This window comes from Coregonus lavaretus, assembly GCF_964263955.1.
Source record: "Coregonus lavaretus genome assembly, chromosome: 24".
In the NCBI taxonomy this organism is placed as follows: Eukaryota; Metazoa; Chordata; class Actinopteri; order Salmoniformes; family Salmonidae; genus Coregonus; species Coregonus lavaretus.
The window spans coordinates 36930014-36992969 of NC_140011.1; the positions used below are offsets into that span (position 1 = coordinate 36930014).

The window sequence follows — 62956 nt, forward strand, 5'->3', positions numbered from 1 at the left end:
CCTTGAGTCAATACATGTTAGAATCACCTTTGGCAGCGACTACAGCTGTGAGTCTTTTTCGGTAAGTCTCTAAGAGCCTTGCACACCTGGATTGACAATATTTGCACATTATTCTTTATAAAATTCTTCAACCTCTGTCAAGTTGGTTATTGATCATTGCTAGACAGCCATTTTCAAGTCTTACCATAGATTTAAATCAAAACTGTAACTAGGCCACTCAGGAACATTCAAGAAACTCCAGTGTATATTTGGCCTTGTGTTTTAGCTTATTGTCCTGATGAAAGGTGATTTTTTGTCTCCCAGTGTCTGTTGGAAAGCAGACTGAACCAGGTTTTCCGCTAGGATTTTGCCTGTTTGCTGTTTCTTTCTATCCTAAAAAACTCCCTAGTCTTTGCCGATGACAAGCACACCCACCATGCTTGAAAATATGAAGCATGGTACTCAATGATGTGTTGTATTGGATTTGGCCTAAACATAAAGCTTTGTATTCAGGGCATAAAGTCAATTTCTTTGCCAAATATTTTGCAGTTTTACTTTAGTGCCTTATTGCAAACAGGATGCATGTTTGGAATATTTTTATTCTGTACAGGCTTCCTTCTTTTCACTCTGTCATTTAGGTTAGTATTGTTGAGTAAGTACAATGTTGTTGATCCATCCTCAGTTTTCTCCTATCACAGACATTCAACTCTGTAACTTTTTAAAAAAATCAACATTGGCCTGATAGTGAAATCCCTGAGCTATTTTCTTCCTCTCCGGCAACTGAGTTAGAAAGGACGCCTGTATCTTTGTAGCGACTGGGTATATTGATAGTGTTTAAGGTTAAGTTAAGTCATCTCCCGACGTCCTCCCGACATGGATGAACGTTGAATACTGACTTGTATCACGGGTGACCTGGCTGACTTATTACCTGATTTGTTAAGCACATTTTTACTCCTGAACTTATTTAGATTGCCATAACAAAAGGGTTGAATACTTATTGACTCAAGACATTTCAGCTTTACAAACATTTATAAAAACATAATTCCACTTTGACATTATTTGGTATTGTGTGTAGGCCAGTGATACAACATCTCTATTTCATCCATTTTAAATTCAGGCTGTAACACAACAAAATGCGGAAAAAGTCACATGAAAATATACTATAGTATACTATAGTATAAATACTATAGTATTCACTGTAGAGTTTTTTACATATTGTTGTATTTATTGTAGTATTTACAGTTAACTATAGTATAAATACTGTAGTAAAAGAATACTGTAGTATATACTATTGTCAAGGGGTGCTGAAGGTGGGTGTGGTGCAGGAATCAAGCGCAGGATGCAGAAGCTAAGTCCAAAAGACTTTAGTGAAATATTCACGTAGTAAACGAGCACAATAAGCCCGGAGGCGAAATAAAGGTGCACACAGGCGTCAAACAAAAGGCGCACTAACATGTGCGAAAACCTCTCCAAACAATGGAGGGAAGTACGTAGCTCAGAACACCAAAAACAGAAGAGCAATCACACACAACACCAAACACACACAACGAGAACTAAATAGGACACTAACGAGGACTAACTAGACACAGGTGTACAACATCAAGACAAAATAAAAACGAACATGAAACATAGATCGGTGGCAGCTAGTACTCCGGGGACGACGACCGCCGAAACCTGCCCGAACAAGGAGGAGGAGCAGCCTCGGCCGAAACCGTGACAACTATAGTAATTAATGTAGTGTCTTTGTAGATTGTAGTATAGTGTAGTATTTACTGTAGTGTTTTTGTTTGATTAACTTTGACATAGAATTGGAAGCTTTCTCCTTGTGGAAACATACTGGAGAAATACTAAAAGAGCCAATTGTCCATAACCTGTAGGTAGGTAGGACTGGGGTCTGAACGAATAGTTCAGAGCTTCTTTTTTCAATGCCAGTTTATTTCCAGAACAACCTGAATTCTTCGGGTTGTGCGCCGACCCCGGCCTCGGGGACGACCAGGAGGACGCGGAGCAGGGCGCGCGGGATGGTCCCGGTGGAACTCCGACAGGAGAGATGGGTCTAGGATGTCCCTCCGCGGCACCCAGCACCGCTCCTCTGGGCCGTACCCCTCCCACTCCACGAGATACTGGAGACCCCCCATCCGGCGTCTTGAGTCCAAGATGGACCGAACGGTGTACGCCGGAGCCCCCTCGATGTCCAGTGGGGGCGGAGGAGTCTCTCCTATCTCACCTTCCTGGAGTGGACCAGCTACCACCGGCCTGAGAAGAGACACATGGAACGAGGGGTTAATATTCTTATATTCAACAGGCAGATGTAACCTATAACACACCTCGTTCAATCTTCTCAGGACTTTAAAAGGCCCCACAAACCGCCGACCCAGCTTCCGGCAGGGCAGGCGGAGGGGTAGGTTTCTGGTAGAGAGCCAGACTCGATCTCCGGGTGCGTACACCGGCCCCTCACTGCGGTGGAGATCGGCGCTCGCCTTGTGACGACGGATGGCCCGCTGAAGGTGGACGTGTGCAGCGTTCCACGTCTCCTCCGAGCGCCTCATCCAATCATCCACCGCAGGGGCCTCGATCTGGCTCTGCTGCCAAGGTGCCATAACCGGCTGGTAACCTAACACACATTGGAAGGGGGTTAGGTTGGTAGAGGAGTGGCGGAGAGAGTTCTGGGCCATCTTGGCCCAGGGAATGTACCGAGCCCACTCCTCAGGCCGGTCCTGGCAATACGACCTCAGATACCTACCCACATCCTGGTTGACTCGTTCTACCTGCCCGTTACTCTCCGGGTGGTACCCTGAGGTAAGGCTCACCGAGACCCCCAAACGCTCCATGAACGCTCTCCATACTCGGGAGGTAAACTGGGGGCCTCGATCAGACACTATATGCTCGGGTACCCCGTAATGCCGGAAGACGTGGGTAAATAGGGCCTCTGCGGTTTGTAGGGCAGTAGGAAGACCCGACATAGGGAGAAGACGACAGGCCTTAGAGAAACGGTCCACAACGACCAGGATGGTGGTATTCCCCTGAGAGAGGGGAAGGTCTGTCAAAAAATCCACCGAGAGGTGGGACCATGGTCGTTGTGGAACAGGCAGGGGTTGTAACTTACCCCTGGGCAGGTGTCTGGGCGCCTTACACTGGGCGCACACCGAGCAGGAGGAGACATAAACCCTCACATCCCTGGCTAACGTGGGCCACCAGTATTTAGTGCTAAGACAATGCACTGTCCGGCCAATACCCGGATGTCCAGAGGAGGGTGACGTGTGAGCCCAGTAAATGAGTCGATCCCGAATCTCGAGCGGAACGTACTTCCGACCCTCAGGACACTGTGGAGGGCTGGGGTCGGTACGCAACGCTCGCTCGATTTCGGCATCGACCTCCCACACCACCGGTGCCACAAGACAAGACTCCGGTAGTATGGGAGTAGGCTCAACGGACCTCTCCTCCGTGTCATACCGCCGGGACAGCGCATCTGCCTTACCATTCTGGGACCCAGGGATGTACGTGATTTTAAATACGAACCTGGTGAGAAACATACTCCATCGAGCCTGGTGAGGGTTCAGTCTCCTCGCTGCTCAGATGTACTCCAGGTTCCGATGGTCAGTCAAAATGAGGAAAGGGTGTTGAGCCCCCTCAAACCAATGCCTCCACACTTTAAGGGCCTGAACTACAGCTAACAGCTCCCTGTCCCCGACGTCATAATTACGCTCCGCCGGGCTGAGCTTTTTAGAGTAAAAAGCACAGGGGCGGAGTTTAGGTGGCGTGCCGGACCGTTGAGAGAGAACGGCCCCTATACCGGCCTCAGACGCGTCCACCTCGACCTGAAAGGGTAATGCGGGGTCCGGATGCGCCAGCACCGGAGCAGACGTAAACAGGTCCTTCAGTCTCCTAAAGGCCCTGTCCGCATCAGCTGACCACTGCAGGCACACCGGACCCCCTTTCAGAAGGGACGTGATGGGAGCTGCCACCTGTCCAAAACCCCGGATAAACCTCCGGTAGTAATTCGCAAAGCCCAAGAACTGCTGCACCTCTTTGACAGTGGTTGGGGTTTGCCAATTACGCACAGCGGACACACAATCCACCTCCATTCTCACCTCCTGGAAAAACAGACATTTCTCTGCCTTGACATATAGGTCGTGCTCCAACAGCCTCCTCAATACACGACGCACCAGGGCTATATGCTCGGCTCGGGTAGACGAGTACACTAGAATGTCATCAATGTACACGACCGCCCCTTGCCCCTGCATATCCCAGATAATGTCATCTACGAAGGATTGGAAGACGGATGGAGCATTCATCAACCCATATGGCATGACGAGATACTCGAAATGACCTGACGTGGTACTAAACGCTGTTTTCCATTCGTCGCCTTCCCTAATGCGCACCAAGTTATACGCGCTCCTGAGATCCAGTTTTGTGAAAAACCGCGCTCCATGCAATGACTCCGTCATGGTTGCAATCAGAGGGAGTGGATAACTGTATTTCACAGTAATCTGATTGAGACCACGGTAATCGATGCACGGGCGCAACCCTCCATCTTTTTTCTTCACAAAAAAGAAGCTCGAGGAGGCGGGAAAAGTGGAGGGCCGTATGTATCCCTGTCTCAAAGATTCGGCTATGTAAGTTTCCATAGCTTTTCTCTCCTCTTGAGACAAAGGATACACGTGGCTCCGTGGGAGCGCTGCTCCTGCCTGGAGATCAATCGCACAATCCCCCCGTCTATGAGGAGGCAACTGCGTCGCCCTAGCTTTACTAAACACGAGAGCTAAATCCCCATATTCAGGCGGAATGTGCAGTGTGGGCACTTGGTTTGGACTCTCCACCGAAGTCGCCCCTACGGAAACACCCAGACATCGCCCCTCACACTGAGCAGACCACCCATTGAGAGCCCTCTGTTGCCACAAAATAGCAGGGTTATGGGTGCTTAACCAGGGAATTCCCAGCACCACCGGGTACGCAGGAGAGTCGATCAGATACAACTGTATAGTCTCTTCATGACCCCCCTGCGCACACATCCTAAGTGGCGCTGTGACTTCCCTAATCAACCCCGACCCCAACGGGCGGCTATCTAAAGCATGAACGGGAAAAGGTTTGTCAACAGGTAGGAGAGGGATCCCTAAATCTAAACAAAACTTCCGATCAACAAAATTCCCAGCTGCGCCTGAATCTACTAGCGCCTTATGCTGGGAATGAGGTGCAACCTGTGGAAAACAAACAGGTATACAAAAGTGCGCAACAGAGAGCTCTGGGTAAGTGGGGCGTCTACTCACCTGGGAGGGCTCCCCAGTGCGTGGCCTGTTGTCTCCTCCCTCGGGGAACCCTCCCCAGCACCTGGCCGCAGTGTGCCATCCACGACCGCACTTGGTGCAGGGGACAGGCCCCCTCGGGCTCCTCCTCCTCCTTTCTCTAGCGCCAGCACCCCCGAGCTCCATAGGGCTCGGCTCGGAGGTGCCGGAGGGTTGAATGGACGGACCCCACTCGGGACGTCCACGGGTGGCCAGCAGGGTGTCCAGACGGATGGACATATCGACCAACTGGTCGAAGGTGAAATTGGTATCCCTGCAGGCCAACTCACGTTGAACGTCCTCCCGTAGGCTACATCGAAAATGGTCGATGAGGGCCCGTTCATTCCACCCTGCGTCTGCCGCTAGAGTCCGGAACTCCAGCGCGAACGCCTGTGCGCTCCTCCTCCCCTGTCTCAGGTGGACTAGACGCCCCCCCCCGCCGCTTTGCCCTCAGGTGGATGATCGAACACGGCCTTGAAGCGACGGGAGAACTCGCCGTAGGAGATGGTGGTGGCGTCCATCCTCCTCCACTCGGCGTTGGCCCATTCCAATGCCTTGCCCGTGAGACAGGAGATGAGGGCGGAAACGCTCTCGTGTCCCGAGGGCACCGGGTGTACAGTGGCCAGGTAGAGCTCCACCTGCAGGAGGAACCCCTGACACCCGGCAGCTGTTCCGTCATACGCCCTCGGGAGTGAGAGCCGAATCCCACTGGGTTCCGGACCTGGGACTGGTGGACCGGCCGATGGGGGTGGCAGGGTAGGTGGAGGTGTGGGTACCCCTCTGGACTCCCATCGGTGCAGGGTGTTGATGACGTCCTGTAGAGCGGTCCCCAGTTGTCGTATCTGGTCATCCTGGCCGCGGACATGCTCCTCCAGCTACTCAGGCGTGATTGTTGCTCCTGCTGATTCCATTATATATGGTGTGTGATTCTGTCAAGGGGTGCTGAAGGTGGGTGTGGTGCAGGAATCAAGCGCAGGACGCAGAAGCTAAGTCCAAAAGACTTTAGTGAAATATTCACGTAGTAAACAAGCACAATAAGCCCGGAGGCGAAATAAAGGCGCACACAGGCGTCAAACAAAAGGCGCACTAACATGTGCGAAAACCTCTCCAAACAATGGAGGGAAGTACGTAGCTCAGAACACCAAAAACAGAAGAGCAATCACACACAACACCAAACACACACAACGAGAACTAAATAGGACACTAACGAGGACTAACTAGACACAGGTGTACAACATCAAGACAAAACCAAACGAACATGAAACATAGATCGGTGGCAGCTAGTACTCCGGGGACGACGACCGCCGAAACCTGCCCGAACAAGGAGGAGGAGCAGCTTCGGCCGAAACCGTGACAACTATAGTAATTAATGTAGTGTCTTTGTAGATTGTAGTATAGTGTAGTATTTACTGTAGTGTTTTTGTTTGATTAACTTTGACATAGAATTGGAAGCTTTCTCCTTGTGGAAACATACTGGAGAAATACTAAAAGAGCCAATTGTCCATAACCTGTAGGTAGGTAGGACTGGGGTCTGAACGGATAGTTCAGAGCTTCTTTTTTCAATGCCAGTTTATTTCCAGAACAACCTGAATTCTTCGGGGAATTAATTCTACAAGCTGGAAACGTTCCACAGGGATGTTGGTCCATGCTGACGCGATGGCATCACGCAGCTGCTGCAGATTGGACGGCGGTACACCACTGCCACCAGCCTGTACTGTTGACACCAGGCAGGATGAGTCCATGGACTCATGCTGCTTGCACCAAATCCTGACTCGGCCAACAGCATGACGCAACAGGAACCGGGATTCGTCAGACCTCCATTGTCCAGTGTTGGTGATTGCGTGCCCATTGGAGCCACTTCTTGTTTTTAGCTGATTGGAGTGGAACCCGGTGTGGTCGTCTGCTGAAATAGCCTATCTGTGACAAGGGTCGACGAGTTGTGCGTTCTGAGATGCTTTTCTGCACACCACTGTTGTTTGTGGCCCAAATGTTCGTTTCCACGATTCTTGCCATTCTCCTTCGACCTCTCATCAACGAGCTGTTGACCCACAGGACTTCCGCTGAATGGATGTTTTTTGTTTGTCGCACCAATCTCGGGGAAACCATAGACACTTTCGTGCGTGAAAAGCCCAGGAGAGCGGACGTTTCTGAGATACTGGATCCAGCGTACCTGTCACCGACAATCATACCACACTCAAAGTTGCTTTGGTCACTAGTTTTGCCCATTCTAACATTCAATCGAACAGTAACTGAATGCCTCGACGCCTGTCTGCCTGCTTTATATAGCAAGCCACGTGACTCAATGTCTGTAGGAGCGTTTTTGTGAATGGGCGTGGTGTACCTAATAAAGTGAGTGTATAACCTGTAGGGAACACAATATATGGGCTATACTTGGTACAGTATGTAGGTTTCTCACTTATGCGTGGCACAAATTGGGATATGGAGGAGGGGAATGGGCAGGGTATATGCAAATTGCATACTATAGTTAAGAAAGTGTTTTTGCGGACTGTAGTGTTTTTGCGAACATTACTGTAGTATTTACTATAGTATTCTACAGTATACTATAACATTCTATGGTAAGTACTACACATGTTAGAAAGATACTACTGTGTGTAGTATAGTATTCTACAGTATAGTACAGTTTATTATATAATCCTATAGTAAGTACTGTAGTATTCTATAGTAAACGGTAGTATTTTTTCATGTGGGCCAGAGTGCCATTTCTCAGAAATCTTTAGATATGGGACCGCAGAAACCAAGGGAAAGGTTGTTCGTTCTCTGCTACACACAAAGGTAAGAGTTAGAAAAATGGTCCCTTGTTCATACAAACTAGTCTATAAAACTATCTGTGTGCAAGGGACATTGTGTATAGGTTAGGCTGTTGTAAGTGTTTATGAGTGTGGTTCAGTGTCAAAACAACAATTCTGACTTATCTCGCAAGACATTTCCAAGACATTCATCTGGCTTTCATAATCGCTAACACGTTTCTTTCCCTTTCGATGACCCTGATCAACGATCAGTTTTTATGTGGTGTTAGTTCTCTTTGGTCAATCCTGACTTGCTAAAGCTTGAAACGTGCTTCATATTATTTCACTTCTGTCAAACCAAGTTTAAAACAATCCAGTGGTCCTGGAAGAGATACTGTAGGAGGACTTCTTGGAATATACCATGATAGATTTGATCCTATTTAAAATAATGCTGTTATTGGCGTCTACATTTTCAACTCATTAAAAAATGTATATTGCCACTTGTTCAACTCACTCACTCTCACACATCTTGCATTCAGGGTGCTTTTCAAAGCAAAGCTTGTGAGTGAGTGTCCCATACTGCCAGCCTGTGCAGTGATAATGCATGCGTCTGTAATGCCACCTTTATGACAGTGTTATGAAGGCTAATGCAGGGTTGAAGAAAAGTATAACCAATTTTCACCATTTTTTATTTTTATTTTGCTTGAAATGTACTTGCTGACTTTTCACATCCTTGGCAACTCTAATCTGAATTGCGGCTATTAAAAGAGAGAAGTTATTTCTTTCAAGGGAATATGGTGTGCGATATTTCTCCATGCTTCATTCAACTGTTCAGATCAATTTGGCATCTCTGTGCTCTCTGTTGCAGTACATCTGCTTTGCACGTCTTTGCAAGGTCAAAAGCCCTATTAAAACAAGTATCTGGGCAGCATTACAGTCAATATGGAAGGCCAGAGCATTCGTTGTCACTTCAGGGAAAACTCAACCTCGATCTTAAGATTATACAACTGAACGAACGTCTGTCTCTTCAGACAGAACATATTGACTGTTATGAACATTGTAATGATCTTGTATTTACAGTATGCTTTGCCTTTCAGACGTTATTCACTTGCAACACATATGGGGAAAAGAAGGCCCTCTCTTGGTGAGTGGTTGTCAGTCCATTGGCAGGTGGAAGGTGGATCTCTGAGAGAAGAAATATGGCTATAGCATTGCCTCATCATGTTACCATCAGCCTGAGGGTATACTACAGAGCAGGGTCATTGAGTTAGCCAGCTAACTTTGATAAACAACCAGAAATAACGACAGTTTTTCTGGTTCATTAAGAAAGCTAAACTTAGATATGTGTTTTAGGTTGTTGAGACACTTAGACCATGCCCATTTCATTCTCATCTTCCTAAAAAATAAAACGTTAATTTAGTATAGTTTGGGGAGTTAGCTGGCTAAGTCATTAATCTTACTTTGTTGTAAATCCCTCAGGGTCAAGAAGCCTTGTTTATTAACTATTTGATAGAAGACATGATTATCCATGTTTTCTGCTTTGTAATCTGACAAATTGAACCAGACAGTGCATGCCCATTGACACGCATGTTCTCTTATAACACACACACACACACACACACACACACACACACACACACACACACACACACACACACACACACACACACACACACACACACACACACACAGAGAGAGCCAGGGGTGGTCATGGAACCTAACCCTCCACTATTGGGCCAAGTGTAGCCATGGCACCAACCCTCCACTATTGGTCCAGGTGTGGCCATGGAAACTAACCCTCCAATATTGGGCCAGGTGTGGTCATGGAAACTAACCCTCCACTATTGGGCCAGGTGTGGTCATGGAAACTAACCCTCCACTATTGGGCCAGGTGTGGTCATGGAAACTAACCCTCCACTATTGGGCCAGGTGTGGCCATAGCACCAACCCTCCACTATTGGGCCAGGTGTGGCCATAGCACCAACCCTCCACTATTGGGCCAGGTGTGGTCATGGAAACTAACCCTCCACTATTGGGCCAGGTGTGGCCATAGCACCAACCCTCCACTATTGGGCCAGGTGTGGCCATAGCACCAAACCTCCACTATTGGGCCAGGTGTAGCCATGGAAACTAACCCTCCACTATTGGGCCAGGTGTGGTCATGGAAACTAACCCTCCACTATTGGGCCAGGTGGGCCATAGCAACAACCCTCCACTATTGGGCCAGGTGTGGTCATGGAAACTAACCCTCCACTATTGGGCCAGGTGTGGCCATAGCACCAACCCTCCACTATTGGGCCAGGCGTGGTCATGGAAACTAACCCTCCACTATTGGGCCTGGCGTGGTCATGGAAACTAACCCTCCACTATTGGGCCAGGTGTGGCCATAGCACCAACCCTCCACTATTGGGCCAGGTGTGGTCATGGAAACTAACCCTCCACTATTGGGCCAGGTGTGGTCATGGAAACTAACCCTATACTGGTTGCTCTGTAATTACAGGTCAGCTTCACATGGATTCACTGTGCAACAACTGTTTAAGGATAACATGGGCTGCGTTTACACAGGTAGCCCAATTCAGATCTTTTTTCACTAATTGGTATTTTGACCAATCAGATCAGTAAACGCAGCCATGACAACTTACTCATCCAGTCTCTCTCTCTCTCTTTCTCCCCCTTGCTCTCGCTCTCTCTATCTCTCTCTCTATCGCGCTCTCTCTCTCTCTCTCTCTCTCTCTCTCTCTCTCACTCTCTCACTCTCTCTCTCACTCTCTCTCTCACTCTCTCTCTCTGCCCCTCTCACTCATTCTCTCTCCTCGCTCTTTCTCTCTCTCAAAGGTAAGTGGTTTCAGGACAACATGTTGATACAGTTTTTACATGATGTACATGATTTTTAGAAGTACAATAGAGTCATGCATAAAGAATTTGATCTGTTACCATGTTGTCTTGCTGAGTTTACAGCCTTGCTTCACATTACCTCTTGAAATGTGTATTCTGTTCAGGTATTCAAGCAAACAAGCCAAAGTCAAGAATAAATAATCATTTATTTCCTTGTGTGATTCAGGCTAAGATAAGATAAGCAGTCTCTAAAGCATATTGCAGACAGTCTACGGAGGTATATGGAAGGTGGAAGGGTCTTGTTAACATTTACATTACATTTACATTTAAGTCATTTAGCAGACGCTCTTATCCAGAGCGACTTACAGTTAGTGAGTGAATACATTTTTCATACTGGCCCCCCGTGGGAAACAAACCCACAACCCTGGCGTTGCAAGCGCCATGCTCTACCAACTGAACTACAGGAATGTCATATACTATTACTCATACACTAAAAATACTTTCATCTAATGCCACATGTTATACTGTTCCTTGCATTGTAGACCACTAGATGGCAATAGGTGTTCAAATATTGCTATTCTTTTTAGGTTAAAATTGGGGTTACTATTGATTGCAATCAACAATCAGTGAACTGTTAGGTCATCATACACACTGCCACACACATCAAAGAGATCAGAAGTGTCCTTCATCCCAGTTTCAGTAAGCAATCAACCAAGCAAAATAAAGAAAGTCATATGATACGCTATACCCTGGAAAACGTACATAAACAAGTATTGCGGTCTTTTATCAACAGATTACACAGATCACAGTACATACCGTATGCTGCTACTACACAGACAATGAGGTCATCAACATCTCAGTCATATGACTTGCTTCTGTACTTGTACATTGCCCCATGACCCCTGTAGCTCAGTTGGTAGAGCATGGCGCTTGCAACGCCAGGGTTGTGGGTTCGTTTCCCATGGGGGGCCAGTATGAAAATGTAAGCACTCACTAACTGTAAGTCGCTCTGGATAAGAGCGTCTGCTAAATGACTAAAATGTAAATGTAATGTAAATGTTAACAAGACCCTTCCACCTTCCATATACCTCCGTAGACTGCAAACTGTCCCTCTTCTTTTTACATCAGATGACCCAGCACCATCCTCAGACAATTGCTTGAATTTTTTGTCTAATTCTCATTTCGGGAAAAGGCTTAAAATAAAAGTTAAAATTCAGGTCATGTGACATGATTGTCACATGATTAACCAAAATTGTCACATGATTAACCAAAATACAGGTGACAGGGCCCTAGGTATAACACTCTGACCTTCCTCACAATTCCCAACCAATCACACAGATATAAACACCTGGAAACTGGCATGAGTTCACAGTCACACACAAGAAAGTGAAAGGCACATCTAAAGGTTTAACGTACGCCAACGATTGAAAGGTGGATTGGAGATATTTCAAATCAAAATAATCCTCTGCACACTGTGCTTGCAGAGCACCACTTTTGGCCTTTGCCAGTTCATACATTTGTGTTCTGGCGAGGGTTGAAAAAATGAAACACAATCAACTTTGCAAGCGCAGTGTCAAGTAAACATATGTGTATGCATTGTTTGTTTATAAAGAAAAACGACAACCAAAATATAAATGATTAAGTGAAACAATCTCAGATGCGTGTTGTTAATAGGGTAAGATTGTTATAATCTCATGGTCGTTTAGAAGTTCTATTCTTCAAGAATCAATGAGTATATCATTAAAACTATCATGACAATCTCATGGACTGTCAATCCTGGCACCCATAGCTTCATCTTTGAAATTGATAGTGGTTACATTTTCTTCAAACCTCTTGACAAGGTCGCTAGGTGTTGGGTTAAGGTTGCTACACTGTGTTTCTGTTTCGATTACGTGTACTGCCCTCAACGCTACTGCTTGAACTCATGCTTCTCTCTCGCTCTCGCTCTCTGCCTGTCTGTGTCTTTCACTCTTTCTCTCTCTCCATGAGAGGGTAAACCTTAACTGAATTTGTGGGATTGGCCTTAATGAGGGATGTAGATAAGGACATGTGTCAGAGAACTTCTACTACGACTGCAACTGAGCGTGAGCAAGTCTTTTCCAGAGTAGACCAATGTTAGAGCCATACGATGCAAGCTTTCCTTCTGTTAAACATTAGCCTGTATCTGGCTGTTGGGAGCTTGGCCCAATGACCTCACCCATGCAGTAAGTGAGAGAGTTTGTTGTTTCTTTGTAAATTAAACTATATTGTAAAGGTATTTAATTTATTTAACCAAATTCATTAAAAAAACATCAGCGACATGGTCTTTTTCCAGCTTTTTTTTTTTTTAAACGTGTGAATGGCCAGTTTCATCTCAATTTGATTGTTACTTTAAAAAATATATCTGTTGGTGTTTCAGTATACCTGAGATTCATATGTTATTTTTTACATTACAGGCTCACCACCTTTGATGGAAGGCAAGATAGCAGTGGTAGGTCATTGTTTGGGGCTAATTCCTTTAACTAAATCTTTATGTCATGCCTCTCTGATTAATGCCCTCCTTGCCTGGTCCGTGGGTTTTGGTGGGCGGCCCTCTCTTGGCAGGTTTGTTGTGGTGCCATATTCTTTCCATTTTTAGTAATGTATTTAATGGTGCTCCGTGGGATGTTCAAAGTTTCCAATAATTTTTTATAACCCAACCCTGATCTGTACTTCTCCACAACTTTGTCCCTGACCTGTTTGGAGAGCTCCTTGGTCTTCATGGTACCGCTTGCTTGGTGGTGCCCCTTGCTTAGTGGTGTTGCAGACTCTGGGGCCTTTCAGAACAGGTGTATATATACTGAGATCATGTGACAGATCATGTGACACTTAGATTGCACACAGCTGGACTTTATTTAACTAATTATGTGACTTCTGAAGGTAATTGGTTGCACCAGATCTTATTTTTGGGCTTCATAGCAAAGGGGGTGAATACATAAGCATGCACCACTTTTCCGTTATTTATTTTTTAGAATTTTTTTAAACAAGTTATTTTTTTCATTTCACTTCACCAATTTGGACTATTTTGTGTATGTCCATTACATGAAATCCAAATAAAAATCGATTTAAATTACAGGTTGTAATGCAACAAAATAGGAAAAACGCCATGGGGGATGAATACTTTTGCAAGGCACTGTATAAGGACAATAAATATCACAAGGAAAACACTTAGATTTTTTAAATGTATTATATGATATTGTTCATTAAATGATCATTCATATACTTCCATGAACACTACATCTTTATCTTTAAATGGCCTTTTATGTGACCATCTGTCTTCTTCCCAGACCAGTTTCTACGACATCGTGATGGGAGTTGAAGACCCCTTCATCCTTCCTGGCTAAGCAGAACAGCGACGGCACATTGCCAAGTTACTTTGATGTTTTAGAATATTAACAACAGTTAACAAAATGTTAACACAATTTTTTTAATCTGATGCCTACAAAAACATTAATCTTCAATTAAAATATGGAATGGTTTTGTGAGAATGGAAAATTAATAACATAAACACACACACAAATCTCCACTTGATGGTATTCAAGCCAATACGGCTATTCACCCTCAATCACAACACCATCCACTGCTGGCTGGACAACTATAAAGTTCAGTATATCACACAGCACAATGCATGCCCACTGTTTGGAGACGTAACGGAATGTACACATCGTATACAGAGGCCCTGTTTGGAGCTGCGGCAGACGTAACGGAATGTACACATCGTATACAGAGGCCCTGTTTGGAGCTGCGGCAGACGTAACGGAATGTACACATCGTATACAGAGGCCCTGTTTGGAGCTGCGGCAGACGTAACGGAATGTACACATCGTATACAGAGGCCCTGTTTGGAGCTGCGGCAGACGTAACGGAATGTACACATCGTATACAGAGGCCCTGTTTGGAGCTGCGGCAGACGTAACGGAATGTACACATCGTATACAGAGGCCCTGTTTGGAGCTGCGGCAGACGTAACGGAATGTACACATCGTATACAGAGGCCCTGTTTGGAGCTGCGGCAGACGTAACGGAATGTACACATCGTATACAGAGGCCCTGTTTGGAGCTGCGGCAGACGTAACGGAATGTACACATCGTATACAGAGGCCCTGTTTGGAGCTGCGGCAGACGTAACGGAATGTACACATCGTATACAGAGGCCCTGTTTGGAGCTGCGGCAGACGTAACGGAATGTACACATCGTATACAGAGGCACAAATATGAGGAACAAGTGGGATCCAGAGGTTTCAGCGTGATCCTCTACCCAGCCCTCTCCCAAAGCTTCAAGTACTATACCATCAGCCACCAGGCTCCAAGCTTAACCCCTCACTTTCTCAATTAGCATTTTACTGCAGTGGGCTAAATCAGGGTCACACAGAGTGTTTATCAGTAGTCTTAAACAAATCTACTTTGAAACAAAAGTGTACACCTCACACACATGGTTATGGGCTTAAAAACAAGAAGACACCTGTACCATGTCAGATATAGAGTTGAAATGTATTCAATTTTGAGTTTGAATCCCAATATTACACTTTATATACATCACAGAAGACTGAAATATAACAAAACGCCTAGTGTGTTTATTGAGCTGTACACCGGGGTGACTATTCAGAGATGCTCGGGTGGTCAATATTCCCCTCCAGTGATTCCCCAACATCTTGTCAACATGTGTCCGAAATTTGGCAGATATCTTATACCAACTCTCTTTACAGACACTTATCCATAACAAGCCTAGGCATCGCCTGGTGTCCAAAAATCTCTCCAAAATATCACATTTCGAAACATCTTTATTTTCATGCATATAACTTTTCAAATAGCATTTATATGACCAAATTCACATTCTTTAGTGTAGACAATAATTTTATCATGTTTTCATTTGTGTTTGGTGTTTGGCAGCAGCATACCACCCTGCATCCCACTGCTGGCTTGCCTCTGAAGCTAAGCAGGGTTGGTCCTGGTTGGTGCCTGGATGGGAGACCAGATGCTGCTGGTGTTGTAGGGCGAGTAGGAGGCACTCTATCCTCTGGTCTGAAAAAATATATCCCAGTGCCCCAGGCTAGTGATTGGGGACATTGCCCTGTGTAGGGTGCTGTCTTTTGGATGGGATGTTAAACTGGGGTCCTGACTCTCTGTGGTCACTAAAGATCCCATGGCACTTATCGTAAGAGTAGCAGCAACTTATATCACCAACAACAAGTCGTGGTCCTCTGTAACTCAGCTGGTAGAGCACCTCGCTTGTAACGCCAAGGTAGTGGGTTTGATCCCCGGGACCACCCATACACAAAAAAATATATATATATGCACGCATGACTGTAAGTCGCTTTGGATAAAAGCGTCTGCTAAATGGCATATTATATTATATTATTATAATGCACAGGTCTATTACTTCCATCCATTGTTTGGTTTAGGTGACTTGCTCCAATTTCACACAATGCTTATGTATTAGTGTCCCATCCCTGGTTTTTGAAGCATCCTCAGGTCAGCACCAAGTGCACATAGTTAATCTAATTAGGCTTCAGAAAGATTAACTGGTTAGTCCTTACTTACCTCAGTCTGGGACTCCCTAGTCTAGAACTAATTAATATGAAGTTAAACAACGTCTCAGAAAGCCATTTTTTAAATCTGGATTAATTTAAGTAGATTTTAGCCTAGTCCTGATTTAAATTAAACTCTGTCTGGGAAACCGCTTAGTGTCCGGAAGTAATTTTGCCATTCATTGTAGTCATTGCAATCTGTAGAGTTATCTCGAGTTTTCTTGTGTCAGTTAACTTGTGACATTCCTGGATTACTCATTATATTAATAAAGTCAGATTTAATCAACAAATACAATAGTCAGTAGAAAAAAGGTTAAGGGTACAATACTGTGTACATACTGTATCTGGCCTTGTTGGCAAAATCAGTACATATCCCATTGAGCCAAGCAGGGAGAGGCTGCCCGTTGTCACAGTTCCAACTCCAGTCAGAAATGTCCAGGTAAGCCTATGCCAATGATGCCGGTGGATCTCAAAACTGAATTTGAATCCGCGTTAAGTAGCAATGATATCCTTCACCACCGTCGTCTTACGACAGATATCTTGAAACAGTCATGACTATTTAACAAAACAATAATACAATACATAATTTTCAAGTTTCTTTCCAGCAAATGTCTTAGTTACATGATTGTATAACTAGCAAAGGAGTTTTGAAGTTGAGGGTGCAGTATTTATAAAGTTTGGCAATGAGGACAAAAACTAGCATTTTTCAGCTAGCCAGCTGGTTTAGCCAGCGAAAAACGTGGAAAACGAGCTCGGGCCTAGTGCACATGTGCGCCAGCTGGGTGCACTAGGCTAATTCAGGAGACAGATTGTAGTTTTACGCCGTGATATCAGGAGCTGGCAGTGAAAAGTTTGATTAAACAATTCAGAGAGTGAAATTAATCAATCAAATTACATATTTAAGGAGAGCAAATCGATATACAATCCCGAAATCAGCTGCAACTGTCAATAGTGAAACAAAGCTTAAAACAATGTTTGAGTGAACCCTGAATACAGATAATGAATTCCGAACACGGTAGACTCCTCCTCCTCACCACTCCATAGGCAATATGGCCATCCCATGCTTGCTCGAATGTGCCTTCCACCAAAACAGCAACTTAACAGCAACTGTCGGGTCAAAGCATTTCGGTGGGGGATGGGCAGTGCTGGCTATGTACAGTATACAGTGCATTCGGAAATTATTCAGACTCCTTGACTTTTTCCACATTTTGTTACGTTACAGCCTTATTCTAAAATTGATCACATTTGGTTTTTTCCTCATCAACCTACACGTAATACCCCATAATGACAAAGCAAAAACAGGTTTTTAGAAATTTTTGCAAATGTATTAAAAATAAAAAACAGTATTAAGTATTAAGACCCTTTGCTATGAGACTCGAAATTGAGCTCAGGTGCATCCTGTTTCCATTGATCATCCTTGTGATGTTTCTACAACTGTGGTAAATTCAATTGATTGGATATGATTTGGAAAGGCACACACCTGTCTATATAAGGTCTACAGTTGACAGTGCATGTCAGAGCAAAAACCAAGCCATGAGGTCGAAGGAATTGTCCGTAGTGCTCCGAGACAGGATTGTGTCAAGGCACAGATCTGGGGAAGGGTACCAAAACATTTCTGCAACATTGAAGGTCCCCAAGAACACAGCGGCCTCCATCATTCTTAAATGGAAGAAGTATTGGAACACCAAGACTCTTCCTAGAGCTGGCTGCCCGGCCAACCTGAGCAATCGGGGGAGAAGGGCCTTGGTCAGGGAGGTGATCAATAACCTGATGGTCACTCTGACAGAGCTCCAGAGTTCATCTGTGGAGATGGGAGATACTTCCAGAAGGACAACTATCTCTGCAGCACTCCACCAATCAGGCCTTTATGGTGGAGTGGCCAGACGGATGCCACTCCTCAGTAAAAGGCACATGAGAGTCCGCTTGGAGTTTGCCAAAAGGCACCTAAAGGACTCTCAGACCATGAGAAACAATAATCTCTGGTCTGATGAAACTAAGATTTAACTCTTTGGCCTGAATGCCAACCGTCACGTCTGGAGGAAACCTTGCACCATCCCTACCGTAAAGCATGGTGGTGGCAGCAGCATGCTGTGGGGATGTTTTTCAGCGGCAGGGACTGGGAGACTAGTCAGGATCGAGGGCAAAATGAACGGAGCAAAGTACAGAGAGATCCTTGATGAAAACCTGCTCCAGATAGCTCAGGCGCTCAGACTTGGGCGACGGTTCACCTTCCAACAGGACAATGACCCTAAGCACACAGCCAAGACAACGCAGGAGTGGCTTCAGGACAAGTCACTGAATGTCCTTGAGTGGCCCAGCCAGAGCCCGGACATGAACCTGATCGAACATCTCTAGAGAGACCTGAAAATAGCTGTGCAGCGACGCTCCCCATCCAACCTGACAGAGCTTGAGAGGGTCTGCAGAGAAGAATGGGAGAAACTCCCCAAATACTGGTGTGCCACGCTTGTAGCGTCATACCCAAGAAGACTCAAAGCTGTAATCGCTGCCAAAGGTGCTTCAACAAAGTACTGAGTAAAGGGTCTGAATACATATGTAAATGTTATATTTCCGTTTTTTATTTGTAAAAAAAACAGGAACTGTTTTTTAACCAATGGCTTATTGGTGGTTTATTGGACAAGGTATTGTTGTGATCAAACCGGATGTGCATGGGTTTCAACTTTTAAAGTTGGTAATTTTGTTTGTGTATTGGAAAAGCAGTTCTCAGAGTTGAGGTTCTCAGTTTTCGTGCGCTTTTGACATGTAGGTGTCAGGGAGACTGGGGAGTATTGCACATCTAGTGATTTATGCCCTTGTGTTGGAGGGGAGAGAGGCTGATAAAGCTCTCAACTGGAGATTTGGCTGGTTGAGCGCCTGTTTGTCTGTTTAAAAATAAAAGAATGCTTATTATTTAATTATTTAAAATATTAATAAAATCCCACCCAAGGGGCCACTAGAGGGCGCTTTTGGTCATTCGACTGCAGGAAAAGGATTTATACAATAGCTCATGATAAACTACTCAAACAATCCCTAGACAATATAAAGGTTCTTCAAAGGCATGGAGACATTCATAACAACCTCCCTGCTCCATAACCTCCACTCAGTTTCAGTTGCGCACAATTTAGAAAGAAAACCATCAGTACTGGGTCATTTTTCCCCTCGTGGTCCTCTGTAGCTCAGCTGGTAGAGCACGGCGCTTGTAACGCCAAGGTAGTGGGTTCGATCCCCGGGACCACCCATACACAAAAAAAAATGTATGCACGCATGACTGTAAGTCGCTTTGGATAAAAGCGTCTGCTAAATGGCATATTATTATTATTATATTATTTATTATTATTATTATTATTATTATTATATTATTATATTATATTATTTGCCTTCATCTACTCCATTAATAAACTACAGTATCAGTACAATCCCTGAGTCAGAGAATAACTCAAACCCTCTGGCTACCATTTTTGGAGAATGTGGAAACATACATTAGGTATCGTGAATGTGGCCCATCTCCTGTACACATAAACACAAATAGACCCTAAAAGCATCAATCAAGCAGCTTTAGCAGTAATACTGTGCCTCCAATAGTGAATGCCTTTCCACTTTGTAGTTTTCCCAAGAATGAGCATGATGTCATTTACAGCAACCATAGAGCCCAAACTCCAATATAAACTGAGTATACCAAACATTAGGAACACCTTCATAATATTGAGTTGCCCTCAGAACAGCCTCAATTCGTCGGGGCATGGACTCTACAAGGTGTCAAAAGCGTTCCACAGGGATGCTGGACCATGTTGACTCCAATGCTTCCCACAGCTGTGTCAAGTTGGCTGGATGTCCTTTGGGTGGTGGACATTCTTGATACACACGGGAAAATATTGAGCGTAAAAAACCCAGCAGCGTTGCAGTTCTTGACACAAACCGGTGCGCCTGGCACCTACAACCATACCCTATTCAAAGACACTTAAATATTTTGTCTTGCCCATTCACCCTCTGAATGGCACACATACACAATCCATGTTTTGTATTTTTACCCCGTTTTCTCCCAATTTTGATGTTGTCTCATCACTGCAACTCCCCAACGGGCTCGGGAATGGTGAAGGTCGAGTCATGCGTCCTCCGAAATATGACCCGCCAAACCGCGCTCCTTAACACCGCCCGCTTAACCCGGAAGCCAGCTGCACCAATGTATTGGAGGAAACACTGTTCAACTGACAACCGAAGTCAGCCTGCAGGCGCCCGGCCCACCACAAGGAGTCGCTAGAGCGCAATGAGCCAAGTAAAGCCCCCCCCGGCCAAAACCCTCCCCTAACCCGGACGACACTGGGCCAGTTGTGCGCCGCCCAATGGGACACCCGGTCATGGTCGGTTGTGATAGAAATCCTTCTTTAACCTGTCTCCTCCCCTTCATCTACACTGATTGAAGTGGATTTAACAAGTGGCATCAATAAGGGATCATAGCGTTCACCTGGATTCACCTGGACAGTCTATGTCATGGAAAGAGCAGGTGTTCTTAATATTTTGTATACTCAGTGTACACATTCTACTAATCACAGAAATGTAAACCTTTCAATAAAGAAGATAGACGAAAGGATCTGAAACAAGAGTAGCTCCGATGCATTGTCTTGATAGACATACAGTGGGGAAAAAAAGTATTTAGTCAGCCACCAATTGTGCAAGTTCTCCCACTTAAAAAGATGAGAGAGGCCTGTAATTTTCATCATAGGTACACGTCAACTATGACAGACAAATTGAGGAAAAGAAATCCAGAAAATCACATTGTAGGATTTTTTATGAATTTATTTGCAAATTATGGTGGAAAATAAGTATTTGGTCACCTACAAACAAGCAAGATTTCTGGCTCTCACAGACCTGTAACTTCTTCTTTAAGAGGCTCCTCTGTCCTCCACTCGTTACCTGTATTAATGGCACCTGTTTGAACTTGTTATCAGTATAAAAGACACCTGTCCACAACCTCAAAAAATTCACACTCCAAACTCCACTATGGCCAAGACCAAAGAGCTGTCAAAGGACACCAGAAACAAAATTGTAGACCTGCACCAGGCTGGGAAGACTGAATCTGCAATAGGTAAGCAGCTTGGTTCGAAGAAATCAACTGTGGGAGCAATTATTAGGAAATGGAAGACATACAAGACCACTGATAATCTCCCTCGATCTGGGGCTCCACGCAAGATCTCACCCCGTGGGGTCAAAATGATCACAAGAACGGTGAGCAAAAATCCCAGAACCACACGGGGGGACCTAGTGAATGACCTGCAGAGAGCTGGGACCAAAGTAACAAAGCCTACCATCAGTAACACACTACGCCGCCAGGGACTCAAATCCTGCAGTGTCCCCCTGCTTAAGCCAGTACATGTCCAGGCCTGTCTGAAGTTTGCTAGAGTGCATTTGGATGATCCAGAAGAGGATTGGGAGAATGTCATATGGTCAGATGAAACCAAAATAGAACTTTTTGGTAAAAACTCAACTCGTCGTGTTTGGAGGACAAAGAATGCTGAGCTGCATCCAAAGAACACCATACCTACTGTGATGAATGGGGGTGGAAACATCATGCTTTGGGGCTGTTTTTCTGCAAAGGGACCAGGACGACTGATCCGTGTAAAGGAAAGAATGAATGGGGCCATGTATCGTGAGATTTTGAGTGAAAACCTCCTTCCATCAGCAAGGGCATTGAAGATGAAACGTGGCTGGGTCTTTCAGCATGACAATGATCCCAAACACACCGCCCGGGCAACGGAGGAGTGGCTTCGTAAGAAGCATTTCAAGGTCCTGGAGTGGCCTAGCCAGTCTCCAGATCTCAACCCCATAGAAAATCTTTGGAGGGAGTTGAAAGTCTGTGTTGCCCAGCGACAGCCCCAAAACATCACTGCTCTAGAGGAGATCTGCATGGAGGAATGGGCCAAAATACCAGCAACAATGTGTGAAAACCTTGTGAAGACTTACAGAAAACGTTTGACCTGTGTCATTGCCAACAAATGGTATATAACAAAGTATTGAGAAACTTTTGTTATTGACCAAATACTTATTTTCCACCATAATTTGCAAATAAATTCATAAAAAATCCTACAATGTGATTTTCTGGATTTTTCCCCCTCATTTTGTCTGTCATAGTTGACGTGTACCTATGATGAAAATTACAGGCCTCTCTCATCTTTTTAAGTGGGAGAACTTGCACAATTGGTGGCTGACTAAATACTTTTTTCCCCCACTGTACAGAGCAGTATTCTATAGTGAAGCCATAATGACTTTATCAAGCCCACATCTCTTTACAAAATAGATGGTATACGACTATGTATGACTTTATTCATTAGTTGGTTTATCACAGGCAGCTATAATTGTAAAGTTCATTGCCCCTAGGCTGACATGATATTGAACATTCTGTGTTTGTGTGTATTGTATTGTTTTGTTTTGTATTGGTTTCAATTCTCACGAACACAATGGAAGACGTTGTGTTTTGCACTCTCAAACTGACTTTTTTTTCCAACTCTGGGTTGTTGCATTGTGTTCGTGAGTATTGAAACCAATAAAAAAAACTGTGCTTGATAAAGTTGTTTTATTTTATTTGTATATGTAAATTGTATTGTTTTGTATGATTTGACAAATGTAATACAATTGTATTTAACATACACACACTGAAGAAGGTTGACACCGAAATGTCTGTGTGCACTATTGCACAGTATCACTGCTAAAAATGCTTGTTTGCTGCTTTTAGGGTCTATTTGTGTTAATGAGTACAGGAGATGGGCCACAGTCACGATACCTAGGTTAGCTAAGGTAATTAACTTTGTTAACCCATGGGACACCTGTATGGGTAAGTCCCAAATGGTTTTATGTTCTGTCAAACAAAACACACATCCACACACACACACACAGTCTGCTTATTTTATGGATGTTTCATGACTCGCACATGACCTTCTGCCTGACCTTGTACCATTCTCTCAGTGAGAGAGAAAACATGGCCCTGAGAGGTGGAGTTGGATTAAATAGGTGTGTATAAGAACTCATTGAATACGAGGGTGAGTCAGAGAGGACTGCTGAAGGAGAGCAAGCTGCTGCCGTTTGAACTGCATACGTTAGACCAACGTTAGAACAACATTAGAACCACGCGATGCAAGCCTACCTTCTGTTTTCCATCAGCCTGTGTCTGGCTGTTGGGAGCTTGGCAGAATGCCTTTCCACTTTGTAGTTTTCTCAAGAATGAGCATGATGTCATTTACAGCAACCATAGAGCCCAAACTCCAATATAAACTGAGTATACCAAACATTAGGAACACCTTCATAATATTGAGTTGCCCTCAGAACAGCCTCAATTCGTCAGGGCATGGACTCTACAAGGTGTCAAAAGCGTTCCACAGGGATGCTGGACCATGTTGACTCCAATGCTTCCCACAGTTGTGTCAAGTTGGCTGGATGTCCTTTGGGTGGTGGACATTCTTGATTTTTTTTAATTTTTTTTTTATTTCACCTTTATTTAACCAGGTAAGCCAGTTGAGAACAGGTTCTCATTTACAACTGCGACCTGGCCAAGATAAAGCATAGTAGTGCAATAAAAAACAACAACACAGAGTTACATATGGGGTAAAAAACATAAAGTCAGAAATACAACAGAAAATATATATACAGTGTGTGCAAATGTAGCAAGTTATGGAGGTAGGCAATAAATAGGCTATAGTGCAGAATAATTACAATAGTATTAACACTGGAATGCTAGATGTGCAAGAGATTATGTGCAAATAGAGATACTGGGGTGCAAAAGAGCAAAATAAATAACAATATAGGGATGAGGTAGTTGGGTGGGCTAATTTCAGATGGGCTGTGTACAGGTGCAGTGATCGGTAAGGTGCTCTGACAACTGATGCTTAAAGTTATTGAGGGAGATAAGAGTCTCCAGCTTCAGAGATTTTTGCAATTCGTTCCAGTCATTGGCAGCAGAGAACTGGAAGGAATGGCGGCCAAAGGAGGTGTTGGCTTTGGGAATGACCAGTGAGATATACCTGCTGGAGCGCAGACTACGGGTGGGTGCTGCTATGGTGACCAATGAGCTAAGATAAGGCGGGGATTTGCCTAGCAGTGATTTATAGATGGCCTGGAGCCAGTGGGTTTGACGACGAACATGTAGTGAGGACCAGCCAACAAGAGCGTACAGGTCACAGTGGTGGGTAGTGTATGGGGCTTTGGAGACAAAACGGATGGCACTGTGATAGACTACATCCAATTTGCTGAGTAGAGTGTTGGAGGCTATTTTGTAAATGACATCGCCGAAGTCAAGGATCGGTAGGATAGTCAGTTTTACGAGGGCATGTTTGGCAGCATGAGTGAAGGAGGCTTTGTTGCGAAATAGGAAGCCGATTCTAGATTTAACTTTGGATTGGAGATTCTTTATGTGAGTCTGGAAGTTGAGTTTACAGTCTAACCAGACACCTAGGTATTTGTAGTTGTCCACATACTCTAGGTCAGACCCGTCGAGAGTGGTGATTCTAGTCGGGTGGGCGGGTGCCAGCAGCGTTCGATTGAAAAGCATGCATTTAGTTTTACTAGTGTTTAAGAGCAGTTGGAGGCTACTGAAGGATTGTTGTATGGCATTGAAGCTCGTTTGGAGGTTTGTTAACACAGTGTCCAATGAAGGGCCAGATGTATTCTTGATACACACGGGAAAATATTGAGCGTAAAAAACCCAGCAGCATTGCAGTTCTTGACACAAACCGGTGCACCTGGCACCTACAACTATACCCTATTCAAAGGCACTTAAATATTTTGTCTTGCCCATTCACCCTTTGAATGGCACACATACACAATCCATGTCTCAATTGTCTCAAGGCTTAAAAATCCTTAGTTTTTCTTCTTTATTTTGTATTTTTACCTGCTTTGTCTCCCAATGTTGATGTTGTCTCATCGCTGCAACTCCCCAACGGGCTCGGAAATGGCAAAGGTCGAGTCATTCGTCCTCCGAAACATGACCCGCCAAACCGCGCTCCTTAAAACCCGCCCGCTTAACCCGGAAGCCAGCTGCACCAATGTGTTGGAGGAAACACCGTTCAACTGACGACCGAAGTCAGCCTGCAGGAGCCAGGCTCGCCACAAGGAGTCGCTAGAGTGCGATGAGCCAAGTAAAGCCCCCCCCGGCCAAACCCTCCCCTAACCCGGACGACGCTGGGCCAATTGTGTGCCGCCCTATGGGACACCCGGTCATGGCCGGTTGTGATAAAAATCATTATTTAACCTGTCTCCTCCCCTTCATCTACACTGATTGAAGTGGATTTAACAAGTGGCATCAATAAGGGATCATAGCGTTCACCTGGATTCACCTGGACAGTCTATGTCAAGGAAAGAGCAGGTGTTCTTAATATTTTGTATACTCAGTGTACACATTCTACTAATCACAGAAATGTAAACCTTTCAATAAAGAAGATAGACGAAAGGATCTGAAACAAGAGTAGCTCCGATGCATTGTCTTGATAGACATACAGAGCAGTATTCTATAGTGAAGCCATAATGACTTTATCAAGCCCACATGACGTTTTATTCTCGCATCTCTTTAAAAAATAGATGGTATACGACTATGTATGACTTTATTCATAAGTTGGTTTATCACAGGCAGCTATAATTGTAAAGTTCATTGCCCCTAGGCTGACATGATATTGAACATTCTGTGTTTGTGTGTATTGTATTGTTTTGTATTGGTTTCAATTCTCACGAACACAATGGAAGACGTTGTGTTTTGCACTCTCAAACTGACATTTTTTTCCAACTCTGGGTTGTTGCATTGTGTTCGTGAGAATTGAAACCAATAAAAAAAAACTGTGCTTGATAAAGTTGTTTTATTTTATTTGTATATGTAAATTGTATTGTTTTGTATGATTTGACAAATGTAATAAAATGGTATTTAACATACACACACTGAAGAAGGTTGACACCGAAATGTCTGTGTGCACTATTGCACAGTATCACTGCTAAAAATGCTTGTTTGCTGCTTTTAGGGTATATTTGTGTTAATGAGTACAGGAGATGGGCCACAGTCACGATACCTAGGTTAGCTAAGGTAATTAACTTTGTTAACCCATGGGACACCTGTATGGGTAAGTCCCAAATGGTTTTATGTTCTGTCAAACAAAACACACATCCACACACACACACACAATCTGCTTATTTTATGGATGTTTCATGACTCGCACATGACCTTCTGCCTGACCTTGTACCATTCTCTCAGTGAGAGAGAAAACATGGCCCTGAGAGGTGGAGTTGGATGAAAATAGGTGTGTATAAGAACTCATTGAATACGAGGGTGAGTCAGAGAGGACTGCTGAAGGAGAGCAAGCTGCTGCCGTTAGAACTGCATACGTTAGACCAACGTTAGAACAACATTAGAACCACGCGATGCAAGCCTACCTTCTGTTTTCCATCAGCCTGTGTCTGGCTGTTGGGAGCTTGGCAGAACGACCTCATCCATGTAGTAAGTGAGAAAAACGTAAATTCCTTATTGATATACTTTTAGAATAACCAACTAAATGCACCGCCACGTGTTAAAATCAAATTACACTAAACATATTGTCTATAGCCTAGACATGTTAATAGCCTGAGGAATGCCAGATTGCATCTCTATTTGGAAAATCTTTGTAGTACTGAATGAATATGACTAATTTATGTTTTTCACATTAAAGAATCACCACCTTTGTTCGAGGGTAGTATGGCACTGGTAAGTCTTAAAAATATATATATCAAGCCCACCAGAGAAATCTTTACATATTGTCTTTGTTAACAAACCACTACCTTTGTTACCTGTGAAAGGATAGTTGTAATAAGTTTTTTTATTTTTTATTTTTATTTTTTATAATAAGTTTTTATGGCACCCAAAACCATTCTGTTATTTTATTTGGCTATATAAATAAGAGGTACTGTGTATATACTGCAGTATGGTTTAATTTAATTGAGATGAGCACTAAGTGATCTCCTGATATTGTAACTTTCATGTTCAAATGAAATAGGCATGCTTCTCTTTATAAATAATCCCTGAATGGTATCATGTGTGTATTTTCTATCACACATTCAAACAGACGATCCTCAAGGAGAAAACTTTTGGTGTTGAGAAATTCTCCTATGATGCTTTTGAAGAGAGGGTCCACATCCGACTTCTTCTGGACCAGGACAACCACACCACCTACAGAGACACCCTTCTTCTCTATAAAGAGGTTTGAATTTACAGATGCATATTCTATACATTATCATTGTTATTCAGGGGGTTTAACTTTATGATGATAAAAACCATTCTGACTTGTGTCTACTCTTGTTCATCTTCTCAGGGTATAGCTTATCAAATCTTCCGCCATAACCAAACCTGTGAGAAGGTCCACTTTAAGGATCCTTGGAAGCCAATGGAGATCCCCAGGGATGCCAAGTTCCAGTCACAGGTGGTCATTGGGAGCCTCTCCGCTCCTGCAGAAGGGCTGCTGGTCAACAACTGGTCAGGAACAATGGCAGAGCCTCATGGTGAGTGAGTGACGAATACTCCAGAAAACCTCTGACTAACTACTGATTATTATTTATATTCACAGCTAAACTCCCTTAGCATGAGTGACTTATGAAATGTAATCAAGACCTTGGCATAAATCAATCGGTATGCTGTTCACATAGCTAGTGATTTGTATAATCTTTGCACATTTTATTATAATGTCCATGCACACTCCTTACAGATGATTACCTCCTCACTTTCACCGAGTTTGGTTGCCTGCCCGTTCATGCCTGGTGGTACAACATTGAGCGCCAAAGCCTTCTAAGGTAAGTGGTACACAATCTCAATTTTAGGCAGTATTGTTTGATTTAAACTCATTCAACATTAACCTTGTTAGATACTTCCTTATGCGTTATTGCAGTTGTAAATCCTGAAACAGTTGTCATATACAGTATCTCATGAAGGGACTATGGCAGGGTTCTTCAATTCCGGTCCTGGAGGGCCGAAACACTTCTGTTTTTTATTTCTACCTGGTAGTTAATTGCACTCACCTGGTGTCCCAGGTCTGAATTAGCCCCTGATTAGAAGGAGAGGATGAAAAACAGAGGTGTTTCGGCCCTCCAGGACCGGAATTGAAGAACCCTGGACTATGGTCTTGTTTGAGAAACACTGCATTGAGAAAGAGCCAATGTCTGAATACTTTTAGCCTGACGGGGGCTTTTATGTTACTGTCTGTTTCATCTCTAGTCTGAGTTTCTTTGACATGGTGCTTGGAGTTGAGGACCCTGAAGTTTTCAACCCTCCTTCTTTCTGTGACAAAGCAGAGCCGGACAACGATGGAGCACTGACAAGTTTCGTTGATACCCTCATTTGAGTTAATAGTGACGCATCAAAGCATTTTCCACTTCCTACTCTACTATGATCATTTAAAGTAATTACTTCATAAACTATATTAAACTATTGTTAACGCAAACATTGGACTCCTGTCTGTTTTAACCTGATGACATTGGACTCCTGTCTGTTTTAACCTGATGACATTGGACTCCTGTCTGTTTTAACCTGTTGACATTGGCGATGAAGAAATACAAGATGGACATTTTTTTTAGGGGTAACAGAGGAGCACAACTCTGTAGATGTATTCTCAAACTTTCAAATCCACAGACTCAAGATTTATTTAAATCAAAAAGGTACACTAACAAATGAAACCGAGCCAAATTAAAGCTAACACCTAAACTCAATAATAAACGGACTTCGCACATAGGCTCAATAATTGGGCAAAAGATCGGAATTGGGCTGCTTGTGTAGACAGCCATAAAAGGTGTAAAAAATAAGTTATAATGGACTGTATAGTGTTCATTTATTTTGCAGCGTGTTGTTGTAACAGGAGCTATTGGCCAACAGATGGTGGTATTGATCATTTTAGAATGAAATCATAATTTACATGACCACTAGATGCATTTTGGATGCAAGTGGCATCAATAAACATGTAGCCTATAGAAAAAGTGTCACCTAGATTGAAATATACCCATTTGAAGAAGATCAGTGCTTAAGTACATTCTTACTAGCCTGGGTACCGGCCTCTTTAGCTAACATTCCACACAGGTCATTTGCAGGAGTAGCAAGGGGTGGAATGTTATCTGTAAAGACCGGTACACAGGCTACTTTCTTACCACATCATAACCCAAAAAGAACATTATTTGCAGGAATGTGAAATTTGTATATATTAAACTTCAAAAGTATGCATAGTAAATAAGACAGAACCTGCTGTGCACTGTTGGTGACCACTGACGTTAGACAGCTCTTATAGCTTATTTATCTCTAGGCTATTTAGTGAGTGGTGTTGGCATCATTGAGAGGCACTTGACAAACAGGCACATTTGAGACTAGAACATTTAAAGTTTAATTATGTTTTATTATTGTAACATACTCCTTGTTCAATTAAAATTCACAATTCTTGAGATGTTGTGCAGCCGTTTTATTGGCAGACAGTTCTCCAAAGGGTTGGAGAGTAAAATAGGAGTGAGGAGAGTAAACTGGAGATGGAGAGGTAGTTCATGGAGGTTGGGGATTTGTTCCACGGAGTTCTTGAAGTAATGATGGTCTCAGGAGGGTCTTTCATAAGCAGAGAATGTACAGGACATCCGAGTCAAATGTTAAGTCAATCTTTCTTCTTGTAGTCCTCAATGTTGGCGAGAATCCAACCGGAAGGTCCAAGGATAGCCAGTGCGAACAGTCCCAGTCCGATGATGGTCTCCTACAGATAGAAAGGAAGGTAGAGTAAACATAACTAGGTTATTCCTGGCATGGTGCCATGTTGAGGGTGTTGCGTAATGTTACAGAATGAGAATGTTCAAACGTGTAGAACAGATGATTACTTCTCAATGTCATGTGGTCTTTGGCTTAGCTCCTAAAACCCTCACAAACTTTTACAGATGCACAATTGAGAGCTTCCTGTCGGGCTGTATCACCGCCTGGTATGGCAACTGCACCGCCCACAACCGCAGGGCTCTCCAGAGGGTGGTGCGGTCTGCCGAACGCATTACCGGGGGCAAACTACCCGCCCTCCAAGACACCTACAGCACCCGATGTCACAGGAAGGCCAAAAAGATCATCAAGGACATCAACCACCGAGCCACTGCCTGTTCACCCCGCTATCATCCAGAAGGCGAGGTCAGTACAGGTGCATCATAGCTGGGACCGAGAGAATGAAAAAAAGCTTCTATCTTAAGGCCATCAGACTGTTACAGTGAGGGAAAAAAGTATTTGATCCCCTGCTGATTTTGTACGTTTGCCCACTGACAAAGAAATGATCAGTCTAATTTTAATGGTAGGTTTATTTAACAGTGAGAGACAGATTAACAACAAAAAAATTCAGAAAAACGCATGTCAAAAACATTATAAATTGATTTGCATTTTAATGAGGGAAATAAGTATTTGACCCCTCTGCAAAACATTACTTAGTACTTGGTGGCAAAACCCTTGTTGGCAATCACAGAGGTCAAACGTTTCTTGTAGTTGGCCACCAGGTTTGCACACATCTCAGGAGGGATTTTGTCCCACTCCTCTTTGCAGATCTTCTCCAAGTCATTAAGGTTGAGCCTGACGTTTGGCAACTCGAACCTTCAGCTCCAGTGATTGACAGCTTCTTCCTGAGCCACTCCTTTGTTGCCTTGGCTGTGTGTTTTGGGTCATTGTCATGCTGGAATACCCATACACGACCCATTTTCAATGCCCTGGCTGAGGGAAGGAGGTTCTCACCAAAGATTTGATGGTACATGGCCCCGTCCATCGTCCCTTTGATGCAGTGAAGTTGTCCTGTCCCCTTAGCAGAAAAACACGCCCAAAGCATAATGTTTCCATCTCCATGTTTGACGGTGGGGATGGTGTTCTTGGGGTCATAGGCAGCATTCCTCCTCCTCCAAACACAGCGAGTTGAGTTGATGCCAAAGAGCTCCATTTTGGTCTCATCTGACCACAACACTTTCACCCAGTTCTCCTCTGAATCATTCAGATGTTCATTGGCAAACTTCAGACGGCCCTGTATATGTGCTTTCTTGAGCAGGGGGACCTTGCGGGCGCTGCAGGATTTCAGTCCTTCACGGCGTAGTGTGCTACCAATTGTTTTCTTGGTGACTATGGTCCCAGCTGCCTTGAGATCATTGACAAGATCCTCCCGTGTAGTTCTGTGCTGATTCCTCACCATTCTCATGATCATTGCAACTCCACGAGGTGAGATATTGCATGGAGCCCCAGGCCGAGGGAGATTGACAGGTCTTTTGTGTTTCTTCCATTTGCGAATAATCACACCAACTGTTGTCACCTTCTCACCAAGCTGCTTGGCAATGGTCTTGTAGCCCATTCCAGCCTTGAGTAGGTTTACAATCTTGTCCCTGACATCCTTGGAGAGCTCTTTGGTCTTGGCCATGGTGGAGAGTTTGGAATCTGATTGATTGATTGCTTCTGTGGACAGGTGTCTTTTATACAGGTAACAAGCTGAGATTAGGAGCACTCCTTGTTATTCTGTCTATCACTGTTCAAATAAACCTACCATTAAAATTATAGACTGATCATTTCTTTGTCAGTGGGCAAACATACAAAATCAGCAGGGGATCAAATACTTTTTCCCCTCACTGTAAATAGCCATCACTAGCACAGTAGAGGCTGCTGCTGCCTATTGAAATCACTGGCCACTTTAAGAAATGGAACACTAGTCACTTTTAAAATGTTTACATATCTTGCACTACTCATCTCATATAATAATATAATAATATGCCATTTAGCAGACGCTTTTATCCAAAGCGACTTACAGTCATGTGGGCATACATTTTTACATATGGGTGGTCCCGGGGATCGAACCCACTACCCTGGCGTTACAAGCACCATGCTCTACCAGCTGAGCTATTCTATAATATTCTACTGTATCTTAGTCAATGCCACTCTGTCATTGCTTGTCCATATATATATATATTCTTAAATTCCATTCCTTACTAGATTTGTGTGTATATGTTGTGAAATTGTTAGATATTACTTGTTAGATATTACTGCACTGTCGGAGCTAGAAGCACAAGCATTTCCCTACACCTGATATAACATCTGCTAAACACGTGTATGTGACAAATAAAATATGATTTGGTCCAAGGAATCATGTCAGATGGAAAAGACTATATGGACACTCCTGACCTGCAAAACGATATTTAAGTGCAGCTATCTAGCTACATTTCTCTCTCTGTTCTGAGAATTTCAGCTCACTGGATAGACCCCTAACAAATGTATTTAGGTGCATAACTACAAATGCCCCCATCATGGAGATTCTCCCAATCACCGCACTGTCATGTTGCTGATGAATAAGTGACAGTGGTTAGTCATGTTAGCTAGCTACATAGCTAACACGACCTTGCAGATTATCGCACCAATAAACGCTATCAAATTATTATCATAGCTAATAACAATAATAAAATAACGTTTTACATTGATAGGAAAGTAGCTAACTTAGATGTATTTTGAAAAGGAAGAAACAAAACAGGAATAGGTCCGACATCCCGCGATCTGTCAGTGTGTCAGCTAGCTAGCTAACTAGTTTACCAGTAGCTATGCATCCCTGCCCAGCCTGTCATGAACTGACCTACAGTTAGCTAACGTTAACTGTCTAATGTGACCTTCCAGTCCAACTCTAAAATGTTCAATAGATGTTTGGCTAAAATAAAACAAATCTATGCAACACTCGTGTGTCATCGCAATGTTACCTCACCACAGTGGAATTAGCTGGCTAGCTAGGACACTAATGAATGTCATAGCTAAACACCTTCAGCTATCAGTTAGCTAACTAACGTTAACTAGCAGGCCCAACAACATGGCTTATGCCTCAACAGCTACTAGCTTCTTGCCTGTATCACGATTAAAGATAAAGTTAGCTACTTACGGCAGAGCCGAGAGGGTCTTTAGCCGGTCTGGTGAAGACACTGGCCTTCTGGGTGATCACGGGTCCCCGCAGAGCCGGAGCAGTGCGGGTTGAAATAGTTCTGAGGAGCCCAGACATGACTGCTGAGTAGAGCAATGTTCTTTAATGGTCGGGAAGTGGGTTGCGGAGGTGATTGTCGTTACTAGTTACCACAGCCACAAAGTCATAATTATGGCTAAACCCCGCCTATTTCTACAATTTATCTTCTTAAAATCTGATTTTAAAACCTTAACCACACTGTTAACCAAATACCTAACCTTAAATTAAGACAAAAAAGCAACAAAATGAATTCATGAATTCTTACGACATAGCGAATTTCGACTTTGTGGGTGTGGTAACTAGTGACAACCGAGGTGATAGGCCAAGGTGGTGATTCTGCTATATCCCAAGGGCATTATGGCAGTTGTAGTTATCATACAAAACGACCACCGGGGTGCGGATGTCTTTTCAGAGATGATCAAATCAAATCAAAATGTATTTGCCACATGCGCCGAATAGAACAGGTGTAGACATTACAGTGAAATGCTTCCTTACAAGCCCTTAACCAACAATGCAGTTTAAGAAAAAAATTAAAACAGCAAATATTTAAAGAGCAGCAGTAAAATAAAATAACAGAAGGGAGGTTATATACAGGGGGTACCAGTATAGAGTCAATGTGCGGGGGCATCGGTTAGTCGAGGTAATATGTACATGTGTGTAGAGTTAAAGTGACTATGCATAAATAATAATAATAAACAGAGTAGCAGCAGCGTAAAAGAGGGGGGTGGGGGGGCAATCAAATAGTCGTGATTAGCTGTTCAGGAGTCTTATGGCTTGATGGAACGGCAGTAGAGATGGCGTCACTTGAGGTGGCAAGAAAGAGAGGAAGAAGGGGTTGAAGAGAATGAGGGAGGCAGAGGTTGAATCTGAATCTGTTGAAGATTGCGGAAAAGAGGGAGGAGGTGTCGAAGAAGTTTGGTGTCAAGTGCAGGTGAAATGGAAGTGAATGAGCAGTGGCGACCCGTCATTCAGGGCAGGTGTTTTGAGCTCCACCTGTTTAGCAAAAAATATATAGATATATACACATTATTTGTAAATGTTTATTTTACCTGGTTTGTATGTTATTTTGGCATTAATACGTGTCACATCAGTTTGCAAACAATGTATAAAATAAAATAAAATAAAAACATTGAGTTAATAAAGCTGCATACGAACACGGTCCCTTTTTTTCTTTCTTGAGTAAGGCAGCTCCAAAATGAAGGTGTTTCAGCCTAGCTCAGTGCATTCTGTGGTGGTGGGGCAGCCAGCGGAAAATACGGAGCGTAGGTGTTGGTAATGTTCTCTAGATGCACCGTGATTGGCTCAGTGTTCTGTTACTCATGGGGACACTATGTCACCGCAAAAACTACAGGGAGAGCTTGAAAATTCAAGCCCCTTGGGTGCTGCCATAGAGTTACATTAGAAGTGCCCATCCAAGAAGGCCCAAGGTCATTGGCCACAGATAAAATGACGTCAAATCACGTTATATGTACCGTAGCTTTGATTGGACTGATCATGTCAACATCATACTTTCAAAATCTTAGCTAGCAAGCTAGCAGTCATCATCATGAATCAAGTCCACAATCTACTGGCAAATCCTTTTCAATCCTTTTCATATGAAGAGAAATTATAGATAAAACGTATCGGTGCTCATCGGCCATTGGGCATAAACATTACATAAAAAGTTGGATATCGCAAATTCAACAATGAGTGGTTTGGAAGGAATCATTGGCTAACTGCAAGCATTTCAAAGCAATCACTAGCCTGCTATTCAGTGGAGTGGGTGTGTGGTCCAAGTTTTGGTCAAGGGTTAAAGGGTCTCTTTTCCAAGCTTAAAATGATAAACATTCAACATTGGCTTCTGCTGCGTTCGAAACAACTGGAAACTCGGAACTGGGAAATCTCAGACTTCAGTGAGTTCAAGACAACTGGGAACTGAAAAAAACTAGCTACGACTGGGAAAATACGTTTTGAACGGTCATCCAACTCTGAATTCCAAGTTGGGAACTCTGGCCTCTTTCTAGAGCTCCGACCTGAAGATCACTGACGTCATGATACAAACTTGTTTTTTTCAGAGTTCCCAGTTGTCGTGAAAGCACCATAAATCCAGAGAATGCCAAAATTTGCCACGAAGGACCGCCGTGCCACCTTCCTGTTCAAGTGAGCACAGCACAACAACGTGAGTCCAAAAATGTATTGTATGCTGCGGCATAAATTATGTAATATGCCAGGAATATATGTATACTGTAGCTAAGAAAGTAATACTAAGTGTATATTGTGTAGTAAGCTGTTAGTAGCCCATGTGCCTCACCGTAATAATTTGCTCCCTTTTCCCCTCATAATTTAGCCTACTGTTCTGACTTGGTGGTGCACATTTAGCCTATAGCCTGTTTTAGAGAAATGTCATCATTTAATATTGTAAGAGCTTTCATTGTCTGCTTATATGCCCCCTTTATTTATCCTACAGTTCTGACTTGGTGTACAGGGAGAATACTGTAAGAACGGCCCATGTTCTGAATTCTGTCGCTGTACATTTCAAAAGTGCTGAACAAATAATTATATTGACTACGTCCGTCCTAGCTCGCTCATTAATGTCTGACGGATGGCCTCTTATCCGCTCGTATTCCCCTTATGCCATAGTTTGTACATCTCAATTGTCAGTAGAATCCACATTTATTTAAGCAAGTCAGCCATTTCAGCTATGTTTTTTTAAAAGGCAATAAATGAGGCTGAATGAACTGTTTCGCTGCCAGACAAGGTTCCGCTGATAGCCAGGTGTAGCAGTGGTAAGGTGTTGGGACTCTGCTGTTGGGACAGCTTTATGTAGGCCCTAACAGTTTGTGGGCACCGTTTGTCACCGCTATAGTGCAATTAATGTATTGTTTAGTATTGTGTTCTGTAGTGGCTTTGCTGGCATGCATCTACACGTTTTTGGGAGAGGTTGCCCCACCAAGATTTACATGCTAGAATCGCCACTGTGAATGAGGGTGAGTAAAGTGAGGTGGAGGTGTGGTGAAGAGCTCGGAGCCCGAGCCTGGCATCGATGGACATGATAAAGAAGAATCTGGCCCAGTAGGAGTGACATTTTTGGAGAAAGTGGATCCTTGCCTTTTGGCAAATCCATTTGTGGTTTCAGGGTGGGTGGGAAAGGAGTTGGGTGCAGTTGAATCAGTGAAGGTAACCTGTAGTGGACTTAAGATATGTGTTTGTGTTTCGTCTGCACAGAGGGAGCAGGCACTCTGTGTCACGCAACTTGGGTCAAGATCTCTTTCTTGCTTTGCGCTTAGGAATAGGGCACCATTGAAAGGAGTGATTTCTGGGGTAGCGTTAAGTGTGGAGATGGAGCAATTGAAGTTGAAGATTCCTGGTGTTTATGGCGTCTGCCGTTTGGTGTGACACTGACCCGGTGGTGAGCGTGGTGAAACCAAGGAGTCACTGTCAGTCCTTTTGAGTTTTGAGATGGAGTCTTTACCCAACAAAGTCATGTTACAATATATCAGTTATACTGTTAGAGCTTTTGTGCCGAATCCACTGCGGAATTTCAGGTGCAATGTTTATGGTCATGTTGCAGCAGTGTGTAGGAGGGAGATTCCAAGATGTGGGAAGTGTGCAGGAGGGCATGGAACAGAGGATTGTGTAGTTTCAGTGGATAAAGTTGTGTGTGTCAACTGTAGGGGTGCCCATGTTGCTGGGGATCGGAAGTGTCCGGAGCGAGAGAGACAGGTTGAGGTGGTCAGAGTAGTGCAGAAGAATGCACTCCCTGGCCATTGGCATGGTGCAGGAGCAGATAGGGTCAAAGTAGTGGAATGGGGTAGTGGGCTTTTAATGAGTGTAGCGTTAGTTGGAAGGGTGTATTATTATGTTTGTTTATTTTATTTCTCCTTATTTAAAAAAAAATAATAATAATTAGGGGGTAGATCAGCTTTAATATTTACGGACACAGTATATTTTACATTAGTTATCTTGCTATTTTTAGTCCCACCCTTCAACTCCACTCACCCCTCCCATCTATCTCTGAACACCATCCAGTTTTGATTTTGTATCACAAAGTATAATGGATTTATATTATAGTCCAGTTGGGGGTGGTAATGCAACATATTGGATGCCAACTGCCGTTAAACCCCGAAGAAGAATAATATATTTTCAACTATAGAGGCTAGTCACCGATAAGACAAGGAGTCAGATGTTTCACAAGATTCCCTAAAAACACTCCACATCGATACAGCTACGACTTTTTTGCAGCAGGTTAGGAGAACTTGCGTAGCAGGTTAGGAGAATAAATGTAGCAGGTTAGGAGAATTAGGTTAAGGCTAGGAAAATGCTCTCCAAACCTGCTACAAAAAGTCACTTGTATCGAAGTGGCATGTTTTTAGGAAGTCCCATACATAGAAATGGAATGAATAGAACGGGCATCCCCATTCAAGTCAATTATGGCATAATGGCATGGACTGGCAGCCATTTTGAGTGTGCCCATGCCTAGAAGTAAAAGCAGGAAGTGTACCCTTCAATCTGTGCTGTGATTTGTTGATTCAACTCAACTGACATTACAAAAAAATACATTCCATTGCATCAGTTAACATAATTTGAATGAACATTACCATGGCAATCCAGCATCAGTTGATAGGACATTTCAAATTACCATGGAAATGATTGCATTACAATACCAGGCAACCATTGTGAGTGTATCCTTGAGTTTACCAGTCAAATTGCCAGGGTTAGAGGTCACAGGAGGTTGGTGGCACCTTAATTGGGGAGTTCTATTCATTCTATTTCTATGGTCCCATATTTGGGACTCCCTAAACACACGCCACTTCGATACAAGTGACTTTTCGTAGTAGGTTAGGAGAGCATTTTTGCTAACCGAGCAAGCCCAGTGGTCGGCAATGGGAGAGCGAGATGGAACTGGGCCGACATTCTGCTGATTTTCTCCTCAAAGAAAAGTCTGATCTTAGTGCAGATTACTGTTCCCAAAACAATAATCTGATACTACAATTACAGACACAAACCCAATCTAGAGGGGGTCAGGAGACGGTAGAGTACAGTCCTACTACACAGGAAAACATATGGTGCAAAGAGGAAACTTTCTCACACTATATGCAGGACAACAATCCTGTCCCCATGAATAGGGCAGACGTACCACATATCCCAGCTGAAATGACAGAAAGTGAGACTGAGGTTGAAGAGGATAATTCCTCAGAGTTGGTACCTGGTAAAACATTGGAGTTGGTACCTGGTAAAAGATTGGAGTTGGTAACTGGTAAAACATTGGAGTTGGTACCTGGTAAGCCAGAGTCTACAACAATGATCTCTCAATCTAAGATAAAGAAGAGGGAAAATGGCTACTAAACCCACTGACAATCTGAACCAAATAGAAAAAACAAAGGATAATAAGGATCTCTGAAAGCAGAACAACTCTCTGGGGAAGGCAACAGAAGACAAACATCAATGCTGGCCTTCGTTCAAACAATCCGGAACCAACAAACCCAAGTGGCCCAGGGTACCAAGCTCCCCGTCAGAGTCTGGAGTTAGGAAGATAAGGCTGATATGGAGGATGTCATTCAGGGAGAAGTGGAGGAAAGTCCCCCTAATGAGCCATCCTGTCCGAAACCATTGATGAACGGTGGAACATGAATGAATGAAGTGATCTAGATTTGAGTAGCCTATATTACCTGGTTCAGAGAAGGACATTCTGGGTTATGTGAGTAGGACCTCTGTCACTGACATGGCTTTTCTAGAGAAGGTGCACTTTAATTCAAACTGTTGATACATGTCTCAAACAAAACCCGCCTTTGAGACAGAAACCCGCCTTTTAAGAGTGAACAGGTGGAACATTTATTGACTGACTCTAATCTTGAATCTTGAGACATGGCTGAAGAAATCATCTCCTATTTCTGCCTTTAATGTCCTTGGATACTCCATATCACAGGAGGTTGGTGGCACATTAATTGGGGAGGACAACCTTGTGGTAATGGGTGGAGCGGAATTAGTGGAATGGTATCAAATACATCAAACACCTGGTTTCCATGTGTTTGATGCCATTCCATTTACTCCGTTCCAGCCATTATTATGAGCCATCATCCCTCAGCAGCCTCCACTGCTCCATATCCAGAGGGGGTGGATGACACGAAATATTACATTAAATGCAATCTCATCGAATAGAACCCCCCCGTCCATCCGTCAGAACAGCCTCAATTCATCGGGCATGGAAAGCGTTCCAGAGGGATGTGGAAAGCATTCCAGAGGGATGCTGGCTCATGTTGACTCCAATGCTTCCCACAGTTGTGTCAAGTTGGCTGGATGTCCTTTGGGTGGTGGACTATTCTTGATACACACGGGAAACTGTTAAGCATGAAAAACCCAGCAGCGTTGCAGTTCTTGACACAAACCGGTGAGCTTGGCACCTACTACCATACCCCATTCAAAGGCTCTTAAATATTTTGTCTTGCCTATTCACCTTCTAAATGGCACTCATACACAATCCATGTCTCAATTGTCTCAAGACTTAAAATCCTTCTTTAACCTGTCTCCTCCCCTTCATCTACACTGATTGACGTGGATTTAACAAGTGACATCAATAAGGGATCATAGCTTTCACCTGGATTAACCTGGTCAGTCTATGTCATGGAAAGAGCAGGTGTTCCTAATGTTTTGTACACTCAGTGTAATCAACCACCAACATCTGATACCTCATTTTATGACCATCTAAATGCCATTCTTAAAGAATGTGATCATAAGAAGGAGATCATCCTCATGGGTGGTTTCAATATAAGCTGGAAAATAAAACTTCCAGGAAAAAAGTCACAGATCACAGACCATTTCAACCTGACTCAAATAATACAAGGGCCAAACAGAGTAACAGACATCCCAGACTCAAATTGATCTGGTGTTCACTAACAGACCTGAGCAAATAACTAGGTCCCTTAACTTACTAACTGGAATATCTGACCACAATGCTACATTAGTGGTTAGAAAACTCACTAGAAAGAGATTTGGCGCCAGAGAAGATGGCTGCCGTTTTACAGCCCTCTAACCAACTGTACTATTATGTGTGTTTTTTTGCGTTATTTGTAATTTATTCTTTACATAATGTTTCTGCCACCGTCTCTTATGACCAAAAAGAGCTTCTGGATATCAGGACAGCGATTACTCACCTCGTATTGGACTGTTTTTCTTCAACGAGTTGGATGCGAAGGATATCCTACAGACACCCAACAAGGCCCAAATCCCCGTCATTCGCATGAGAAAGAGACGGCGATATCGTGGTGCTTTGTAAGGATCCGACGGCGAGCGAGTAAACTGCCTCTTCCATCAATCCTATTAGCCAATGTTCAATAATTAGAAAATAAATTGGACGCCACCCCATGCCCCCATTCTCATCGACGGGGCTGTAGTGGAACAGGTTGAGAGCTTCAAGTTCCTTGGTGTCCACATCACCAACAAACTATCATGGTCCAAATACACCAACACAGTCGTGAAGAGGGCACGACAAAGCCTATTCCCCCTCAGGAGACTGAAAAGATTTGGCTTGGGTCCTCAGATCCTCAAAAAGTTATACAGCTGCACCATCGAGAGCATCCTGACTGGTTGCATCACCGCCTGGTATGGCAACTGATCGGCCTCCGACCGCAAGGCACTACAGAGGGTAGTGCGTACAGCCCAGTACATCACTGGGGCCAAGCTTCCTGCAATCCAGGACCTCTATACCAGGCGGTGTCAGAGGAAGGCCCTAAAAATTATCAAAGACTCCAGCCACTCTAGTCATAGACTGTTCTCTCTGCTACCGCACGGCAAGCGGTACCGGAGCGCCAAGTCTAGGTCCAAAAGGCTTCTTAACAGCTTTTACCACCAAGCCATAAGACTCCTGAACAGCTAATCATGGCTACCCAGACTAACCCCAACCCCCTCTTTTACGCTGCTGCTACTCTGTTTATTATTTATGCATAGTCACTTTAACTCTACCCACATGTACATATTACCTCAATTACCTCAACTAACCGGTGCCCCCGCACATTGACTCTGTACCGGTACCCCCTGTATATAGCCTCCCTACTGTTATTTTATTTGACTGCTGCTCTTTAATTATTTGCTCTTTAAAATATTTGTTACTTATCAATTTTTTACTTAACATTTTTATTTTCTTAAAAACTGCATTGTTGGTTAAGGGCTTGTAAGTAAGCATTTCACTGTAATGTCTACACCTGTTGTATTCGGTGCAAGTGGCAAATAAAATTTGATTTGATTTGATTTTTTAAAGAACCATATCAATTAACTGTATGATCAAAGAATCCCGAAAAGTGAACAGAGTAACTAAGATGCAGCTATAAGTCAAATTGACTGGTCTAATCTGGTATGCAATGAAGACCCAGAGTCTGGATACAGAACATTTCTGTCAGATAAAGGCAAAGTGAATACCTATTTTACCAGGAAATTCCAACGTAAGCCAAGACGTAAAACCTCTACCATGACTCAACAAGGACCTCTTGCGACGGATGAGAGAATGGGATCTTGCCTTGAAAAAAGCACTGAAGTCTGGTCAGAATGATGACAGACGTGTATTTACATCACTGGGAAACAAGGTGGTAAAGAATTTTTAAAAAAAAAGCAGAGTTCTTCCTCAGAGTGATCAATGAAGCAAAAGGAAATGGCAAAGGAAAACTGGGAAAACCTCAACAAACTAACAGGGAGAGGAGCTGAAAGGTCCAAAAAGCATCCTGAATTAAAAGTGAATGTGATTATAACTCAAGACTGTAATTTGATATCCACCACTTTTAACAATGTATTTGTAGACTGTCAGAGAACTGGCTCAAAGATTATCAACCAAGACCACAGCTCTCACCCCCATGGATAATAACATACAATATTCAGAATTTCCTAAATGTTAGCATCAGAAGTGGACAGTATTATCAGCTTCTTCAGGAACTCTAGAACAAAATATGTATGTTTTTGTCTAGACACGATTCCTGAAGACACAAATATTATTTGACTGCCCCTATTGTACATCTGGTTAATCTGTCCATCAAATAATATTTGGGATCTTCCCAAGTCTGCTGTGGTGATGCCTATTTTAAAAGCTGGTGAACCAACACTGGTGGAAAATTACTGATCTATAAGCATCCTTTCAGTGCTATCAAAAGTAGCTGAAAGATGGGTGGCTGATCAGCTGACCAGGGCAACTCCATACATCAAATGTCATTTGGATTCATAACCAACTATTCAACCGAAACAGCATTTTGCTATTTACTGGAGTGCATTCAATCTAAACTGGACATACAGTGCCTTCAGAAAGTATTTACAACCCTTGACTTTTTCCACATTTTGTTGTTACAAAGTGGGATTAAAATGTATATAATTGTCATTTTTTGTCAACGATCTACACAAAATACTCTAATGTCATAGTAAAAAATTTAATAAGAATAACAATGTAAAATAAAACACTAATATATGTTGATTAGATAAGTATTCAACCCCCTGAGTCAATACATGTTCGAATCACCTTTGGCAGCGACTACAGCCATAGCCGCGGGAAGTAGGGCTGCTGAGGGTAGCACCCCCTCAAAAATCATTAAAAAAAAAGATTAATACTAATAAAAAAACAATTAAATGATTTTTCACAAAAGTAGTGCACTGGACCTTTACTAGTCCTGTATTAGCGGGCCGATAGAGCAGTCTGTAGCACGGACAAATTGTTTATTTTTTATAACAAACTAAACAGTTACCACCATTGTCACATCATTCACAAACACAATTTATTCAGTCTGGATAGCTTTAAGCAGTATGTAGATGCAGCCTTGTCTTTAAGATCCTGCATGGCCTTGCCCCTCCACCCCTATGCCAGCATGTCATGCTCAAGGAAAGCACCTCCAGGATAACAAGGGCAGTAACTACAGGGGACTGCGTTGTCCCTTTCCAACACAGTAAACTCTGACAATTAGCCCTCTCAGTAAGAGCTACAATATACTGGAATACACCGCCCATGGATTTGTGAAACTACACTGATTATTGCACTTTTAAATTGAAATCCTGGCTCAGATCTATCCAAACCTGTACACATTAGTTATCTGTGGCTCCTCATATGTACGACAACAGCTGATGACTGTTTTTATTATGAATAGGTTGTTGTTATAATCATATTGTATTGGATGTAATGTATTTTGTATTGTTTTGAGTGAGTATTTGCATTGTGGCTGTGTAATTGCCCTTACCTGCCCAGGGACTATGGGTGCAAATGAGCTCTTGGCTAACCCCGGCACATTTACATGGATGTTGCATTACAGTAATATTGATGTTGATTAATGGGCACTGTCCCTGTAAAAAAAAACATATGGATCAGCCACTGGGCCAGAATAATCTTTGTCATCATCGGGCACCATCGTCCTCGCATCCAACCACCTCTCATACTCCACTCCAGAAACCGTCATCCTCCATGTGCTTCCTTTCCATCAGCGCCCAACCCATAATGGCAGTTTACTTGATTAAGTATAGATGCAACAATAATAAAAACAGCAACAACAAATTCTATACAATCACATAAAACAACTTAAACTAATGGTTTAAGTGTTTGTTCAGCGTTTGGTTCTGTGTTCCATCAGGTCGAAATGGTGACCGTTTCTTCTTCTCCTGATAATCCCAATGATTTAAATATACACTATATGGCCAACAGGGGGCGCTGTTCTGAAGCCACCGCGCCTCTATCTTGGCACTCTCCCACCGTTTTTGGAAGCTATAGAAATGCATTTATAAATGTCTAAATGTGTTTTTGCCACGTCTATTCTATTACCGACACGTTAATACATACTTTTAACTTACATTATGTGAGCAAACAAAAATAGTATAAGTATAATTTAATTAATTCCAATAGATGGGTTGGATGAGAATGTCATGAAAATGATGCACATGCATCGATGTGGCCAGAAGGCGTGCGTTGTTATGATTCTGAACGGTCAGATAGCTAGCAAAGATGACAAGAAGCTGCCATGTCGTGAATCGTAGGTCGCTCGTTTCAGCTCGTTGTATGTTATTATTAATGCCATGTCTTGTTTTGAGGTGTTTTGACTGATGTCATGACTATGCTAATATGGCTCAAATCCGCTAGCTAGCTAACCAACAACTTTAACGATGTATTTGAGAGACAACAAGTGCTCATTGTGCAAATGTATTTATGTTTTCAATAAACATTTTGAGACTAAATATAGCCAACAGTCTAAGCCAACCCCGTTTGTTTTGCCACATAGTTGCCCATGCGTCGGTTTTGTTGCTAAACAACCAACCCGTCTATGGAAGACTTATTTTCTGAGGAGTGCCAATACAGCCGACCGGTCTTATGATGCTGATGATTTGTCGCCACAAATGGTTTGTTTACATTTCTACCGTTGTGGCTAGATGGAGTAGGCCTACAGCTAAGACTAGTGGTCGCGTCGGGGACAACAGTTGTTGACAACTGTAGCATTGTAGCTAAGCCTAACCCTTTTTCCTAACCTTAACCTCAATCTCCTAACCTGCCACATTAATTCACCTAACCTGCCATGTTAATTCACCTAACCTGCCACGTTAATTCACCTAACCTGCCACGTTAATTTACCTAACCTGACAAGTTAATTTACTTAACCTGCCACGTTAATTCACCTAACCTGCCAAGTTAATTTACCTAACCTGACAAGTTAATTAACTTAACCTGCCACGTTAATTCACCTAACCTGCCACGTTAATTCACCTAACCTGCCACGTTAATTCACCTAACCTGCCACGTTAATTATCCTAACCTGCCACGTTAATTCACCTAACCTGCCACGTTAATTCACCTAACTTGCTACGTTAATTATCCTAACCTGACACAATTATCCAAACCTGCCATGTTAATTCACCTAACCTGCCATGTTAATTCACCTAACCTGCCACGTTAATTATCCTAACCTGCCACGTTAATGATCCTCACCTTCCACGTTAATGATCCTAACCTGCCACATTAATTCACCTAACCTGACACGTTAATTCACCTAACCTGCCACGTTAATTATCCTAACCTGCCACATAAATTATCCTAACCTGCCACATTAATTCACCTAACCTGCCACGTTAATTCACCTAACCTGCCACGTTAATTATCCTAACCTGCTATGTAAACAAACCATCTGTGGCAACAAATCATCGGTATCACCACAGCGGTAGCTTCAAAGCCTCTCATTGGCCAATACATAGAATCAGCAATCCAGGGTTTATACATAATTGGATACTCCCCTTTTCATTGCCAGTGAGAACACTCTTTGAGACATATTTTTTTTTGCCAAACTTAAACAAACTTTAACGTGCAATCTCACCTTGATCCAATCCTATACCCTTTGCTTAAAGTCTGAACCATAGGGACATTTTCCTCACAGTATTTCTAATCTGTATTTTTTTCTTTGACCAAAATAAGTCTACTTGAGTCCTGGACTTAAAAAGCATGTTCAATGCAACTTTGCACTTTCTGGGCATCATGTCCTAAAACATTTTTGTGTAAGGGTATCTATCTAATCTTCTTCTGATAATTAAAACAGTAACCATGTGACGCATCTTTTATTTAGGTGATATGATTGCATTTTCCCCTCCCCATCTTCTGGGAAAACATGGAGACATCTGACATTTTATTTTCTACCTTATAAACTGTAGGCCTAAGCAAAACAAAGAGATTCCAACTACAAATACCATGCCCAGTCAAGATGACCAGTTTCATGGACTGTAAAGGAAATTGTGCCACAGTCACAAACAATATAGCCACATGGATAAGACCATTCCCACTGATAGAAGGTGAGGATAAGGTTGTCATTATTTTAATGAATACATACAACATATACTAGTATAGAACATAAAAATATAGGCCTGGCCCATAGAAAAATGCAAATAAAGTTGTAGTTAAAATACACAATATACTGAAGCATATATTTATTTACTCACAATCTAGCATTAATTAATGTTTTACTGTTGAAATATTAAATGTTAAAAAGACCACTACAGGTAATTTCATTAGGCTACGTAGCTCATAATTCATCAGTCTTCTAATGTCCGAAAAGGCCAGTGTATCCAAACATGGATAGCCTTGTCTGACTATTTGATGCTATTTGCCATATTGGTCCGCTTACATATCAAAACAAATCATGGTCATTTTCTCCTACAGCAGTGGACCAGTTACAATATTGATTGCTACCTTACAGTCCTTGTGAAAAAACTGTAGCGCAAGCAACTGCAGTATCTATTTAGACTATACAGGCAAGTTCAGTAGCATTTGATAAGTGTGATTCTTCAGGCAGATTCCTTGTACAAGGTATTATTGGTATCATTCATGGCCAGTTCCTCCTTCTTGGGCAAGGCATTGGGGCTTGTTTTCTTGCAACTTCTGAATGAAAGAAAATAAAGCTAGTTTGCAGTTGGGAGTTGTTCTCACTTTGCTACTTCTAGCTCAGCGTTCAATATTCTACTGCTCTTCAGACGGTGTCTCGACTTACCTCTCATCCACATCCTGGATAGTGTCGGGTAGTGGTGAACCAAGTGTTTCTGGCAGATAGATGGCGACCACCCCACTTAAGATGGGGGCTATCCCATAGATGAAGCCAGGCAGCCACGGGACAGCCTCCCCAAGGAGCAGCACCATGGGGGCCACCATCGCTCCTACACGAGCCATCATGGACACCCAGCCCATGCCATTCTGCCTGGGGCACAGAAGAGAATCCCCAACTATCAAATATCATCAAACACCTGAACAGAATACATTTAGCCTATGCATTCATCTTCATCACATATATTACCTAATGCTAATATATACAGTAGGTAAAAAGATTAGATAAAAAACATACGTTTTACAGTCAGTATTGGAATACTATAGTCAATTAAAGCATCCTGTAGGTGATGGGTGTCATTGGTAGAGTTGGGATTACCGGACGACGGTGGGGTACAGCTCTCCAGAGTAGAGGTAGCAGCAGTTGAATGACGCGGCCAGGCAACCCTTACCCAGCACGGCTAGAGTGGTGCGCACGGTCTGTTTTTCTGCAAGGAAGCGATAACATCAACAGACAACAATGAAATTACACGAGTGCTGGTAGCACAATGACTCCCTCAAGCAACACAGGCAAAACCCCTCACCGTATGGCACCAATATGTTGATCAAAACAGTGACTCCAGACAGGATGAGTGCAGCGCACTGTGAGGGACGTCGCCCAAATATACTCATGGACACTGTAACCACTACTTTGGCAGGGATGTCCACCGCTCCGAAGATCACTTGAATCAAGTAGATGTCCACGCCAAACTTCTGCAGATCCATAGATAGACCATAGTAGGCGAAGCTTGTGGAGAACCTTAAAGAATGTCAAAGTGGGTGTCATGATCATTTGATTTAGAATGGATTTTTGGGCAGCACTTTGTCGTAGTGAAAGGCAGAGTAGAGTAGAGGAGACAGACCAGACAGCACTGAGACAGATGGTGATGTTCCTCATGGTGGGCGTGCGGAGCAGGTCCACTACAGAGTAGGAGCCCTGTGAGCAGGACATCTCCTTCTTCATGGAATCCTGCAGCATCTGGACACACAGAGACAGTATTGAGTACATTCACATAAGTGCATGCACACATAAACACACACTAACACACAGTTCCTTACTTCAAGATTGATTCTGTCACCCTCTTCACGGCGTCCATTGATTCGGGCCACTCTTTTGAGATTTTTGACCGCTTGCTCAGATTTTCTGTTCAGGACGAGCCATCTTGCAGACTCCAGGAACCACCTGCACAAGTCAGATGTGGTAAACAACATGTTATAATCAAATAGCCTTGCTGGGTAAAGTGTCATAGCTGCTCCAATCCTTTGGGTCTCACCATGAGTAGAGGAAGGTGATGTAGAAAGGTACGGAGACAGCCAGTGTTAGCCAGCGCCAGTCCCGAATGAAGTAGGCCACTACTGCCAGGATCAGCTGACCCATTGTGTAACAGTAGCCTGTCCCTGTACCCACCACTGTTCGCACTCTTGTGGGAATCCACTCCACAACTAGAGAGAGAAAGAGAGACGGAGAGAGTAATTACATGGTGGGTTGGCCATCGGTTCAGCCTCTCTCTTCTTGACCATTTCCCACCTTAGGCTGCAGTTCCCACTGCCTACCCAGCCCTTCCTGTAACGTACTGAGAGAGAAGGAGTTGAGCCCCAGGCCAGAAATGGCCATGCCAGTGATGAAGCGGAAGAGGCAGAAGACGGAGAATGAGGTGGAGAAGGCAGCACACGTCCCTCCCACTGCAATCAACAGGTTAGAGATCAGCAGCAGGAAACGCCGTCCAAATCTGAGACAGAACGGAGAGAGAGAGTGGCACAGAGGAGATGTCTGCCATTAATCTCCTGAAGAGTACCATGTGTAGCATCTGAATAACTGCTGCAGCTGCAGACTTCCAGTATTTTCCAGGCTTGTCTTTGCAGAAGAGGTATCTTGTCTGAGATAAGCCAACAAAAATATCAAAGAGAGAAACCAGGCCTTAGAACTGGCACAGAAAGACAGAAATTATCTGACAATCGAGATCTGAGGATCTATTCAATAAGAAAAGCAGTGGTACCTGTCCGACAGTCCCCCAAAGATTACAGCTCCCACAAGCACCCCTCCCATATAAATGGTTTGTCCCATCTGCTTCAACGAACGAAGATCACAGACCAAGTTCCACTGACAAGAGAAAAAAAGAAAATACATCTAACTGACAGTTTAAAACATACTCTTAAACACATTTACAATTATTATTGTCGTTGATCTCTTTCTAATTTTAGTGTGGACGCACGTAAAACTACTACTTAAACCTTATCCATGATTGTTACCTCAGAGATAATTGTGGAGCTCATCTCTGTCATGCTGTACTCCCATCCATCGTTACAGCCCTGCAGCTCTGCATCTAGAAGGTAATCAGTATCATCACTGCTGTCTCTCTCCACCTTTGGACTGTAGGTCCCATTCTCTGCCAGGAGCTGCCACTGGGGAGCAGCATAGCGCTGGCATCTCTCCGGCCTGCCGTTCTTAATGTCCTGGGGCACGGTGAGCAGCAGAGCCTGCTCCGGGCTCAGCTTAGACACGGACAGGTTCCTGTGGGCACTGCAGTGGTGGGGGGGCACTGAGGCCACAAAGTTCTGCAGCAGATTGTGACTGGCCATCATAAGGATGGGCATACAGAGCAAGGTGACATGCAGGACCTGGAAGCGGCCTGTGCTGCCCACCTGTTCTAGGAGGTCACCAAAGGCCATAGCTGTGTGACACAACTAGAAGTGGGGTTTGCTTGAGAAGAGAAGTTGCTGTAGCAAGAAATGTGATTCTCCTCTTCAACTTCTTTTGTAACACGTCTAAAAATACCAACGAGTAAAAACACTCCTCAAACACTCAAGCTAAAAAAGTTTTTAAAATATTGTACTACACTTGATGAGACTTGTAGCCTACCTGTGAAAGACGTACAGAAGCACATTAATGGCAAGAAGTATAGCAATACTTGCAATCATTTTCATTGTGATGTTTACTGTTATTCTTTCATAATCAGATTATGTGCAAAAATAATAACTCAGACAAGAATGTCCAATGGATGCAGAGATGTAAACATACCTGTTCATTCCCATTATAGAACATATGGACAAAGTACATCTAAAAGGTTTGACTTCAAAATATATCAAATACTTCACTTGAGTCACAAAAGCTGTTAAATAGATTCCGTTATGCATCAGCCTTGTCTTTGTTGAAGAAAAGTCCAGATTTTAGCAGGCATCCTACTGTGAACAAACACAGCTTTCACAGCAAGAGTTATTTTCAGAGAGAGACCAAGATTCCATAGAGTCCATTCAGACCATTCACTTCAATATGTTACATTATATTCAAAAAGTTCCCTTTAACAGCCAAAAAATCTAACCAGGAAAAGAAACAATGCTTTTGCTATGCCTTGTTAGTTAATCTGCTCTGGAATTTCTGTGGCTTTTCTGAGGAAATAGACTCTTTCTGGATTATAACCTGCTCAGTTAAATCGCTCGAGGCCTTAACTACTCTTTCGATGGACCGCTGAGGGAGAAGGAGAGTCCTTGCTGTGTGGCATTAATCCCTAGTCCACTGGAGAGAGTCAACACCATCATACTGAACAAACAGGCACACACTCCTTGGTGTTCTTTTGTATATACAGATGGCCCAACATCTTGATTGGTTATATTTTAGTGTGAGCACAGGGGTTAGTGTGTGTGTGTGTGCGTGTATGTCTGTGTTGGGGATTGTGGGAGGGGATTAAGGTTGGCAAATAACTGACTTTTTAGAAACATTTATGCTGGCATGCTGCATGGTGACAGTCGGTCAAAGAGAACACATTTTGTAATAATTCTGAGACAAGAAAGATTAGAGATTAGATAAGCGCAAAGACAAATAACTGTTGCGTAAAATAACTCACTCCACAGTTATAACAGTAGCAAAGTCCTGTTTTGGTGGGATGGAGTTTTGGCCTGTCTGGTGACACAACAGGTGGTAAATGAGTTAATAGACCAATAACAAAGAGAGTTCCTGAAATACATTTCCAATAGTTTTGTTCTGAACAGAACCACATTTTTTCTGTTCCGTTTTACTGTTCTGACCAGCAAAATAAAGTTCTGAAACAGTTTGAACAGCAAAACAGACAGATTTAGCTCATTAATTTACTTCACCAATCAGTGAAGTTGTAAATGAGAACTTGTTCTCAACTGGCTTACCTGGTTAAATAAAGGTGATTCTAGAGCAGCTTGCTATGGAGTGGGCAAGCAAGTTGTTTACATGCGTGATGGACAGACAAGTGTTGGGCACAAGATGCGACTGAAATTTTGACAGTAAGGTTCTTAACTGTTACCCAGAAATGATTTGATATTGAGATACAAACGGTTGCATTGGACCTTTAAACCATCAATATGGGCTGAAGTCACCCACACAGCTGATCTCAATGGCAAAGGTGCATAAAGATGGAGGAATTCAGATATTACATCTTTGTTTGAGCACTATCCACAGACTTTTTAAACTACGGCGCGTGACATGGTTCAATGTGCCTATAAATCAGCACAATCTACTTTTTATTTTTTTCAAATTGCCGCCATCTTGGAATTGGGATCATGTATACTGTGCTAATGGCATTACATAAAAAGAGTAACGGAGAGCAATGTACAATACGGCAAATGAGGCGTTTGTGGTAAGTACATGGGGGCCGTCATCTTTATGCTCCTTCGTCCATTGCAAACATTATTGGCCACCGATTGACCTCTCCCTAAAGGTGTTAGTCCTGATTGCTGCCAAATTTTTTCAAGACTATTTTGCCCTCTGGTAGTTATGAGAACAATTGAATCCTGCTATTTTAGCAGACTAAGGGCGATTTATCTATTTGACAAGCATTCCTTACAACTGAAATAAAGTATTTAATTTCATAGTTTACCACGGCAAATCTAATGTGGCAATAGCCTACCCTACGCATTTTATGAATGGAAAAATCATGGTGTAGGATACATTTTTCGTTTCCAATTTACGTAATCCATTAATGATTTTACTTGTCTTAATAAAATATCACAATTTCTTACACATTTGACATTTTAAACTAAATCTAAAAAAGTTAGTTAAAGTTGCACAAATTGTATTTTAAAAAAAAATCACTTTCAAAAACAAAACAACAGCCTACAAACAGCATACAGCTTGGCGTGATTGTCCATGCGTGACGAGCTGTTCGTGGTTAGGCTGGTAGTGAAGAGTAACATTTACAATGTTATGTAGATGGAAGAGATTATTTATTTGTAGAACAACGTGATAACAATCAATAGTGATCCTTTATAATTACTTACAGGGCTACAGTAATTAGGCCATTAGGGCTTCATTGAAGCAACAATGTCTAAATTGGAAAGAAATGTGGTAGGGAAAGTAATTTCTTATTATTTGGAAGTTGCTATCTTAACCAAAGAAACAGATGTAAAGTGCGTCATCATAATGATATTTAAATTGTATATCAAACGTTGCTGTAATCCATATCACTTTCATTTACAATGTGGTAATTAACTAAACGTTGGTCTTCAATCATGTTATTTTCGCTGAAGAGTGTAGGCATAATTTGGCTAAGTAATGTTTGCAATTAAATGTGTTAACTAAATCATCGTAATTGACATAGGCTACATTTCCAGTCAATTACCATTTTCCTCTGTCTAGTATCAAGCTGCTTTGATCCTGCAACAGTCAGAACAGCTGGTCTAGCCCAACCCTAGTCCTCAAGTACCCCCAACATTTTCATTCTAAGCCTGGACAAACACACCTCATTCAACTCATTGAGGGCTTGATGATTAGTTAGCTAATTGAATCAGGTGTGCTTGTCCAGGGTTACAATAAAAATGTGTACTGTTGGGGCGGGGTACTCGAGGACCAGGGTTGGGAAACACTGGTCTAGGGTGTCGTTTATTTCACTGTTCTTTTCGTTGCAACCACGGTTATTTTTGCTCAGCGCTCTGTGTAATCTCCTGATCGTAGCGTGTTAAGAAATCCAGGGCTAATCCAGCGCTAACCTTTCCAGCGAAATTCTGCCTGTTTGTTGCAATGCACTTGCACCCACTAAATCCATAAGGACAACAAAGACTGAGGGCTCTATTTAATCTGTACTGATATAAATGGATGCACGTGGCATCTCGGCAATTTAACAAAAATGTTTATACTGAACAAAACTATAAAAGCAACATGTAAAGTGTTGGTCCCATGTTTCATGAACTAAATAAAAAAATCCCAGATATGTTCCACAAAAAGCTTATCTCTCAAATGTTGTGCACACATTTGTTTAAATCCCTATTAGTGAGTTTCTCCTTTGCCAAGATAATCCATCCACTTGACAGGTGTGGCATATCAATAATCTGATTTAACAGCATGATCATTACACAGGTGCAGCTTGTGCTGGTGACAATAAAAGACCACTGTCTGTAATAAAGCTGTTTTGTGGGGAAAAACTCATTCTGATTGGCTGGTGGGTGGGCCTGGCTGCTAAGTGGATAGGCCTATGCCCTCCCAGGCCCACCCATGGTTGCACCCCTGCCCAGTCATGTGAAATACATAGATTAGGGCCTTATGAATTTATTTCAATTGACTGATTTCGTTCAAATTGCTGCAAGTTGCGTTTATATTTTTGTTCAGTATATATCGGAGTTGTGTTCAATTGTTCACACGTGTATCTGCCCTCTCATTGGCTAGAATGTTCCCACCTGATCTCGCCTCTTCCCAACTGCCTTTCGACATTTTACTACAATGACTCCCATTGTTAAGGCGGACACAAGACCATCTCAACATTATAAAGACCAGGGATGGGCAATTTTGATGGGGGTGGGGGCCACAAAAAAAGCAGGATTTATCATGAGTGGCCCCAGTGGCTCCTGGGTCTGGCTTTTGGGGGCCCTACGTACAATTTTGTGACTGTCACGCCTACACCCGCTCCCCCTCTCCAGCGCTCGACGTCGCCAGTCTACTAACCACCGGTCCTGGCAACCATCATTACACACACCTCCTCCCCATCATTACACACACCTACTCCCCATCATTACACACACCTGTTCCCCATCATTACACACACCTCCTCCCCATCAGTACACACACCTCCTCCCCATCGTTACACACACCTACTCCCCATCATTACACACACCTACTCCCCATCAGTACACACACCTGTTCCCCATCATTACACACACCTCCTCCCCATCATTACACACACCTGTTCCCCATCATTACACACACCTCCTCCCCATCATTACACACACCTGTTCCCCATCATTACACACACCTACTCCCCATTATTACACACACCTACTCCCCATCAGTACACACACCTGTTCCCCATCATTACACACACCACCTCCCCATCATTACACACACCTCCTCCCCATCATTACACACACCTCCTCCCCATCATTACACACACCTGTTCCCCATCATTACACACACCTCCTCCCCATCATTACACACACCTCCTCCCCATCATTACACACACCTACTCCCCATCAGTACACACACCTGTTCCCCATCATTACACACACCTCCTCCCCATCATTACACACACCTGCTCCCCATCACTACACACACCTACTCCCCATCATTACACACACCTCCTCCCCATCATTACACACACCTACTCCCCATTATTACACACACCTACTCCCCATTATTACACACACCTCCTCCCCATCATTACACACACCTACTCCCCATCATTACACACACCTACTCCCCATCATTACACACACCTGCTCCCCATCATTACACACACCTGTTCCCCATTATTACACACACCTACTCCCCATCATTACACACACCTCCTCCCCATCATTACACACATCTGTTCCCCATCATTACACACACCTACTCCCCATCATTACACACACCTACTCCCCATCATTACACACACCTCCTCCCCATCATTACACACATCTGTTCCCCATCATTACACACACCTCCTCCCCATCATTACACACACCTGCTCCCCATCACTACACACACCTACTCCCCATCATTACACACACCTGTTCCCCATCATTACACACACCTGCTCCCCATCATTACACACACCTACTCCCCATCATTACACACACCTGCTCCCCATCATTACACACACCTCCTCCCCATCATTACACACACATACCCCCATTATTACGCACATCATCACCTTTATTACCTTCCCTTTATTTAGCCCTCAGTAGCCTCAGTCATCAGGCAGTATTGGTTTGCTTTCATGTTCAGTACGCACCTCCTGTTTTGTTCATTTGCCTTTCATCATTGTTATTAAACTCTCCTTCTGCACCTGCTTCCTGACTCCCTGCGTATTCGTGACACTGACATAACAAGATAAAAACTGCCGATAACAAACACATTTTGAAATTGAAATTGCACCACAGTAAGTTGAGACCGGGACTGGAGGGGCCTACAAAAGGGGCTGCCAATTGTTCATCCCTGATATAGAGGATGTCTGGAAATATTCAACTAGTAGAGTGTGAATGGTGTTCTCTTGTGCTAATTTGTGTTCCATAAGACAATCTGTGGCCAATAAGTGACCAGAACCCCACTCACCTTGTCCCATCCAGTTATTCAACTCGTTTAACATTTGGACACAGGGTACCGTGAGTCAGCAATACTTTGGGACAGTTCTGACAAAGGAACAAAGTAATGAAAAATTATATTAACAGGAATTGGGAGAAACAGAGGGGGGTCGTCTAGGCATTTGACCTGAGAGAGTGAGCCAGAGGACAGGGTGAAAGACATACAGCTATACAGTAGATATTAAAGTATTATGAGTTATTCTCTGGAAGTAGTATTTTCCTTAGCTATCCATGCATGTATATGTCTATAAGTAAGAAACATGGCTAGTCAAGTTACAGATATCTACCACAGTGGCAATTGGTTTGGAGGAATCTGCTCTGCTCCAATAAGAAACAGCATGAGTTGTCAGAATGAATGGCTCTCTAGTTGCACGGTGCCACCAGACAATTCCAGACCAGTTGAGCCCGAGCTGTGCAGAGACACACTGAGTAAAAAGATACGGCTTTTACTAAACTAACATATGAAATTGTTTTAATATGGTAATTTAGCCATGTGACCCCTTTTAGGTATCAAAAAAATATATAAAAAAATGATTTGATGAAACATTTGGGCTTACTGCTATTAGCCCATAGAAACGCATTGAATACCTGATTAATTCATGGGAAAAACAGATAGTCCAAGAATTCATCAAAAGGACGTTTATTTTAAAGTGTCTGTCCTATATCTGAGAGATAAGAAAGATCAGGAAATTATTGTTATTATTTTTAATACCCATATTTAACCCTTTTTTTTTTACACTAAACTATTTCCATATATACTTCCATTCATTTTTTTAACTAGTACCGGGCTACCTTCAGACTAGTTTTAGAGCGTCCTAGAGCGACATGTACGTGTTTGTGAGAGTCTTACCTTTCCATAGAGGGGTCATATTAGTTTGTAGGCCAAACCATTTGGACGCTACAGACGTTTTCATGAGAAGACCGATTTTCGGGATGTCTCACGGTTTGACAAACACCGCTGTAACTCAGCCACCTTTCACCACATATGCGGAAGGCCGCCATTGGAGGATGCAGTGGATTGAGACACAGCCCATGCAAAAAAACGTATATCTCTAGCTTAAACAGATGGATGATGATGGGGAGTTTTTAATTATGCTAATTAGATTTCAGTGGGGGCATGGACATCGACTCTAGTTGTTTTTGTTAAAACAGCCTATAATTCAGTGAGGGAGAGTTTGACCTTGTAGGTTTGTCGAAGCGCTGTGTGTTTGTACAGGTGGTGCGAATAGTCATCGACACCTTAAGAAGGCTAAACTTTTCTCTCATTTCCTGGGAACGTCAATGTGACAACTGTTTATAAAGTCAACAGCAACTGTTTATAAAGTACATTCGGTGAATATACATTTGTCTCGTAATCAACAGTTGAAGCAGGGCATGTAGATGTGTCATGGAGAGGACTGTCTAGTATTTCTGTAAATGCATCCCAGTTTCAGTATACTAATGATCTGGAGTAACTAGTGACTCATTACGTCCTCATGTCGTTTAATGCTTTACCTATCTCTGGCAGAAATACTGATAACAGCTTGGATCCTATAGTCACAAGAGATTCCAATGCGTTTCAGTGTTGAGTTGCAAACACAGTGTGTGAACGTGAGGTGAACTGGTATATGTGTATGTTACTGTATGTGTGCATGTTTAAAAAAGCCTGCCTTTATAAATACACTGAGTATACACCTGCTCTTTCCATGACAGACTGACCAGTTGAATCCAGGTGAAAGCTATGATCCCTTATTGATGTCACTTGTTAAATCCACTTCAACCAGCGTAGCTGAATGAGAGGAGACAGGTTAAAGAAGGATTTTTAAGCATTGAGATGATTGAGACATGGATTGTGTGTGTGTGCCAGTCAGAGGGTGAATGGGCAACACAAAAGATGTAAGTGCCTATGAACGGGGTATGGTAGTAGGTGTCAGGCGCACCGGTTTGTGTCAAGAACTGTAACGCTGCTGGGTTTTTCACACTCAACAGTTTCCTGTGTGTATCAAGAATGGTCCACCCCCCAAAGGACATTGCCAACTTGACACAACAGTGGGAAGCATTGGAGTCAAAATGGGTCAGCATCCCTGTGGAACGCTTTCAACACCTTGTAGAGTCCATGCCCCGACGAGTTGAGGCTGTTCTCAGGGCAAAAGTGGCACAAAATAATTTGGAGTCCATTTGCAATTTGTTGCAGCTCTGTTTACAGGGTTTCTTATTCACCCACTCAAAAAGACAGCCAAAAGTTAGTTGAATTTCCAATGTGTTATCACTATGCTTTTAACCATTTAAAAGCACAGCAACGTTTAAAGGGGAATACAATGTCAGATATTTCGTTTATTTATACAACATATTAATGTGTTATCACTGGTCTTCATCTAATAGCAGAACCAAATGACCTGGATTGCAGTTGATTACATTAAAAGTACCTGGTGCAATTGATCAATGCTGTTCAAGATTTTGCGCAGATTATTACATCAATTGTGAAGATCTCCACAGACCTGCAATGACCTATGCATGCTATCTTGTACATGCATGCTTTATATGATTACATAAGAAGAAATGTATAGTTACAGTAACCTCAACATGTGGCCATGGATGTGTTACTCATTTTAAGGTTGAATGTTACATTAGTTTGTATGATTTGGTTGACAACACAACCAAATATCAACATTTAACGGAGATGTATCTACTGCTTAGATAGTTCCATCTGAGCCACTGGCTTAATCCCGTTCTTTAACTTTTATTTTTGGTTGAGTTGGCAACGTGAATCCAACATACAGTATAATTTGTTAACTTGTTGTAAGTTAATAGGTTATTTATTGTATTTCAAAAGTGATATTGAATTGTGTTTTGTTGTCAACGCAACCAAATATAAACATTTGAAGGATATTTTTCTTATGCTTGGATAGTTCCATCTGTGCCACTGACTTAGTCTGGCTGTAATTCCAGTTTGTCTACAAATTAATAATTGATATGTTGGATTCACGTCTCCATCTCACCCAGAAATCAAAGATAAAGAATAGGACTACATCAAATCAAACTTTAAATGTACTTAAAATAAAGTCTGATTTGATTTAGTTATATTCTTTAACTTTGATGTTTGGTTGAGATGGAGACGTGAATCCAACATATAAATGATTAATTTGTAGACAAAATTGAATTAAAGCCAGACTAAGTCATTCGCCCAGACGGAAATATCCAAGAAGAAGTTACATCTCCTTCAAATGTTGATATTTGGTTGCGTTCACAACCAAACACAATTCAATATCATCAGAGAGGCAGAGAGAGGCCCAATTCAGCAGAAAATATGTCTCCATCCAGCAGGTGTTTCGCCCACCAAGCTTGGAGTTTTTGTATGGAGGTCAATGAGAGAGTGTCAAATTTGGTCAACAACAAAATTAATGGTTTATTTGCTACTTGAGTTTTATTTAATCTAATAGAAGTTTTGTAATGCTTAAGTTGTTACGAGTGTACTGATATAAGTAGGACATGTGACATCCCGGCAACTTTGAGAGAAAAAACGTTATATCAGAGTTGCCTCGAGATGGCTATGCATATTCATGTCATGAGGCTATTAGCATAGCATCTCTCTCCATTGAATACCGGCAGTTAATGTCAACAACCCTCATCGAATATTCAAAAAAAGACTACAATAATGAGATGTATCCACCAATCCAAAGAAAGGATAGGCGGGAGCTAAACAGCCCCCTGTGCCGCTTTGTGGACAACGACTGCCATTGTTAGGGTGGAGAGACATGTATCTTCTCAGTATATCCATCATATTTGATATCATATAAGGGCTCGATTCAATCTGTATCGCTGAAGTTCAGCATTACAGCGTGATTGAAATTTAAAGGCTATGTTCCTGCTTTAGCGGAGACTGCATTCACGGTAAACACAGCATATGTCGGATCAATCGGAAATTACCTTTACATTTCAATTGCACAATCTGTAACGCTTCAGCGATACATATTCTCCCTAAATATCATAACATTTGTCTCTGCCTATTGTATTTTCTATTTTTAGTTGAGTTCTGTGTTGAACTGAAACTATAGATGATGATGACTTTACAAATGCTATATAGGCCTACATGGCATCATTGAACATACAGGTACACTACCGTTCAAAAATTTGGGGTCACTTAGAAATGTCCTTGTTTTCCATGAAAACATACATAAAATGAGTTTGAATAGGATATATAGCAAAATGAATAGGAAATGTAGTCATTGGCAAGGTTAGAAATAATGATTTTTAATAGAAATATGAATTGTGTCCTTCAAACTTTGCTTTCGTTAAAGAATCCTCCATTTGTATCAATTACAGCCTTGCAGACCTTTGGCATTCTAGTTGTCAATTTGTTGAGGTAATGTGAAGAGATTTCACCCCATGCTTCCTGAAGCACCTCCCACAAATTGGATTGGCTTGATGGGCACTTCTTACGTACCATACGGTCAAGCTGCTCCCACAACAGCTCAATAGGGTTGAGATCCGGTGACTGTGCTGGCCACTCCATTATAGACAGAATACCAGCTGACTGCTTCTTCCCTAAATAGTTATTGCATAGTTTGGAGCTGTGCTTTGGATCATTGTCCTGTTGTAGGAGGAAATTGGCTCCAATCAAGCGCTGTACACAGGGTATGGCATGGCGTTGCAAAATGGAGTGATAGCCTTCCTTCTTCAAGATCCCTTTTACCCTGTACAATTCTCCCACTTTACCACCACCAAAGCACCCCCAGACCATCACATTGCCTCCACCATGCTTGACAGATGGCATCAAGCACTCCTCCAGCATCTTTTCATTTGGTCTGCGTCTCACAAATGTTCTTCTTTATGATCCGAACACCTCAAACTTCGATTCGTCTGTCCGTAACACATTTTTCCAATCTTCCTCTGTCCAGTGTCTGTGTTATTTTGCCCATCTTAATCTTTTCTTTTTATTGGCCAGTCTGAGATATGGCTTTTTCTTTGCAACTCTGCCTAGAAGGTCAGCATCCCGGAGTCACCTCTTCACTGTTGACGTTGAGACTGGTGTTTTACGGGTACTATTTAATGAAGCTGCCAGTTGAGGACCTGTGAGGCATCTGTTTCTCAACTAGACACTCTAATGTATTTGTCCTCTTGCTCAGTTGTGCACTGGAGCCTCCCACTCCTCTTTCTATTCTGGTTAGAGCCAGTTTGCGCTGTTCTGTGAAGGGAGTAGTACACAGCATTGTACGAGATCTTCAGTTTCTTGGCAATTTCTCGCATGGAATTACCTTCATTTCTCAGAACAAGAATAGACTGACGAGTTTCAGAAGAAAGTTATTTGTTTCTGGACATTTTGAGCCTGTAATCGAACCCACAATTGCTGATGCTCCAGATACTCAACTAGATACAAGGCCAGTTTTATTGGTTCTTTAATCAGCACAACAGTTTTCAGCTGTGCTAACATAATTGCAAAAGGGTTTTCTAATGATCAATTAGCCTTTTAAAATGATAAACTTGGATTAGCAAACACAACGTGCCATTGGAACACTGGACTGATGGCTGCTGATAATGGGCCTCTGTACGCCTATGTAGATATTCCATTACAAATCTGCCGTTTCCAGCTACAATAGCCATTTATAACATTAACAATGTCTACACTGTATTTCTGATCAATTTGATGTTATTTTAATGGACAAAAAATTTGCTTTTCTTTCGAAAACAAGGACATTTCTAAGTGACCCCAAGCAGGGCTTGGTTAACACCCTGGATGCGAGGGCCTCCCGAGTGGCGCAGCGGTCTAAGGCGAGGCGTCACTACAGACCCGGGTTCGATCCCAGGCTGTGTCACAGCCGGCCGTAACCGGGAGACCTATGAGGCGGCACACATTTGGCCCAGCGTCGTCCGGGTTGGGGGAGGGTTAGACCGGCCGGGATTTCCTTGTCCCATTGCGCTCTAGCGACTCCTTGTGGCGGGCCGGGCGCCTGCAAGCTGACTTCGGTCACCAGCTGGACTGTGTTTCCTCCGACACATTGGTGCGGCTGGCTTCCGGGTTAAGCGAGCAGTGTGTCAAGAAGCAGTGCAGCTTGGCAGGCTCGTGTTTCAGAGGACGCATGGCTCTCGACCTTCGCCTCTCCCGAGTCCGTAGGGGAGTGGCAGCGATGGGACAAGACTGTAACTACCAATTGGGGAGAAAAGGGGGTAAAAGCAACAACAACAACAAAAAAACTGGATGCGAGATCAGAGGGTAGCTATGCATAAATCGTTTTTTTCCAGTAGGAGGTGCTGCCCAGCTTATAGATTTGTTATTGATAGTGAATATGACGTTGAAGATCTGACATTGTTTTAAAGGTACAAATTCAACATATTTTATACAAGGTTTGTCTATGTCGAATTTGATTACCATGATGACATACTCCTGTGGTTGAAATTTCCTCCTCAAAACAGCAGTTGACTTTTTTGGATGACTTTTTTCAAATCCAATGTATTTTCCACATAGATTCAATGTCACAATACGTTGAGAAATTATGTTGAAACAACGTTGATTCAACCAGTTTGTGCCCAGTGGGAGGTGGTAACTATACTTGTTTCATAATTTCAGTTTGGGGACATGTGTCTTAAATTCTAAGATACAACATCTCTAGAATGCACATGCTGATAGTGGAATGTTTGTGCGTGGTGAACAAATGACTAAAGGCATTAGTGTCTAGTATACTTTATTGTGTTTGTATAGCTAGACAAGAACATCCTGAAAAGACAGGGAAGGATGGGGCTTCGTTGGCCACAGTTGGCATTATTGACAGCCGTAAGGTGAAACAAACAGAGAGAGAGCTGGGTTTCAGAACACTGACAGGCCATGATGTGGGTCTCAACATCAAAACACCGACATGGTTCCTCCAACTGTGGAGCAGCTGTGTTATCCCACCCCTCCACTGCTCTGTTTCTCTGGTTCCCAGGCTAGCCCTCAGAGGCCTTCAAATAGACTACACGGGTACGTTGGTTTCTTCAGGCAAAGACAAAACATACACCAGTTGACAAACATAAAGCTGTTTAACATTGTTTTTTTCTACCCAATTGAGTAAAAAGAATAGATCCACAGGTGGCTGGTTGCAGCTTCATTGGGGAGGACAGGCTCATAGTAACGTCTGGAACGGAATAGTATCAAACACATCAAACACCTGGTTTCCATGGTTTCCATGTAGTTGATACCATTCCATTCACTCCATTCCAGACATTATTTTGAGCCATCCTCCCCTCAGCAGCCCTTCTGTGGTAGATTCAGATCAACATATTAATGCAGGCCTATGTCCCCTCAGAGGGTTAGGCACCAGAAATCACAGGAGGTTGCTGGCACCTTAATTGGGGAGAACGGGCTTGTTTTAATGTCTGGAGTGGAATAGGTGGAATGGTATCAACTACATCAAACACATGGTTTCCAGGTGTTTGAAGCCATTCCATCTAATCCGTTCCGGCCATTATTATGAGCCGTCCTCCCCGCACCAGCCTCCACTGACATACATATAAGGTAGAGGGGCAAACCCATCCATGTGTTTTATGGACAGAAAAGAGCAGATGCGCTGAGCTGTCCGATCAGGCCCAGTGTCTA

At 43.0% G+C, this 62956-nt stretch overlaps 3 protein-coding genes and 1 long non-coding RNA gene across 4 annotated transcripts; 2 read left to right on the forward strand and 2 right to left on the reverse strand.

The window, feature by feature from the left end:
• Nucleotides 1-12770: 12770 nt before the first annotated feature.
• Nucleotides 12771-14222, forward strand: LOC311099575. The gene is made up of 3 exons (XR_014609733.1): nucleotides 12771-13047; nucleotides 13279-13313; nucleotides 14149-14222. It is a non-coding gene; the product is annotated as an uncharacterized lncRNA (long non-coding RNA).
• A 12553-nt stretch (nucleotides 14223-26775) lies between these two features.
• epdl2 (ependymin-like 2) lies at nucleotides 26776-28721 on the forward strand (the record flags this gene model as incomplete). Its single annotated transcript, XM_084140229.1, has 6 exons — nucleotides 26776-26851; nucleotides 27060-27094; nucleotides 27453-27587; nucleotides 27699-27885; nucleotides 28089-28173; nucleotides 28595-28721. The coding sequence occupies 6 exons, from the start codon at nucleotides 26776-26778 to the stop codon at nucleotides 28719-28721; spliced, it is 645 nt and encodes a 214-aa protein (XP_083996355.1).
• A 1192-nt stretch (nucleotides 28722-29913) lies between these two features.
• Nucleotides 29914-33426, reverse strand: cox8a (cytochrome c oxidase subunit 8A). Its single transcript, XM_084140662.1, has 2 exons — nucleotides 33267-33426; nucleotides 29914-30101 (listed from the first exon to the last, which is right to left on the reverse strand). The coding sequence occupies exons 1-2, from the start codon at nucleotides 33381-33383 to the stop codon at nucleotides 30006-30008; spliced, it is 213 nt and encodes a 70-aa protein (XP_083996788.1). The 5' UTR covers nucleotides 33384-33426; the 3' UTR covers nucleotides 29914-30005.
• A 12433-nt stretch (nucleotides 33427-45859) lies between these two features.
• Nucleotides 45860-50491, reverse strand: slc22a6l (solute carrier family 22 member 6, like). The gene is made up of 11 exons (XM_084140446.1): nucleotides 49910-50491; nucleotides 49141-49750; nucleotides 48888-48991; nucleotides 48466-48620; nucleotides 48165-48333; nucleotides 47950-48073; nucleotides 47754-47869; nucleotides 47436-47650; nucleotides 47231-47339; nucleotides 46802-47005; nucleotides 45860-46692 (listed from the first exon to the last, which is right to left on the reverse strand). Exons 2-11 carry the CDS (start codon nucleotides 49558-49560, stop codon nucleotides 46599-46601), a joined length of 1710 nt encoding a protein of 569 aa, XP_083996572.1. The 5' UTR covers nucleotides 49561-49750; nucleotides 49910-50491; the 3' UTR covers nucleotides 45860-46598.
• Nucleotides 50492-62956: the final 12465 nt, after the last annotated feature.

Bases quoted from the DNA above. Each gene is read 5' to 3' on its own strand.
- cox8a (XM_084140662.1), bottom strand. From the start codon at position 33,383: ATGTCTGGGCTCCTCAGAACTATTTCAACCCGCACTGCTCCGGCTCTG. The intron at 30,102-33,266 runs GTAAGTAGCTAA...TTCTATCTGTAG, and splicing joins AAGACCCTCTCGGCTCTGCC to GAGACCATCATCGGACTGGG.
- slc22a6l (XM_084140446.1), bottom strand. From the start codon at position 49,560: ATGGCCTTTGGTGACCTCCTAGAACAGGTGGGCAGCACAGGCCGCTTC. The intron at 48,621-48,887 runs GTACCACTGCTT...GTTCTGTCTCAG, and splicing joins TTTGGGGGACTGTCGGACAG to ATTTGGACGGCGTTTCCTGC. The intron at 47,651-47,753 runs GTCTGTCTCCTC...ACATTCTTTAAG, and splicing joins ATCTGTCTCAGTGCTGTCTG to GTTCTCCACAAGCTTCGCCT.